The sequence below is a fragment of the Ahaetulla prasina genome, chromosome 3 (genome assembly GCF_028640845.1).
Source record: "Ahaetulla prasina isolate Xishuangbanna chromosome 3, ASM2864084v1, whole genome shotgun sequence".
NCBI classification, from domain to species: Eukaryota; Metazoa; Chordata; class Lepidosauria; order Squamata; family Colubridae; genus Ahaetulla; species Ahaetulla prasina.
This window is the reverse complement of record NC_080541.1, coordinates 166,757,009-166,822,045: the sequence shown is the minus strand read 5'-3', so window position 1 is coordinate 166,822,045 and position 65,037 is coordinate 166,757,009. Positions and strand designations below refer to the sequence as shown.

Here is a 65,037-nt window from a genome sequence, read left to right as displayed (position 1 = left end):
CTTTTGTCAGACGAGCTTGACCAGATGTCATCCATTCATGCCACATCCTTCGCACATGGTCCTTGAAAGGTTTATTTAAACTGACATCTAGGGGCTGCAATACAGATGTAAGCCCACCTGGAATAACGGCCAAAGTGACTTGAGATGACTTTGCCAATTTTTTTATGTCATCAGATGTGTGGGCTCTGAACATATCCCAAACTAACAGTGATCTTCTAGTCCAGTCCCCACTCCTCAAGCAAGAGATCCTATACTGTTTCAGACAAAGGATTGTCCAGTCTGTTCTTTAAAAACCCTCCAGGAATGAAGTGTCCAATAAGGTTCAAATTGCAAGTACCGGTAGTCCTCAATTTAAGACTGCAATTGAGCCCAAAACATTGTTTTGTTATTTTTCCCTAACCGTGTATGTATCCCCCTGCCCCCCATTTTACGTCAGGCTGCCATCAAAGCGAAGCACGGCTGAATATTATTATTATTATTATTATTATTATTATTATTATTATTATTATTATTATTATTATCATTATCATCATCATCATCATTATTATTATTATTATTATTATTATTATCATTATCATTATTATCATTATCATCATCATCATTATTATTATTATTATTATTATTATTATTATTATTATTATTATCATTATCATTATTATCATTATCATTATTATTATTATTATTATTATTATTATTATTATCATTATTATCATTATCATCATCATTATTATTATTATTATTATCATTATTATTATTATTATTATATGATGATGATGATTTTTTTGCATTGGACAGAGCGAGCTTCAGTTTACCAAACTTTGTATCTTTTAATGAAACGTGTTAGTCTGGAAGGGACTGTTTGAACTCACAAAACACTTGCAACTTTTAGTTCCGTGCTGAGGATTTTTGGAAAGCAGCCCAGCAATATTTATTTATTGCTCGGACTGCTCTTATTTTCACTCCCCCTTTTCTTTTCTTTTCCTTCCCTCCCTCCCTCCTTCTCTGCCTCTCTTTCGTCCCCACCTCCCGGGATCCTTGCGGGTCAAGGTGCTGCCCTGCCTTACACCAGCCGCCCACCTATGCCAAGGTCTCCCTGGCTCTTTCGCTCTCTGTAAGCAGCGGCTTCTCGGCAGCGTCGCCCCCCTCCCCTCCATGGATCGGCTCCTTCCCCAGCACTGAAGGCATCCTTAGGAATACACCTCCACCTCCAGGAAAATAAAAGAGGCAGAGAAGGTAAATCGCCCGCCCGTTCGGAAAGGAAGGAGAGGACTCCAATGGAAGAAGGAGAGGAGAATTACCAATAACAAACACAAAGCGCTGGGTTAGAGGTGCCTTGTCATGTACAAGGAGATCAGAGGGCAACCACCATGAAACAATAATCAGACTCAAAGCAGGCTGCTTATTTGCCATTTGCTCTGGGTAGAACGGGTTTTTAAAAAATTGGTTTGGAGAAGGAAAGCTAATTTGCTGATCTGCGCGAGGGTCGGTTTCTTTTGCCTCCTTCTTCTTCCTCCTCCTTCTTCCCACCCTAGCTTGCAATGCCCCATCTCTCCTCCTCCTCCTCCTCCTGCCCCCTCTCGGGGAGAAATTGTTGTTCTTGCCGTATTTCTCCGCTTTCCAAGAGGCTTTTCTTTTTCACCTCTTTCTCCCCACCTCCCCAATTTCCATAGGGGGGAAAAAAAACCCTGGGGAAAACTTGGCAAAAATAAAATAAAATAAAAAGTACTGAGTGCAAATGTTTTTTTTATACTGTAGTTGGAGTTTTCCACGTTTCTTTTCACATTCAAGGCAGCATTCTCCCCCATCCTCGCTGCTTTTCCAAAACATGCTTTGAAACCTTTGCATTTTATTGGGATGTATTAGTGACAACGCCCCTCCGCCCCTCCGAGGCGAGAGGAGGACAGTAAGAGGAGGCGAGAGTGACAAACAAATAAAAGAGAGTTCTTCTCGCCTTGGCGTTTGACACACTCGCCGTCCTCTCCGAAAAGCAAATTGAGTGCGGCGGCAGTGGGGTGGGTGGGTGGGTGGGGAGGCCGCCGTGAAGTGCCGGCTGGGGAGCCGGGATTGAAGTGCCGGCATGCTTTGCCAGCTCGGCTGGCTCGTTTTGGGCGGCGGCTGGCCTCCGGCGTTTTCTTCCGCCGCTTTTGATGGCGGCGGCGGTGGTCGGCGGAGGCGGAGGGGCGTTCGACATTTTCGCCCCTCTCACTCGTCCTCCTCTTGCCCGCGGTGGGGGCGGAGGCGTTGTCACCGCCCTCCTCTCCGGCGAAATTGAGTGCGGCGGCAGGGGAGGCGCCGTGAAGTGCCGGCTGGGGGCCAGGAGCCAATCCCGGCTCCCCAGCCGGCACTTCACGGCGGCCTCCCCACCCCCACCGCCGCCGCACTCAATTTCGAGAGGAGGCGAGAGTGACAAACGCCAAGGCGAGAAGAACTCTATTTGTTTGTCACTCTCGCCTCCTCTCCGGCCGAAATTGAGTGCGGCGGCAGGGGAGGCGCCGTGAAGTGCGGCTGGGGGCCAGGAGCCAATCCCGGCTCCCCAGCCGGCACTTCACGGCGGCCTCCCCACCCCCACTGCCGCCGCACTCAATTTCGCTTTCGAGAGGAGGGCGAGGTGACAAACGCCAAGCGAGAAGAACTCTATTTGTTTGTCACTCGCCCTCCTCTCCGGCCGAAATTGAGTGCGGCGGCAGGAGGCGCCGTGAAGTGCCGGCTGGGGGCCCAGGAGCCAATCCCGGGCTCCCCAGCCGGCACTCACGGCGGCCTCCCCCTGCCGCCGCACTCAATTTCGGCCGGAGAGGAGGCGAGGTGACAACGCCTCCGCCTCCGAGGCGAGAGTGACAAACAAATAAGAGAGTTCTTCTCGCCTTGGCGTTTGACACACTCGCCGTCCTCTCCGAAAAGCCAAATTGAGTGCGGCGGCAGTGGGGTGGGTGGGTGGGTGGGGAGGCCGCCGTGAAGTGCCGGCTGGGGAGCCGGGATTGAAGTGCCGGCATGCTTTGCCAGCTCGGCTGGCTCGTTTTGGGCGGCTGGCCTCCGGCGTTTTCTTCCGCCGCTTTTGATGGCGGCGGCGGCGGTGGTCGGCGGAGGGGCGGAGGGGCGTTCGACATTTTCGCCTCTCACTGTCCTCCTCTTGCCCGCGGTGGGGGCGGAGGCGTTGTCACTCGCCTCCTCTCCGGCGAAATTGAGTGCGGCGGCAGGGAGGCCGCCGTGAAGTGCCGGCTGGGGGCCCAGGAGCCAATCCCGGGCTCCCCACCCACCCACCCCCACTGCCGCCGCACTCAATTTCGGCCGAGAGGAGGCGAGTGACAAACGCCAAGGCGAAGAACTCTATTTGTTTGTCACTCTCGCCTCCTCTCCGGCCGAAATTGAGTGCGGCGGCAGGGGAGGCGCCGTGAAGTGCCGGCTGGGGAGCCCAGGAGCCAATCCCGGGCTCCCCAGCCGGCACTTCACGGCGGCCTCCCCACCCCCACTGCCGCCGCACTCAATTTCGGCCGAGAGGAGGCGAGTGACAAACGCCAAGCGAGAAGAACTCTATTTGTTTGTCACTCGCCTCCTCTCCAGCCGAAATTGAGTGCGGCGGCAGGGGAGGCCGCCGTGAAGTGCGGCTGGGGCCGGGATTGGCTCGGGCTCCCCAGCCGGCACTTCACGGCGGCCTCCCCACCCCCACTGCCGCCGCACTCAATTTCGGCCGAGAGGAGGCGAGGGTGACAACGCCTCCGCCCCTCCGAGGCGAGAGTGACAAACAAATAAAGAGAGTTCTTCTCGCCTTGGCGTTGTCACTCGCCTCCTCTCCGGCGAAATTGAGTGCGAGGCGGCAGGGGAGGCCGCCGTGAAGTGCCGGCTGGGGCCGGGATTGGCTCGGGCTCCCCAGCCGGCACTTCACGGCGGCCTCCCCACCCCCACTGCCGCCGCACTCAATTTCGGCCGAGAGGAGGCGAGGGTGACAACGCCTCCGCCTCCGAGGCGAGAGTGACAAACAAATAAAGAGAGTTCTTCTCGCCTTGGCGTTTGTCACTCGCCTCCTCTCCAGCGAAATTGAGTGCGGCGGCGGGAGGCCGCGTGAAGTGCGGCTGGGGAGCCGGGATTGGCTCGGGCTCCCCAGCCGGCACTTCACGGCGGCCTCCCCACCCACCCACCCCCACTGCCGCCGCACTCAATTTCGGCTTTTCGGAGAGGAGGGCGAGGGTGACAAACGCCCCCTCCGCCCCCACCGCGGGCAAGAGGAGGACGAGTGAGAGGGGGGCGAAAATGTCGAACGCCCCCCCCCCCCCCCGCCCCCTCCGCCGACCACCGCCGCCGCCGCCATCAAAAAGCGGCGGAAGAAAACGCCGGAGGCCAGCCGCCGCCCCAAAACGAGCCGGCCGAGCTGGCAAAGCATGCCGGCAGCATTTGGGCTCATCCTGCCGGCCCAGCTGTTCCCGAGGGCAAAAAACCCTCTCCCTGGGTCGGCTCTGCAAGGGTAGACTCGAGTATAAGCCGAGGGGGCGTTTTTCAGCACAAAAAACGTGCCGAAAAACTCGGCTTATACTCGAGTATATACGGTAATCCTTGATTTACAGTAATTTGTTTAGTGATTATTCAAAGTTACAGTGATACTGAAAAAAGTATTCATGGTCGTTTTTCACACTTACAACCATTGCAGCCTTCCCATGGTCATGAGATCAAAATCTGGATGCTTGGCCACTGGCATGCATTTATGACTGTTGCAGTGGGACAATAAGTCGTAAGTAAAGGACTACCTATATGCTCAGAAAAGATATAAAATAGGAGACCTGAAGAATGTCTTACTCAACGCAGCTAAATTCATATAATTGTATAGTTCATAATTTCCAGAGAGGGTCAATTTTACATGTGACATCTTTAAGGAGATTAATTTTATTAGCAATCAACCAATAGAACATCTTGCCTTCAGCAGTTGTGGGTGCTCCATCACTGCAGGCTTTCAACAAGAGATTGGACAATCATTTATCTGAAATGATATAAGGTCTCCTGCTCTACCAAGGAGTTGGACTAGTAAAACCTCCAAGGTCCCTTTCAACTCTATTATTCTATGTTCTGTGTTATTGGCAGTCCTCAGAAATGGCATCATGCTACTAATGGTCCCTCCATTTTCAAAATAAAATGCTGTTTACTCTCATTCTTCTCTCTTTCATCTTCAAAAAAAAACCAACAAAAAACAACAACCCCAAACTTGAGCTGTTACCAAACTGAATGTAGGGCTATCTGACAAAGGAATTCATACACACAGCTGTTTGAATAAAGTTTCTTTCTATTTTATGGATTGAATCAGATTTTTCTTCCCTCTTCCCCCTTTATGGAAGCAGTTAAAATTTGGCAAGCCTTTTTATCAACTCAAACAGAAGGAAATGCTACCATCTAGTGCTTCCACATATTAATGCAATCAAGGTAAATGTCTTGATTGAATCTTGAATACATTATTAGTCAGGTTTTAAACTTAGCCTCGGTAAAAGCATATGCTCTAAAACAAAGCTGAGAAACTTGCAGTTCGCTTCAGACTTTGAAAGACCTTGGAGGAGCAGAATATTGATTTTGGCCTCTCATTTCCTCATACATTCTTTATGCTCACTGGCAGAGATTCCACACAACCACTCAAGCTGTTTTTCTTTAGTCTATTAAAACTGGTAACTAGTAAACTAGTTTTATATATTTTAATAAATTTGTTATAAGGCCTTGCATTGACCGATACATTCACTGAAAATAGAGAGTACTGAGACCCTCCAGTGGTCACAAGGTTTCAGATTATTTATTGTGATCTAATTATTTGATAGTCTAATGTTTCACCAGAAATTGTGTCTGGCATCTTCCAGAGCTTCAAAATATCCACAATTACCAGCCAGAAGGAAGGAGAATGGAAGAGAGAGAGAAAGACTAGATTAAAGGTAGAAAAAGAAGCTGTGCAGAGAAGATGAATAAATTAAGAAGAAAATTTGATTTATCTAAGCATGAGATAACGCTACGAAAACATATTATTCACCGATTTAAAAAGAAGGGTTGCTAAATTCTGATTTCGAGAATTAACTTGAATCACACGTGTATGTAAATTCTGCTATTTCTCGTGATGTATCTTTCAACCCTGGCTATTGAAATCCAACAAAGGATCATCTTAGATTCATCAGTTGGCAATAACATGGATTGAATGGAATATAGAACTGAAGGAGGCACTGAAGAACAACATTTACATCTTTTGTATGATTAGCTCCAAGGATCTTAAAGAGAGGTATCATCCCTATGAAATTAGGAAAAAAAGTCAGTCAATACTCAATCACTCAAACAACCTTAATTTCCTAGATCTTTCTTTCTAACTCAATGTCTATAAAAACTCAGTAGGATAAACAAACTACTAAACTATCAACCAAATGTATATATATTTTTTCAAGACTATTACTTTTGGATATTTTTTTAGTTGCTAATTATGCTAATTGTCTATGAGTGCTAATTTAATCCTGCCAATACTTCTAATTGGATGGTTCCTAAGTTGGATCTCTTCAATTTTAGTTCCCAATGAACAACAGGTCCAAAGACATCCCAAATAATTGTAGCTAAATGTATATTATATGCATTAGTGTATATAACTAAAACACCAAATCTATATGATTTTTCAGATGCTCTGTTGTGGTTGTAATAGTCTTTAATTTGCAACACAGTTTATCTGTTCAATGAATTTGACTGTAGTTTAAACCAAACACTTTTAGAGTTTGTATAATCGTATTTATAAGATAATTATATTGGTTAGGATCAGTAAGTTCTGGACATATTTGTATGATGTGACTTCTTTCCATTCTACAGCCACTATCTCTGATGATCCATTTTGACTGTAGCAAGCAAATACATAACTCAACATATCATAAAACATTATCCTAACCAGGGTTTGTTTGGTTTTTTTAATAAGCATTAGTTCCCCTGCTTAATTCATAGCATTCAATTTTAAATTATGATTTAACAACAATTGTTTGGCTTACTATTGCTGAAAGTGAACATCTGGCAATAATTACTATGGCCAAAAATTAAATTTTCATTATAAAAAGAAACAATAAAGATAAGTAGATAAGGTCATGATGAGTAAATTTTAACAAATGCTATTATCAAACATTTCCAAGCTACAGAAAAATTTAGAATTTTATCAAAATCATTTGTGAATGAAATTTGCTTATTCGTTGTTACATTGCATTTAAAACAATTACTATTCTTCCAGGATAACTAAATACACTTATCACTACTTAAGTCATCCAAAGTTTTTTGCCCTCTCAATTTCTATTTCAAAAATATCTATATTTTGAAATTAATCTCTTGTGGCATCCAAGATAGTTCAGCTGTCAAATTTAAGTGTCTAGAGCCAAATTAGACTAAATATGGCAGGCAGAAATAATTAAGGCAGAAAGAACAAATTAGTAGACATTGTAGCAGAAATAAACATTGGTAGATCAAAATTGTGTGTGTGTGTATGTGTGTTTCATGTAGTTGCAACTACATATAGAATTACATACAGAACTATGTGTACTCTGCCTTACATTTCAAAATCAGACTTTTGATACTAATTTTTAATGAAAGAAATAGTAAATAAACAAATGTTGCTATGTTATTATAAAAGCAAAATCTAAAACAAACTAAATTTAAAGGATGAGAATAGAAGATAATAAAAAGTGCAAGGAAAAAGAAAAAATCAGAGAAAATCAGAGAATATAATAAAGAGAAAGATATATATAAGGAACTGTTGTTCTTCATCACAAATATGAAGAAATTTAGTGACCGTTCATCCCCTATGATGTTACAAACAATTATCTGTTCATCCTACACCCCATTTCTTATCTATAAACCTATCAAATGTCTTTTCAGTCATCTGCTGGTGTCAGATGAAAGTCCATAAAGGGTTGCCAAAAGAGACAACGTATTTTGTTTTAAATTGATCAAATAAACCAACTTCATATTCCTTCTTTTTATTTTGAACACTCTTAATTTTTAGTTCATTCAAATGTTGCTATAGGATTTGGTTTCTCTTCATTTTTCTTCATTCTCTTCACTTTGTACTATGTGCTGACCAGCATCCAAAACCCAACAGTTTAGAAAGTAAGGAATCGGAAGGTTAAGTTTTTATTTTTCAGTCATGAAAATAATTGCCATTATAGATCAGAACTTTAAAAAAAAACAGAATGCCAACTTTCAGGTTATGTTCAAATAGATTTTTCTATCATTTAGACTGAAGTCAAATACTCTGATCCAGAGTGCACCATACACTTCTGCAAAAAGTGCAGAAAGTACCATTCATTTCTTGATATTAAATGGAAAAGAGGGATAGATTGATTCTTTTTCTAGAAAAAGTCAGGAAAGTATAATTGTAATGCTTGTATAATTCCACAAATAACAAACAAAAAATCCTAATTATTTTATTTAACTAGGTCAAAAACCAGAAACCATATCATAGGATGCCAATTCCTTCTGCAGCTCTATGGAGGCCAAACTTTTTGGTTTTGGGGGAATTCCACGTAATAAATCAGGTCAGGCAATAGTCATCATGCGAGGTGCAACTAATCTTAAAGCTAACTAGAATTATTCAGATAAACCTTAGCTCTGCATACCGTGTGGCAATAAAATCTCCAAAGAATTGTCTTGTACTTTCCATTACAACCTCAAATTTCTGACTAGCAGAACTCCTAATGGTGATCCAGGGCTTTTTTGTGAACTGCTTTAAAAAAATCTGATTTGCCTCACACTCCTGCAGTGACAAAGTTATGAAGGGTTTGAGGATTAAAAAAAATTACTCATCTTTGTACTGGTTTGATACTGATTTTGAAATAGATCACCCTGAGTTTCCTAGGGTACAATCTCACTTAATTGAATGGAACTGCTTTATGTTAGCTTTGTGAAGTAATCTTTCATGTCAGGGTTTGGGAATTGGGTGCTTCAATATGATACAACAGTTCTATTTTTTGATAATTTATGAATCAGGAGATTGTAACCTTCAAACGGAAACTAAAGACTCTATTATTTAATCGGGCGGGACTAGCCTAAGTATTTTAATTTAATTTTAACTTAATTTTAATCTAATTTTAATGTATTAATCTATTTATAATTTTAAATTTTAAGGGTTTATATCGGGTTTGACCGTTTTAGTAAATTTGGCCTGTTAAATATTTCATTTTAAATGTATTTTAAATCTGGGATTTTTGTGTTTTTATGTGTTTTAAATAAGACTGTACACCGCCCTGAGTCCTTTGGGAGAAGGGCGGTATAAAAATTTAATAAATAAATAAATAAAAAATTTAATAAATAAATAAATAAATAAAGTATATGCTCAAAATTAGTGACCTAAATGTTGGACCGGGACACCAGATACTTAATGATTTGAAAAAGGGAAGGATTACATTGAACGACTATTATACAAGCATCTGGGAACTATAACAAATGACCCTTGGCTTCCAAATCTCCGCCTTCATGGTTATTCAAAGTTCTGAATGTTGCTGCAAGTTAATGACATTTACATTTTTGTTTGGTACTTTTGGGACACACCTTTTTGTATAGAGTGTAGCTCTATACTCATTGAATGCAATTAGAGTTATTCCTAAATAATTATGCATAAAATTGCCAAAGCAGTGCTAGTTGCATAGAACAGAACACTAAAATAATTATATTTTTCACATTTCTTTGCTCTAACGCTGCAGCTTTAAAATTTGATGTCCTCTAGATATACTAAGCTTCAACTCTACATGATAACTGGGATTTTAGCAGCTGAAATCCAAAATCTTAAGAGGCATCAGGTTTGGAAAGGCTGGTTTAAATGCACAGGCATAGTAATATAAGCTAATTTGTCTCTGGCATGTCAAAATGCATCCATCTTTTACAGCATCAAGTTTGTAAATCTAAAATGACACCACTGTCCTTGAAATTTCTCTAAGACAGCTTATATCTTTGAATCCTCCCCTTTGTTCACAAAAAATAATAATAAAAAGTCCCCCAAAACCTATTCTCTTTTTCCATTCATGTCAGTGAACATGAAGTGTCACAGATAATAAGCTCTCCCTTTTCCTATTAGGAACAATAACTACGCTGTCCAAATATGCTCTACTATGATTTATGAGCTGTGTGGAGGTACAGCCTGGTTGTAAAATCAATACAGTAGACTCAACATATATTTTTCTTTTCTTTTTTAAAGTATTGAAGCAAAATACTTCAGGTGTTTTTTAAGACCACATATTCTAATGAAGTAACTCTATATGCTGCCTTATGGGTACCTTTATTTATATGCAAGTCCTCCGAGTTCAATGGAGCTTACAATAGACAAGCTACAGCCACACGCTTACAAGTAGCAACTCTCGTAAATTGCATGCTTATGATCAGCCTGTACAGCTTGATAATTAGAAAATGTGGAGTGGAGGCTTATTTCCAGATATGTGGTTACAGAATGTCAGCCTAACTATGGCAATGTAATAAATAAGCATATATAATACTGTGGGTTTCTAAATTTAGCGAACTCCTCCATTTCATTTCATTAGAGCTGATATGAAACAAAAAGTGTAGGAACAAATTATATTTTTTTAAATACAGCTTTCTTGTGATAACAACTCCTCTTCTTCTATGGCTACCTTTATGCAGACTGAACTTCAGCATCCAACGTTATCATGCTCTCCATTCATTTGTCTGAATATTATATGTTATATAATATAATATTAATGAATACTTCACCTTCAACCAAAACAATACAAGAGCACACAATAGATACAAACTCATGGTAAACCGATCCAAACTATACAGCAGAAAAGATGACTTCAGCAACAGAGTGGTCAATGCCTGGAATGCATTACCTGACTCTGTGGTTTCTTCCCCAAATCCCCAAAACTGTAACCTTAGACTGTCTACTGTAGACCTCACCCCATTCCTAAGAGGCCTGTAAGGGACGTGCATAAGAGCACCAGTGTGCCTACCATCCCTGTCCTAATTTTCTTTTATTCATATCCTTTATTCATGTATTTATAATTATGTTTACACTTGTATCTGTCATAAAATATATGCTTGACAAAATAAAATATAAAATAAAATGAATGAATGAATGAATGAATGAATGAATAAATAAATAAATAATTATCTTGTACGATGCACCAATTCACCGAGACCTATGGAAAAATCACATTTTTATTTGCAAGCAAATAAATAAATACAGGTAGTACTTGACGTATGACCACAATTGAGTCCAAAATTTCTGTTGTTAAGTTAGACATTTGTTAAGTGAGTTTTTCCCCTTTTTACCACCTTTCTTGCCACAGTTATTCAGTGAATCACTGCAGTGGCTAAGTTAGTAACTCAGTTGCTAAGTGAATCTGGCTTCTCCACTGACTTTTCTGGTCAAAAGGTCACAAACGGGGATCAAATGACCCTGGGACACAGCCAAGGCCATAAATATGAACCAGTTGCCAAGCATCTCAATTTTGATTACATGATCATAGAGATGCTGCGAAGGCCGCAACTGTGAAAAGTGGCCATCAGTTACATCTTCCTGTGCTGTTGTAACTTTGAACAGTCACTAAACAAAGTGTTGTAAGTTGAGAACTACCTGTATTAATTTACTTGAAATAAACACCCATTTATTTCCTTGAGATTTTCTCCCATAAATAGGTTTTCAAACTCATTCTTCTTTTGCTTATCCTGGAAGGAAAAAAAATAGCTTGTGTTTTTTTGACTTCTCCCTTCACTCACGGCTGTGTCCTCTTGTGTGACCAGTTTAGTTCTGTAATTTTCCATGGACAAAACTTTTCCATTTCTTGACCACACAAGCAGTTTTAGGATAAAGACCTTGCTGTTTTCTGGATATGAAAATCCTTGTAGCTACGAGATAGGGAGGCAAAGCAAGGCAGTATTTATTTGTTCTTTGAACAAGGCCATGGCTGTGCTGGTGGCGCAGACGAGCGTTGATACAAACTTGTGGGCATTAGAAATGTGCATGAAAACATATGCTGGTTTGCATTCAGTAGTAATGAGATCTGAAGTGAGATCAATTCATGTTCCTTCTGAAAGACTTTCGGAGGACCAGAATCGATAGATGGCAGATGCTAAAGCAGCATCAGATAGTAGTAAGTGAGATTCATACATTCAAATGAAAATGTGTACGGAACCAGTATGAGTTCAAGTGCTGCATGCATCAACAGAGGGATATTATTTTAAAAACCCATTGGGAGTAAGGTACATAGAACAGTAGTCTTGTATCAGAGACTACAGTTCAAATTAAGGCAAGCTTTAATGACCTTGAACCTCTTCCAATAAGGTGCTTTATAGAGCAGTTGCAGAGGTAACATGTCACCTAGAGTTCCTTCAGTGAAAGGCTAGGAATCCAAGCATAAAGTAATGCCACACATTAGCTGGGAAGCAAGCTGGACAAGGAAGCATGCATGTAGATGGACTATATTCTTCATAAGTTCTAGCACAAGGCATACATTGTATTATAGAGTCATACAATCATAGAGCTCAAAGGGACCTTGAAGGTCTTTCAGTCCAACTCCCTGGCCAAGGCAGGAGTCTACACCATCCCAGACAAATGGTCATCCATGGTCAAACTTTTCTTGAAAACTTCCAGCAATGCAGTACCCACAACTCTGGGAGTCAAGCTGTTCCATTGATTAATTGTTCCGACTGTCAGACAATTCCTCCTTAGTTCCATGTTGAATCTCTCTCTGATGAGCTTCCATTCATTGGTTCTTGTTCTTCCCTCAGGTGCTAGGGAGAATAAATTGATCCCCTTTCCCCTTAATTATGTGATAACACAACAGGAGGAGGAAAGTGTGTTGGATATTTGCCACCTTGAGTTGTTTATAAAATCATAAAGGCAGGAAATAAACAAACAAATATATAAACAAGCCAGCCAGCCAGCTGGTTGTATTCAGTAGCAATGGGATCTGAGGTGTAATTAAATCATGCTATTTTTGAAAGATTTTGGAAGTCCCATAATTGATAGATAAAAAATGCTTTTAAAACAGCATCAGACAATAGCAAATCGGATTCATAAATTCACATGAATATCTGTATGAACAAGTATGAGCATTCTTCCAATTTAATAACAAGGTGTTGCTGTTGTCATTTGGTATTCATACAACTAGAGAAAAAAGACTAGATTTGGGGCACTTTCCCCACCCATACTGTTTAAAAAAAACAAATGATTATCTGTTTTGAGTTATACTATGTGCAGAAAAAACAATTGCTACCAACCTGCCTTCCACTGAGGACCTGTATACTGCATGAATCAAAAAGAGGGCTGCGAAAATATTTACAGATCCCTCACATCCTGGACATAAACTATTTCAACTCCTACCCTCAAAACGACGCTATAGAGGACTGCACACCAGAACTACTAGACACAAGAACAGTTTTTTTCCCGAAGGCCATCACTCTGCTAAACAAATAATTCCCTCAACACTGTCAAACTATTTACTAAATCTGCACTACTATTCATCTTCTCATCGTTCCCATCACCCATCTCCTTCCACTTATGACTGTAACTTTGTTGCTTGTATCCTTACGATTTATACTGATATTGTTTCCTGATTACTTATTTGTAGCCTATGACTATCATTAAGTGTTATAAGTGTTGTACCTTGATGAAGGTATCTTTTCTTTTATGTACACTGAGAGTATATGCACCAAGACAAATTCCTTGTGTGTCCAATCACACTTGGCCAATAAAAATTCTATTCTATATAGCTTTGACTTCTATAGATTTCTATAGATGTATTAAGATACAGAATAAAAATATGGTATGGAAGGGACCTTAGAGGTTTTATAGACCAACTCAAGCAGGAGACCCTGTAGTACCATTCTGGACAATGACTGTCCAACCTCTTCTTTAAGAACTCCATGGTGGAGCACCCACAACTTCTAGAATAAGCCATTTGATTGGTTAATTGTTCTCGCTGTCAGGAAATTTCTCCATAGTTCTATGTTGAAGCTCTCTCTGATAAGTTTCTATCCATTACTTCCTGTCCTGTCTTTTTGTGCTTTGGAGAATTTTTAAGAATTTAAGACATAACGATACGGGCATTAGACTGGATGAGTGTAAAATCTGATCCAGTGTTTACTGAGTATCACTGATAATTAAGAAAGCATCTGTACAATACTCAGTTAAAACATTATCTCATCAGCCTCCCATCATTGGATAGAATCTTGCATTGATACTTCAGTTCTTTTTCTTTCATAAACACTTATCCTGTAATTGTGTGGCTTTCCGATCTGGCATGCCTCTTATATGTTTGGATTGCAATTCAGTCATCCTGACTTGTGATTCTAAGTTTTATTCCCTATTTATTGGGAAGGTGCCACTCTGAAAGGTTGCCATAACCTCAAAAAAATATTGCTTCCTGCTCCATTCCTAAGGGTATCCTCAGTACCTTCTGAAACTTCTGACTTCTTGAGCAGATCTTGGAACTGTTATTGCTGCCTATCGTCTCAAAGTTCCAGTTTTCAAAGCTACTTTTATTCACAGTGAAATGAAATGCTTACAAGGACAATAAACACTAGTCAAGGTGAAGTGAAATACAAAGCTTTAAAAATATTGTGGTAAGGATTCATCTGAAAGGTTTTTAGGGAGGTTTTGTGCTTTGCCAAGGAAACGTATCTGGTGCCACCCTTGAAGTATTTTGTCTACGCCCAGAACAAGGTGACATGATCTGATAATGGAAAAGTTACACTAACAAGGAGATCACATTACTAAGTGTGCATATCCAGGACCAAACATGTTCTGCATTAACTCCATGTGTGGTGAATGAAATTGGTAATGTGATGGGGGCCAAGGAAATAAGAAAGTGTACATATCACCTTACATCTTGAGAAGCTTGTCTTCAAAATACATGCTTACCATCTGCCAAAAGAGATCATATGTTTTCAAGTTTGGTTTCCCTGCACTCATATTTGGGAACTAAATTTTGTCTTTCTCCTGTGTAGGATAGATCAGATGATGAAGAAAGGGATGAACAAGTAGGGGGTTCTTGGTTCCTCCTTCTGTTAGACCAAGCCACAATGAGGTAGGAACACTCTGAATATTCTCACAATACTCTCCACACTTATTTTTTTTATTTATATCCCACCTTTAGTTTTACAAATAATTCAAACTGGCAAACAGATCCACCTTCTTTCTCCTATGTTGTTGGGACATGAGGTGGGTTGGACTGAGAGAGGGCAACTGACCCAAAGTTACCCACTTTGAGTAAGTCCCAAAGGACTTGAACCAGTGGTGAAATCCAAATTTTTTTACTACCGGTTCTGTGGACATGGCTTGGTGGGCGTGGGGTGGGGTGGCTTGGTGGGCATGGCTTGATGGGTGTGACAGGGGAAGGATACTGCAAAATCTCCATTCCCACCACATTCCAGGGAAAGGATACTGCAAAATCTCCATTCCCACCCCACTCTGGGGCCAGCCAGAGGTAGTATTTGCTGCTTCTCCAAACTGCTTAAAATTTCTGCTACCGGTTCTCCAGAACCTGTCAGAATCTGCTGGATTTCACCCCTGACTTGAACTCACGATTTCCAGCTTTCTAGCCTGGTGCCTTAACCACTAGACCAAACTGGTTCTCTGCATCTTCTGGTACATTCTTATATCTCCTGCCAAACATTTAAAGCAGGTAAATAGATAAACAAATCAGGAAAACCAGAATGAATAATACAAAATAATGATTCCTATATCACTGTATTACACTTGCTTGCCTACATTACTATGTACATTTGCGTTACCATATTCACTTGCACACAAATGCATGATGATTACTGCTGCTAAGAAGCCACTTTTTCTAAACAAAAAGCAGGATTGGGGAGAGAGAATGGTTTTAGAAATTACCTAGAAGCCAGATTCTATTTTAATATCTATTTCATTACCAGTGTTGTGTAAATCAAACATCAAGCTTAGAGAACACCAAGCGCTCCTCACTTCAACCCTGACCTACAAATATTCTCCTTGATTGGAATTATAGCTTTTGCTGAAAACAAGGATGTGCCTATGATTCAAGTCCTTTCACAAATTCTCTTACTTTATTTTTTGTTCAGCATAATAAGGCTTTGTCATTTTTATAAATTGTCCCTTTTGTCCTAGGACAGTGATGGCTAACCTTTTTGCCGTCTTGTGCCAAAAGTGGGGGGAGCACGGGGGGGGGGGAACCGCATGTGTGCCCACACCCATAATTCAATGAGCCCTGCAACCCCCACTATGCTCCCTCTGCTTTTGGCACACAATGGCATGGTGGGCCTGTAGGCCCATTTTTTGCCCTCCCCAGGTTCCAAAGGCTTTCTTAGAGCCTGGGGAGGCCTTTCCTACCCCCCAAGGGGCCCTCCGGAGGCCGGAAACAGCCTGTTTCCCGACTTCCATTGGGCCCAGAAGGCCCAAAAATCAGCTGGCCAGCTCGCACCTGCGCGCCAGAGCTGAGCTAGGGCAACACTCGCGTGTCCACCAATATGGCTGGGCATAGATTAGCCATCACGGTCCTAGGGGTATTTGAAGTGATGTATGCAGAAAGAATTGGTATTAAGGCACAAGCTGGTCAATTCTGGCAACGCTTTAGGTTTGTGAGAATGGATTTGTGGGTGTGACCAGTGGGGTGCAGAGCCCTGGGTTATAAGCTAAACTAGGGCTTCCTAACCTTGGCAACTTTAAGATCCGTGGATTTCAACTCCTAAAATTCCTCAGCCAGCCATGCTGGCTGGACAATTCTGGGAGTTGAAGTCCACATGTCTTAAAGTTGCCAAGGTTGGGAAGCCCTGAGCTAGGTGAAGAAGCCACTCTCTGGACTGCCATTTTTACCAAAACGTTTGCATTATGGGCTGCCATGCCAGAGAACCAAGATGACTTAAATCTGGGGTTGGCAGGAGAGAGGGGGGACGAACTGAGTAAGGTCCCCTTAGTAAGTCACCCATCTGCAAAACATTTTGTGACTACACCATTCTTTTTACCCCAATTAAGAGCTGCGAAAGATGCTACTTAATTATTCATTACAGCTATATTTTCAGCCTTAATTGGTATACAAAGCTGATTACACAGACGCCCGTGGGATTTCGGTTTTCATTTTTTTTTAAAAAAATCAGGTGATGACCTTGATGAAGCTTTAGGCAGACATTAGCATGTCAGATTTCAAAAGAACATGCTTTGAAGAGGAAAAAGATGGAAAAGTGCAGCTAATTTGAATTTTAGTTGCCTAAAAGCAAAGAGTTTAATTTTTCATATGCACCTGTCTAAGATGTGCTGCAGATCAACCTAAACGACTTTTTTTAATCATGGCCTCTATAAGAGGAAATGTTGTATCATGAGAAATTTACCAAACTTAATTCTTCTTGCCACTATGTGCGTTGCAGCTGATACTATTTGAGTCAGCATTCACTTTTAAAACAACAAAAACATTGCTGTTATATTTTGTATTTGTTTTTAGAAGATGGATAATTTAGTATGTTTATTTAACAGTTCCTGTTTCTTCACACTCCCTTGTTTTATAATATTATGTTTCAATGTACTCTGGGTAAAATATAAATGGGATTAAAATGGCATTCCTGTCTGTATTTGTCTTTACTGAACTTTGTTTTAATTGCTGAGCTGCTCACATTTAGCGCTGAAGTTTCAAATGATTCAATGAGGTTCCCCTTTTTAATTTATTTTTTAGCATTTTTTTACAATCTGTGATAGTATATAATTGTAAATTATGTAGCCGGCTGAGAAGCAAAGCAAAGAGCATGTTTTGTTTTTATTGTTTCAGAAAAAAAATGTTGAGAGGATGCTTTAACATGAGGATTTAGACTGCCTGTTTTAGACAAGATTGCGTTTTTGTACATGGTGTGGTGGGAAAAAAATAAAAGTGCATCAAATGTAGAGTTCTTATCCAAGCTTTAGGAAAAGCAGAGTTTTACAAAAAATTGCCACTATATCTCCAGGGGACAAAACCAAGTATATTAGCATGCAGCAGAAACATAGCTGGGACTGTTCAATTTTAATCATGCCTCATGAAAAAGTAATACACACATCAGTTTCCAGTTCAGTGAATGTCACTATACGCAGTCTTTTTATTTTAAAAAAATAGAGCTGAATTCTGAGACTGCTTGCTTATTAAGATCACCAATGAAATATTTACTGATTATTTAAGCAGGTACCAATATATTTCCTATCAGCTATTTTAAGAACAGTCCATTGAGGCCCATGCTGATACTAGAACCAATTCCCCAAATAATTATATGTTCTTCTTCTATTTAACAATATTTCAAAGAATCACCCAATCCCTAGCTACAAGCCGCCATGCGTCTGGCTAAAAATAGCATGGCCCTGAGTGGCTCGGATAAGGTTTTCACTTTAATTAATATTTCAGGCTAATTCCTAGCAGTTGAAGAAAGTAAAGCTCCTTTTTTATAAAAATGCTGGCATGCTGCCACAATAAGGAGGTTTACTAAACAGAGGAGGGGTGTGTGTAGAAATGTGTCTTTTCGAAAGGAAGGTGCGTTATTTTTAAATTCATAAAGCCTTTTTCATCAAGGATGAATTTTCATATTTGGCTTATTATTGGTAATGATAAAGAATGGAGTGATTCTTGAAAGGAATAAAAAAGAAAGTGTTTTTAAGAACTAAGGGCTTCTGTGGCTCAGACTGGTAAGACAGTCTGTTATTAACAGCAGCTGCTTGCAATTACTGCAGGTTCAAGCCCCACCAGGCCCAAGGTTGACTCAGCCTTCCATCCTTTATAAGGTAGGTAAAATGAGGACCCAGATTGTTGGGGGCAATAAGTTGACTTTGTATATAATATACAAATGGATGAAGACTATTGCTTGACATAGTGTAAGCCGCCCTGAGTCTTCGGAGAAGGGCGGGATATAAATGCAAAAAAAAAAAAAGATGTGTTATAAACATGGCAATTGGTCAAATAATTTTCTCAAGAGCTACTACAAATAATATCATCTAGGTAAAAATTCCACAGAATCAAAGAATACAACCAACATGTTTATAAATATATTGAACAACACGGGGCCTAGAGTGGAGCCTTGGAGTATACTAGAAATTTTCCACTAGCAAGATATAAAATCACTAACATAAACATGTGGGATGTGGTTTTTCAACAACATCTGTATCTATTTGATGCTAGCATAGTGCAGTCCACATTTTGCTATTGTTTCCAGTTCAGAATCTCAAGGGAGCTTTATTGAATTCTTTGCTGAAACCATGTGTGAGTTCACCCATCTAAATACTACTCAGGATTATACCTACCAGTTTCAGAGCCCAGCCAGGGTTGAGCAGATGTTGCTACATGCTGAAACAACCATTGTCTAAAAATACAGTGCTATGGCCCATCATCATCTTCATTTAATGACTCCATAATCCCTTGCAGAATGGAGTCTGGGAAACTGAATGGAGCTAGCAGAGTGTTTTAATGGCTGGATACCCTTTCGGTCACCAATGCGGAGTTTTGTTCAGCAGATATATTCTCAGTGTGCCCAGAGAGAGAAATATCTGCCTCTACTTAGGATCAAACTCACAACCTCCTGATTGTGAGGTAAGAGCTTCACCTCTAGGCCACCGCACCACTCCAATGCCCATCATCTGAATGAATTCTGATCCAGTGCTGCTAATATCTAGTACTGAGATCTTGGTGGTATTCTGCTGCCTTGTCTCCAGTTCTGATCCTGATAACACATATCCCCTCCCTCAAGCCCTTGAAAATACTGACCCTACTATGTCAAAAGCCAGAGGCAAGGAAGCAAAGGTATGCTTGTTTGGAACAGTGTCTTCCACCAGAGCAATCTATTTGAAAATACATGGTTGCTGCTGGGATTACTTGCTGACCTTGAGCTCTGCGTCTTAATTCACGGAGCAGACCTTGACCGCACTTCTGCCTATTGCCTATGTCAGATTGATAGTTTTAGACTCCAGATTCTTTTCTCCAGATTCTTATCTTGCAGTTTAATACACAAGTAGACAACCTGGTGCCCTCCAAATTCCTTAGGCAACAACGTCCCATCTGCTCCCTCTAATATGTTCAGGTCAGAGAATGCAAAGGTAAAGCATTTAGACAACACCTGTTTTGTTTATCTGTGTAAAAACAAATAATATTAAACATAAGGATGTAAAAGAGTGCCATTCGCTTAGTTGTACAGGAGCATGAATTCTCCCAGGCTCTTCCATTGACTGCTATTAAGAAGCAACTAATAAAGTAGGATGCAGCACAGGAAGACAACAAGAAACATTACCTTTGGCTTCTTCCATTAAGTTCCTACTGCCTCTATATTCTATATTCAGTTAGTCATCACACAAATTGATTGATTTTTGGTTTATAATAATAATAATAATAATAGTATTTTAATTTATAGACCGCCCTTCTCCCAAAGGACTCAGGGCGGTGAACAGCCAGTTAAAATACAGAAAACAAACCCATACAATATTAAGAACTACCCATAAAAGACTTATTCAATTGGCCAAGCTAAAATACAATTACACCCTATAAAACCACTAAAATTTAAAAACCCCAATAAATCAATTTAAAAGTTATGGGGCATCAAGCCATTTTCAACTCAATCAATCAGAATAGAGCTGGGAGGGATCTTGGCGGTGTTTTAGCCCTCAAGCAGGAGACCTTATACAATTTGTGATAAGCGGCTGTCCAGTCTCGTTAAAAATCTCCAGCGATGAAGCATTATTCTCATTAGGAAGGTTCTCCTTAAATCCAGGTTGCTTTTCTCCTTGATTAATTTCCATCCACTGTTTCTTGTCTTGCCTACTGGTGATTTGGAAAATAAATTGACCTCCTCTTCTTTGTGGCAGCCCCTCAAATACTGCAATACTGCTATCTTGTCAACTCCTAGTAAGTATATAGATAGACATCAGGAATCAAACTTGCCTCCTGACAGATTGACTCAGTTATGATGGCATATGGATATATGTATTGATGTTGGTAGTAGGCAAACGTCTGAAACAAATTAAGCACTGAGTTTGTGGCTATTGATATTTAGAAAAGAATGCACTGCTTGAAGAATTAGTGTGATTGGATATATCATGCCAAACCAATCTTATCTCCTCTTTTTGATACAATTTAGGTGATTGCAGGAATGTGGCCACATGTGACTTCAGCAAAGAATTCAACATATGTCCTGTGAGTTTCTGCTAGAAACAATAGCAAAATGGTTGGGTTATGCTACCATTAGATAAAAGGGTTGATTCCTAATCTGGTCTTTCAGGTCTTCCAATGATGTACTCATTGCCAACAAAACTGAGTTTATCTGTCCATAAGTTAATAATGCTGGCTTGAGATTGGTCTCCCAAACATTTCTTCCCAATTCTTTTTTTCCTGTGATATTTGTCTTAGATTAATTGCGTCTGAGAAAGTAAGTAAGTAAGTAAGTTCCTAGCTGGCAAAAGTTGAAAATTTGCTAGCTTCAAGCATTGTCCCAAAGGATAAGAATTGTTCAAATAACAAGCACTGTAACATAAGTTTCTAAGCAAAACTATTTTTTATAAATGTTGCGAGGTCAAATAATTCTAATTTTGTCAGCTATTTTGGCAATTCTATTGTAACAGCTCCTAATGCTCCAATAAATATTGGAATTGTTAAATTTAAATGCTTTTCCAGTTCCTTTTGAGCTACTCTGTGTCATTTGATATCGTTGTACTATAAGTAAAGCTTATTTTTCTTCAACTACATAATGTCCTGGGCATTGTGTTCTAGATAACAATCTATTTGAATTTGGGAATCCTTTAATGTTTTTACGTGTCTTTCTGGAACTTTTTTGACATCAAGATGATGTAATATTTTGGAGACATCAAATCCATACCTTTTACAGGCAGCCTGGGTTAATGACCACTCATTTAGCAACTGTTCAAAATGTTAACAGGGCCGAACAAATGATATTTACAATCAATTCTTGAAGTTATGATCCCAGCAAGCCCATAGTCACATGATGGTGATCACTTACAGTGGTTACAGCCTCTATTACATTTGTGACCTCCTTGACAGCTTCCCAGAAGCAAAGTCAATGGGTAAGCTGATAAGGAAAGTTGCAAGTTGCTTCTGTAAGTCACTGCTGCTTTTTCTTCCAGAGTTGGCTACAGATGATCTCATGGCCTGGTCACACCACACCCACACGCCATAGTGCATGCCAATACACCTAGCTGATTCACATTGAATTCCAGCATCTACCCCTCATTGGGCTGTGCTCACACCATGCCAGCCATCTGGGTCCCCTCCTTTACTCCGCAGCAGCCAAGCCCTGCCCAATCTACTACTTGTGATACAAGATCACTGCTTGTGATCTGCCAGGGACTTGCAACTTCCTGCTGGTTTCCTTTGACTTTGCTTGCTATAAGTTGGCAGGGTATAGCAATTTGTAATCATGTGAGGTTCTCACTCAAGACCTTGTGATCCTTGCTTAACAATGGCAATGGGGACTGCGAAGACACATACCTTAATGATGAAAATTGTTAGGGAATTGTTATTTGTCTAACTAGTTGGCCAGGCAATATGTATGTATGTTTGCTATGTATGTTTGCAGTAAGAAAGGTATTATATTGCTTTAAGGCTGTGCTGCATCATCATGCATCCTGACTGGCTGATCTCTGTAGCCAGTGTATATAAGGAAAACTAAATGATGGCTTCTGGGGACTCTACAGCATTGTTACCTGTTGATATGCTGCAACTGTATATTAGAGCTCTATGATCATTGCTTGATCATGGCTATTTACTGATTCCTCAATATTTATTGACTGTTGTGTATTGAACTGTGTTCCTAAAGAAGATCTGGTTTGTTGTGCAAGTCTACGTTTGGTAAGAAGACTTGGTATTTGTAATATTCCTGGACTGGCTTTATATGTGTACGACTTGGATTGGTTTTGGACCATGATTTTGCTTTTTCCCTAAAAGTAAAGTAATATCAAACCCCAGTTTGTCTGTGTAGTAACTGTTACTGTCCACAACCAGTCTCAGTCGTTTTCATGCGTAGGGTACTCTGCTCAATGCTCAATAGTCCACAACCTTGGTTGTGAGCCCAGATTACCCTTAACATTGGTTATGGGCCCAGAACACTGAGAGTGGGTGTGAATATAAAGTAATATATTCCGACGGCTGTGTTTGGTATAAATTGTCCAAGTGAAGATGGCACAAGAACAGTCATCCAGCATATCTATGATAACCCGGTTGGATGGAACAAACTCTGTTTCCTGGTCTGTGAAATGCAACCTACTTCTACGTAAGGAAGGACTATGGGACGTAGTTAATAATCCACTGGATGTAACTGCATGGAATCCAGAAGATGATGATGGGAAGAAAATAGCCAAATTTAATTGGGATAATGGACGAGCTAGTGTGGGTGCACACATACACCTTACACGTAAACTGTTTCAAGCCCGTCTTCTTAAAGGTGGAGATATGTTGGCTCATTTGGAGTTTATGACGAGAACTTTTCAAGAGCTACATGAAAAGGAACTAATTTTCTCAGAGTTACAACAGGTTTATATTATTCTTTCCTCTTTGGACAAAAGTTATGATAACTATGTTTCTTCACTGGAGGTTTTGACCAGAGATGAACTAACATTGACTGGCATAACTGGAAGATTGTTGGAAGAGTCCAGAAGAAGGCAAGAAAGAGAACAATTATGAGAGAGACAACCACAGGAAGAAAGATTGTCTTCAACTGCTTATATTGTTAGAAAATGTTTTTCTTGTGGGGCTAAGGGTCATATAGCTAAATACTATAATAAGGGTAAGAACATGACTGTTCGTAATCAAAAGAGGACCAAAAATGACGTCAATCTAGCTATCTCAAGTTCCGCTCCTGTAAACAATGATTTGTGGGTAGCTGATAGTGGTGCATCACAATCAATTACTAGGAGTAAAGGAAGGTTGTAAAACTGAATAATAGCAAACAACATGTAACATTAGCCAATGGATGGAAAATGAAAGTAGCTGGCAAAGGTATTGCACATTGTTCACTTATTAATGAGCAGTTGCCAATAGTGTATATACCTAAACTAAAATAAGGGTAAGGCTAGTCCCAATGATTGTCATTAAGCAAGGCTGATTTGTATATAAATTCCACTGCATCATTTTGCTACCTTTTTCCTATTATTATTATTATTATTATTATTATTATTATTATTATTATTATTATTATTATTATTATTATTATTATTATTATTATTATTACCTCTTATATATATTTATCTCTTATATAATATATATATAAAATATTATTAAACATGAAACTTAGTCAACTGAATATTTAAAAATGTATCACAAATATCATTGACTGGCTCTGATGATTGATACGGGTTGTTGCCAGCATCCTAGGTATTAACCAAATATTTTCTTAAGATGTTCCGAGTACTGCAGTTTTGTCGTGTCCCACTCCTCCGCTGACGGCCGGGTCAGGGAAATCCGAATCAGGCGTGCCTCTGCAGCTCTGCCAAAGTCCTAGCAAAGTTCTCAAGGCAGGTAGACCAGGAAGTGACTTCAGCAATATAAGGTAGACTTTGCCTGACTCAGAGAATGCCAGAAAGCAGATCCTTTATATAGGCCATGGGGTGTGGCTCCATGACTGAGCACTTATCCAGGCCTGCCCCTCCCTTCCTTCTGTTGACACTGCCTATCAATTCTCCTGAAGTGAGGGTCACTCCAGTCTCCAGCTGTTGGTAATTGACCTTCCTCAGGCTCACATGCTGTGGGGGAGGGGGAGGGGTCTAGTTGCTCCGTTTGCCTGGGCATGGAGCCAGGGCTGGGGGCTGGAGGCACTTCTTCTTCCTCGGCCTGTCTGGGCATGGAGCCAGGGCTGTGGCCTGGAGGCATGCTAGGACATTCCTCAGCGTTCGGAAGGAGATAAGACGGGCCCGGCTGCGGGGAAAGCGAACGAGACACACAGGTTTTTGCAGTTCTGCTGGTGTTATTGCAGGAAGCTGCAGTTTCTTGAAGTGTTTTATAAAATTCTTGGACATGGTACCAAGTGCCCCGATGACAATGGGTTTCACTGTTACATGTTTCATCCATGGTTTTGATGGCTGGGTCACAATATTTCGTGATTTTTTTCCAGTTCTTTTTCTTCAACTCTGGCATCTCCTGGTACAGCGATATAAATAAATTGTATGCTTTGGTTTTCGGCAGCTGTGATTTCTGGCGTGTTGTGTATTATTATTATATTATTACTATTATTATTATTAAATCTGGAGATGATGTAACCCCACAAAATATGACTGGAAAAAGTTATCTTCGGGGTGAGAGTTGGAGAGGCATTGGTCAAGGAACCTGCTGCTGCTGGCTGGCATGCTTACGGAAGGCAGGTGGGCAGGCAGGGGAGACTAACTTACTGGAGCAACTTGTGACATTCCCTGCCAGCTTCTCCAATGACTTTGCTTGTGGGAAGTCAGCAGGATAGTCACAAATGATGATCCCATGATTTCAACTTGTTGCGACATCATAATCATGAGTGGTCACCTGAGTGCCCAGATCTTGACTATGTGACCATGGAGGAAATGCAATAGCTGAAATTTCGAGGACCAGTCATAATTCCATTTTTCATGTCTGCCATAACTTTGGTCGATGAATGAATGAATATAAGTTAAAGACTACCTGTATTTGATTTGCCAGCTGTTTGTCACTTGATTTCTAGTTGGTTTGGCTATGCTCATGAAGTCATATAATTAATAAAGCGTACAAGATATCCATCATTAACCTAGCAACATGATCTTAGGACTGTCATTCAAGCAAAGGAGTAAAAATGCCTAGGCTGTATCTGCCTGGGTAGAAGAAAAGCTGAAAAGCTTCAGTTTCTTACAAAGATTTTTACTATATATATTAAATGCACTTTATGTTTTGTCCTCTTACAGGCAACTGATACATGGCATATGGTAAAATTGCATAAGCAGTTCATTTCAATGGAAATATGAAGAAAAGTTATTGTTAACATTATTTCTTTATTATGTATTTAACAGCTACTGCTTTTCAAGATCACCAGCGGGAACAATTTCCATGACATTAAATAAATATTTTAAGAAATATGTAGCCTATCCCATGAAATCTCCCACGTAGAAATGTTTCACTCTTCCAAGATATTAACTGTTCCTCCCAATTTTGTATCTTACCCTGTGCTAATTGGAAAAGTGATTTGGCCATCTTTTTATCCAATTTATTAATACAAATATTGAAGAATAAGAGGCATCAGCCTCTATTGAATGTTTTGGCAGCCCACTTGATACTTCTCTCCAGTCTTGTGGGGAGCCATTGATGAGCACTTTTTCAATATGACTTTTCAAGAGCGCTACATATTCATTTAACTGTCATCTCATCAAACCCACAGGTGAATCAAAGCGTCCTAGGGTACTTTACTGAAATTACAGCAGATTCCAATTACCCAGAGAGATAGTGAGCTCCCCTGACTCCCCTCCATGTTCAAACAAAAGACTATAAAGCCATCTGTCAGGAATGCTTTAATTTGAATTCCTTGCCCAGCCAGGGATTAGACTTGATAAGCTAAATTACCCCTTCCAACTCTGTGATTCTATGAACACTTAATATGTCGCTCAGCTCCTGGAAGGTCATCTATTCAGTCTGTGATCATCTTATTCTGATGTTTGATTTCCAGCTTCAAAAACTTCTTGGCATTATTCTGAGTTTTCGCGTGCTACCTTGCAGAGATCTTTCAGTGTAATCTGCTATCATGGATGTATGTCTCCAAAAATATCTTGGCTTAGAAATATCCTGCCTTATAAATTACCCCCAAACTGTCTCCTACATGAATGTAAGAAAAGGATCCCACCCCCCATTAACCATTCCACATTTATTCCTTACCAAAAAGTACTAACCAATGTAAACTGCAAGGGTTCAGACAACTGATAGCTGGCAGCAAAGGACTTAATCTCTTCGCTGCCATCCAGTGACCGTCTAAAGTTTTGCATTCTTGTTTGGTACTGTAATGCTACCGCTTCCTCCATTTCTCCTCAGCCTTTAACTCGGAGGAAATAATAAAATTACTAACTGTTACCCACTACTATGTCATGCCCCGTGTACCACATTCTCTTCTACCCTATTTTCCCCACTGCATCATAGCACCCCGATCATTAATCTGTCGGGTTTATGGCGAACGCGCGCCAAGCTGGAGACGTTCCTTCGAGTGGTTTACTTGTTTGGACCCATTTTCCGGAGCCAACTCCCTTCGCCGATATTCCACCCACCCACCCACATCTCCTTACTCACCTGTCCACCCCACCCCCCACCTTCCCCGCTTCGTCGCTGCCTCCGATCCCGCCGCCTGTCACCGTCTCGCCTCGCCTCGCCTCGCCTCCCCTCCCGGCCCTGCTGCATTGTGGTTCGGCCGGACCGGCGGCGAGAGCGCAGCCGAGCCAAGCGAAGATGGCTGAGCTGAAGCAGCCGCCCAAGCACGACGGGCGGGTGAAGATCGGCCACTACGTGCTGGGGGACACGCTGGGGGTCGGCACTTTCGGCAAAGTCAAGAGCTGAGTACGGGGCACGGGGCGGGGCAGGCAGGACGGGGACGCCGGGTTGCAGGCCGGCAGCGGCGGAGGGTCGGTTCCCGCCGCGGACCGGGTTCACGCGCGGCGGCCGCGACAGTAGCAAGCCGGAGCGCTCGCCCGGGATTGGAACCAGCGAGCAGCCGGGAATCGGGGCTCTCCCCACACCCGCTACTCCATCCTCCAGGATCGCCACTGCAGGGGTTCCGTCTCTCCGGTGGCGGCTGCGTTGGAAGGGAAAGTGGGGAAAAGGCGGCCTGCGGGGCTTGGCACGGCTGGGAGTTGCGAGGCGGCGTAACAACCTGCCTGTTCCTCCGGGTGTGCTAAAGTGCTAGAGTCTTTTCTCCCTCTCTCTCTCCCTCTCTCTCTCTCTCACACACACACACAGGCACAACCTTCCAACGACCGGGTCGGAATGGATCTCCCAGCACGACCTCCATCATCCCCAGTGCATAAAAATTGCTGGCTGGGGACGATGGGGCTGGAAATCAGTTCATCCAGAGAATTAGTCGCTGGAGAAGTCAAGTTCAATGGGAATTTAGTTCTTTTTTTTTAAACTATCAACCTACAGTACTATAGGTTGATTATACAATAAGTGTGGACATTGGGAGGGGAGATATAATGGAAGCAAATGGGTATGCTAATGTTGCATTGATAAGACATAGACCATCCACTTGATGAATAATGCAACGTATTTTTGCTCCAACAGTACCACAGCTATTTAAGTAGGCATTTCTCACTGAGAAATAAGACATTGTGTCAATGTTGTGTTTCGATTTTGGGGAAGAAAATGCCTCCCACAGATCACTTTGATTTTCCATAAATCCATGGAAAAACTTTTACCTCAAGAAATGCCTTTCCTAACACTGCTGTTGGGAATTCAATGTTTATTTATTCAGAATCAGAACTGATCATGGTGTGTTTAGAATGAATTCTGTTTTGATCCATTAGCTATTCTCACTTAATTGACACAGGATTGCAGCCACATTTGTTTTATGTTTTAATCAACTAGAGTATTCTCCTCAAACTTTTAGGTAATATATATTTTATTCCTATAGCATTCCTGAGAGGTGGGAGATCAGTAAGCTATACTCCTAAGTTAGTATACTTTGGAGTGCTGCTTTATTGATCAATGCATTACAAATGATTGATTTAGTTGTTCTAATTTGACTTTCTAATTCTAGAATTATGTTCTAACACAAACTTATTTGGGGTTAATAATATTTGAACTTATTTCAAAATTGAAATGCCCTTTGTGTGCATTTTAGAGAACAGAACACTAAGTAGAATTTAATTTTCAAATTTGTAGTACAGTAATTGAGTTTAATTGTTTAAGAAGATACTGTCTTTTCACTGCTCATAATTTTATACTATTCAGCTATATATATAGCATACATACATGTACAGTGGAACATGGCAACCCTTTTAGAAATGTTGAACCATTGCTTACATTTGTAGAGTTAGAAACATCCATATTAGGAATCTACACCATTACACTACACAACAAATAATACCCTCTCTTGTGACTTCATCCTACAAGACATTCAAGTAGACCTAACAAGTCCCAAAGGAGTGAAACAATAATATCTCTGTATCTGTTGCTTACTGTAAGCAAATGATGGATTACAAAGCAGGCTGTTTATTATTAATGATTAATGTATTAGAAAAGATTTTGTAGACACATATCTTTTATAAATGGACTACTCAGTAGGAATATGTACATACAAGCTTGTTTATTTTGTTGGCTGGAGTTAGCCAATGTATTTTTAAAATTATTTTAATCAAGGTCACTGAATAAAACACAAATAATCACCCTAGAGTTGGGCAAAGCCTAGTCTTGTCATCAAATTTTACAACTGGGACTCTTCATACTTGGTTATGTCTGTGGAATATTTTTCCATAAGTGCTCCTGGAGATGACAGATACATGAAGTAATATCATCAGACCATCTGACGGGGCTATACAAATGAATGAAGAGGTTTGTTTATTGCAAGTTGCTCAGACTCATTGCGAGTCGGGTAACATACAAGTTTAATAAATATTACATATTATTACAATAAATAATACATATTATTATTACATCTGACATTATAGCAAACAACTATATCTGCTGTATTATTATCATTAATAGACTCTCAGTTAAACATTTGGGAAAAGGGGATGAGTGGTGATGATTATAATTGCTTTTCAATTTCAATGATTCATTCATTTCAATGATTGAAAGCTGTCTGGACAGATTTCCACAATTTTCTTGACAAGGTTTTCAAAACTGGTTGCCATTGCCGCCTTCCAAGAGTAAGCAATTATGCCAAGGTCACCCAGCTGGCTTTATGCCTTAAGATAAGACTAAAACTCATGGTCTCCCAGTTTCTAGCCTGAGGTCTTGATGGATCTCGAGCTACACTTAATACACCCAGAAATGCTTGGTTAATTTAATTGGACTGAGTGTTATTTCTGCTATTTTTAGACATAGCTTATTTCATATATGAATATAACTAGCATCTTTGTTGTATCATTTCCCAACATATTTAGCTAAATATTAGTGTTTTGATTACTAGAAAAGAATACCCTAATCTTCCCTCTCCAATGTTACAATGGCACTGAAAAATGTGACTTCTGACCCTTTTTCTTAGTTGTGTCCTTTGCAGCATCCCCATGATTATGTGATGAAAATTCAGAGGCTGGGCAACTGGTTCCTATTTATGACCGTAGCTGTGTCCCAGGGTCATGTGATCACCTTTTGCAACCTTCTGACAAACAAAGTCAATGGGGAATCCAGATTCCCTTAACAGCCAGGTTACTAACCTATCGGCTGAAGTGATTCACTTAACAAGTGTGGCAAGAAAAGTCATAAAATGGGGCAAAACTCACTGAACAAATATCTCACTTAACCATAAAAATTTTGGGCTCAGTGGTGGTCGTAAGTCCAGGATTAGCTGTATAGATGACCATCATCAATTGCTAATATGTGCCAAACAAGTAATTCTTAATTAAAATTACCATATCAGGTTCAGAAACCTAATACTTACTAGGTAGCTGCAAATTATTAACTCTTCGCTGTCAACTAATAATCTTACAGATTTTGTGACCCATATGCATATTGTTAGTAGGTACATAAGGCAATAAGAAGATTGTGGTTGTACTGATTTATAGCTTGGGTATTAAAATCAAGTGTTTTTTAGGATCCAGAGAACTTAGTTTAAGAAAAATTATAAAGATACGTACAAAGAAAGATATTGTACTTTTTATCACTTTTAAAAAGAACAATGTAGTATGAATGGGTATACTTCCAGGATAAGAAAAACTACTCCTTTCTAAATGTCCTTTTCTGTGCATAAGTATCTATGCAACATATCTATTGATACCTTCCCAGTATTACTACTGTTTTTAGAATACTGTAATGAGCACACACATTAAAGATGAAGTCCAAAAGTGATATAAAATTAAGAGTAAACAAAATCAGTGAAGATAGTTGGAGAGCATTGAAGATGTCCAAAATTTCATAATTTATCATTTTATTCAAAATGCATCAAAATACATGCTGCAGTATTTGTGTTAATTCTCAAGACACTGCAAACTTTTTGTGCCTGGTTAATACAGGTCTTCTCTGGCACTTCAAGGACAGGCTAGCCAGGTAATCAAATAGTGTTTTTTTATCCTGAATTCTTATAAATGGAAAATAAATGATAGTTCTTACTGGGCCTTTGTGTATGTTTCTGTAATACTAACTTATAGCATCACTCAGACATTGCTATGATGGTATGTAACCTGTCTGCATTAGCAATTTATCACCACAGCAATGTCTGGGTGATGTTGTAAATTGCTGGTTTCCTCTGTATAATCATTTGGACCATTTCTTAAGTTTCTTCACATTTCTTGGAAAAATCCTTATGCATCATAGAATAGTATGTTCCAGTAGAGGGAACGTAGAGATACCAGTCTATATATCTTGCATGTTACAAAGCATAATTTATGTCAAAAATTTGCTGTTCATTCTGAATTTGCATAGGGACATAAAATGAGCAAGCCAAACTATTTTTATTTTGAAGCGTGGCAAGCCAGTTTATTTTTAGAACACTCTTATTGAGGAAAGAATTTCAGGCTGCCCTTATCTCTGCTAATAATAGCGACTTGCTCAATTTATACAGCTACCGAATTACCATCTACCCTTCTCCTTTAGTCAGGCTACCTCTTAATTGCAGATTTTCTAGTTCATAGTTCACTTAGTTTTAAAATGTAATGATTTTTTAAAGCTGGGATGCTAAACTCTACAGCCTATTTCTTTACTTCTTTCTTTTAGAATATCATAAGGATTCTTTAAATTCCAGGACAAATATTATCGTAAAGTGTTGTTGTTTTATATAAATCTGATACTAGAAGGAAATTTATGGTTGGAAATCTATATGTATACTTGAATGTGTATGTGTCTCCAAATGTGTGTCTCTTGTCTTTGTCACTTTATGGAACACAACCATGGGCAAACTCTGTCTTGGCTTAAAACTTTTAAAAATAATAATTATTAATTGCTAAATTTTGTCTTTATTTCCTCCCCTAAAACAATTGTTTCAAAATACTGGATTGGAAGCTAATAAGCTGCACATTATGTGGAGGTTCTAGAGGGGATAGGGAAATATTATTATTAGTCTGAAAATATAAGGAATAGATAAATAATTTCTTAAAAGAAGATGGGCAAGCAGTGATGCTCCTAAAGAAAAAAAGAAATAATCCATGATAAATTTTAAATCAATTGCTTAAGAAGAGTATAATGATGCAGTAATATATTATATCGTCTGAACTGGATAAGACTGTCAGCTACATTATCTAGAATTGTGGTTTTATTTATAATTTGTATTTATTTTTTATATTTATATTCTATTTTCCCAAGAGCTCAAGGCAGACTAAATAGCAATTTACTCTGCAATAGCAATGTGAGGAATACTGGGCTGAGAGTGACTATGCCAAATCACCCAGGGAGATTCAGTGATGAGGTGAACTTGAATCTGGGTTTCTTTGGCCCTAAAGACTAATAAAATATGACTTTCTGATCCTTCAGGATAGATTTTGAAATGAACATAGGTAGTCCTCGACTTACAACCACAATTGAGCTCAAAATTTCTGTTGTTAAGTGAGACATTTGTTAAGTGAGTTTTGCACCTATTTACAACCTTTCCTTTCACAGTTGTTAAGTGAATCACCACAGTTGTTAAATTAGTAACCAAATTGTTAAGTGAATCTGTCTTCCCATTGAATTTGTTTGTCAGGTCACAAAAAATGCTCATATGACCATTGCAATCATCCTAAATATGAACCAGGTGCCAAGCATCTGAATTTTGATCACATGACCAGGGGAACTCTGCAACAGTCGTAAGTGAGAAAAACAGTCATAACTCACTTCTTTCAGTGCTGTTGTTAATTTCAACAGTCACTTAATGAATTGTTGCAAGTCGAGGACTATCTGTATTGATGCTGAAATATTGTGAAGTAGTTTGGATTTAGTTCAGCGTGATTCATTTTCTGTATCTTCTATTCCCCCCCCAAAAAAACTGCTCTAAAAACTAAATATTTTAAATGTATATTTAGAAAAGATTATTTTTGCTAAAGATCAAATAAACATCTACAAGACAATCACATATGATTGCAGTCTAATCTATGTACTGTTACTTGGAAGTGAGTTCCCTGCAATTATTTAGAATTACTTCTAAATAAACATACTGTAAGAATTTTGATTTTTTTTCTTTCTTAATTGTGCATGTTAAACACAAACTGAAGCATGCCATCCTTTTGTTTCAAAACTTATAAAATAGAAAGTTTTGCAACCAATAGTAAATGGATGAGAGAAAGCTTTTAATAGAACTCAGTTAAATAATGGAATGCTGTAAATAATTTTATGCAGCAAGTGGCCTGTTGAAAGTGGACAGATGGACAGAAATAGGCACCTGGACAAAAACCTTGATGATTTTGAATTACAGCTCCTATCAGTTTGAGCTAGCACAACCAATTTTGGTTAGGGATAGGGAGGGGGGGTATTATAATCCAAAATATTATTGAAGAAGGTCGGTAAAGCAAGGCTGCCCTAATTAATGCAAATAATTAGTTGAAAATAGGATTCACAAAAGAAGAAATGATGAAAGCTTTCTCCTCTCATTATTAGTGAACTTGAGAGTGGCGATAACCAGATTGCTGCAGGATACTGTCCTTCTGTACTTTTTAAAAAAAATCAGAGTCAAAGCAGTATTAAAGTAGCTTTAGAAGTCATCATGTGGCAAATCTTTTTGAGCATTCTGCCTTGGCTCAAACAATATGATGTTAACAATATCATGTCACCAGCGACATGTCCTTTATCTCATTTATACAGAGAGACAAACAGGTACCTACTTTCCTTCAGTGCCCAGTTGTCATTGCTAGTAAGTGAACTGGGGGGGAAAAAGGCTCTTTTGGTGGTACGTGTAAAAATAATAATAATGATATAGTACTGCTCTTTAAAACTTGTGAATTGTATGCTGCCCTTGATGTAAGAAAAAGCATTTCAACCAGGGGTGAAATGCTCCCAGTTCGGACTGGATCACGTGATCCGGTAGCAATGGGGGCAGATAGTTCGGAGAACCGGTAGCAAAAATCCCTGCCCCCCTCCCACCGCCCACGCCTCGCTGTTCCTCTTCTCTGCCCCTGAAGCTCTCGGTGGTGATATAGCTGCAAACGGTCTTAAATGACTGCCACGGCGCTTCAAAGGGCCGCACTACAGCTGATCAGTGCTGTAGGCAACTAGTAGACCGGTGCCTCTATTTTTAAAGAAGGTAGACCGGTGCGCTCCCAAGTTTTGTATACTTTATTATTTTTATTATTTATTATTATTGGCCATGCCCATTCAATCACCTGACCACCAAGCCACACCCACCGGGTCACCTGACCACCAAGCCATGCCCACCAATTAAGCCATGGCCACGGAATCGGTAGAGAAAATTTTTAGATTTCATCCCTGATTTCAACCCAGATTTAATTTATATTTTTGTCACTACTTTTATTAATGTTGTAAAAGTTATTATTAGACAGATTTATCCACAACCAATATCTTAACTATTGGTTTTGGAATAATGTAACTTCCAGAAAGATAAATACACAGATTTGGAGTAAACTGTATTTTCATACTTATGTCACAATGCAATTCCATATATACCAACTCAAGAATACAGTAAGTTTCATTAGCTCCATTTATTTTGGTAGGATTTCATAGCCTTGCAGAGACTGCAGTCTTTAAACTATTTACATGAAATACAGTCTTGCAAAACCCAGGGAAACTTTTTTCTGAATAGAGATTGTAGTGTTAATATAGTCCTGAGCAACATAATGGCCTGGTGGCACAGATGCTGGCCTCCTGCTTAGAAGGTTGAGAGTTCAATCCTAGGAAGCAGCAGTTTTTTCTCTCCCACGACATAAACAAAAAAATACATGCTATGAATTCTGTGTGGCATCAGGAAGGGCATCCAGCCAGTTCAGCTCCACCCAGTCACCCTGACTCTACCCTGAATTAAGGGATTACAGGGTCATAAAAAGGGAGGTTTATTTTATTGTAGTGTTAGTACATAAGCGATGCATCTCACAATTCAGTAATTCTTTTATGTAAGCAGAAATTAACATTCAACCTTTTTTCTTTTATTTAGTTGGAGAACACCAGCTTACTGGACATAAAGTAGCAGTGAAAATTTTAAACAGGCAAAAAATTCGTAGTTTGGATGTTGTTGGAAAGATCAAACGAGAAATCCAAAATTTAAAACTTTTCAGGCATCCCCATATTATCAAACTGTAAGTGTACTCACTCTTATTCTCTTTGTAGCAAAATACAAAAACGTGTGGAATATATATTTCTATATTACAGGTATTTTGCTGTATTTCTAATATGTTTAAGAATAATATAAATTAAGCATTGGAATCACAAAGTAAGTTTTATTGCTCTTATATTGAATTTACTCCCATATCCATAGAATACTTGTATGGATAGTCTTCCTTTTGAAACTCAGTCAGCAAAATATATATTGGGATTCAGTTAGGTGATTACTACCATATTAATTGTTGTTTTTAATTAAATTTACATGCCACCCATATCACAGTTCGAGATGACACTGAACCATTATAAAATGTTCTTCAAAATGTTTCAGGCTAGATTATATTTCTGTAACAAACAGAAGAAAACATTAACTCTCAGTTTGATGCAGTATCTTATACTTTTCTGGGATAACTGGTACAAGATTGGACAGCTGCTTGATAAAAGCAAAGGTATTGTAGGTTTTCATCTTAGATTCATGAAGTGAAAAATCTTTAGGTCTTTAAGTCTAGATAGACTAATTCAATTATATATTTACGTATTAAAATTTCAAGAGCAAAATTGAAATATCTTTTGATTTCATTGAATAATGCATAAAAAAGAAGTACTCAGTTTATTCAAGCACAGTAGCTATGTACTTCTGTGAGCAATGTCTAAAGAAGAAAAGCAAGTCTTTTTTCCTCTTATAGTATGGTTAAAATCTTTCTTGATTGTCCATTTTAGATCATTAAAATGGCTGTGTTATTATAAATACATGTACAGACATATTGTATGTTCTTAATAATGGTGAATATATATAATAGCTTTATACGGGTAGTTCTCAACTTACAACAATTCATTTAGTGTCCATTCAAAGCTACAACGGCACTAAATAAAGTGAGTTATGATCGTTTTTTGCACTTAAAACTGTTACAGTATCTCCACAGAAGTGTTCAAAATTCAGATGCTTAGCAACTGACTCATATTTATGACAGTTGCAATGTTCCAGGGTCATATGATCGCCTTTTGCAATCTTCTGACAAGCAAAGTCAATGGAAAATCCAGATTCACTGAACATTTGTGTTACTTTAATTTCTATTATTAATTTTAAGGGGTTTTTTAGTTTTATATATTTTAAAGTTTTTAGGCCAACTATATAATAAGTTTTTTAATTTGTATTTTAATTGTATATTGTACCGTTTTGTTTTACCTTGGCTGTACACCGCCCTGAGTCCTTCGGGAGAAGGGCGGTATAAAAATCGAATAAATAATAATAATAATAATAATAAATGCAGTGATTCACTTAACAACGGTGGCAAGAAAGATAATAAAATGGGGCAAATATCTTAATATCTTGCTTAGTAACAAAAAAAATGGGCTTAATTGTGATCGTAAATCAAGGACTATCTGTATTATGGATCCAGACAGATTGTAAATAGGAATAATTATTATTGCACCATGCTTTGGGACTGAATGAGAAAGCTAATGAAAACTTCATCAGTCCTGCATTGTGAATAGCATAGAATAGAATAGAATTTTTATTGGCCAAGTGTGATTGGACACACAAGGAATTTGTCTTGGTGCATATGCTCTCAGTGTACATAAAAGAAAAGATACGTTCATCAAGGTACAACATTTACAACACAATTGATGGTCAATATATCAATATAAATCATAAGGATTGCCAGCAACAAAGTTACAGTCATACAGTCATAAGTGGAAAGAGATTGGTGATGGGAACTATGAGAAGATTAATAGTAGTGCAGATTTAGTAAATAGTTTGACAGTGTTGAGGGAATTATTTGTTTAGCAGAGTGATGGCCTTCGGGAAAAAACTGTTCTTGTGTCTAGTTGTTCTGTTGTGCAGTGCTCTATAGCGTTGTTTTGAGGGTAGGAGTTGAAACAGTTTATGTCCTGGATGTGAAGTGAAGGAACCCTTCCTATTATGTAATCATTCAACGTAAACTAACACATTTTGACTTTTATTCTGAAGTGTCTTAATTTTCTCTTGGTAGCAACGTTCAGAATATTAGTTCTGAGAAGATTTATTGAACAAAGATCTTAGAGGAGTGAAGAAGTTTAATGTAGAGTGATTGTATTGTACACTGGTCAAATTGTGGGAATTATTATGGAAAAATAAAAAATTTTTGCAAAAAAAAAAAAAAGAAGTTTAATGTAGGGGGTAGAGTAGGAGGAATGAAGATCTATCAAACAGTTTAATTGAGCAGAATCCCAAAGGAGTTTATATTTACACTGCAAAAAAAGGGACCACTTTAGAAGTGAAAAGCAATTATATAGAAAGTAAATTCCAGTGATTTTGTAAAGGACGGCTTTAAGATTAGACAAGGGGTCTTAAGAACTTTGTCTAGCAAAAACATTTAAGATGCTATTATTTTCTTGTATGTTTCAATAGGTATCAGGTGATCAGCACCCCTACTGATTTTTTCATGGTGATGGAATATGTGTCTGGCGGCGAATTGTTTGATTATATCTGTAAACATGGACATGTAAGTGTGTTATCTGGTTGGAATAAAAATGCATGTGGTGAAAGGACAAAAAGACAATAGTGGAAAATAGAATTGCTTTGCTAAATAGTAGTGTTTTAAGTCAGTAAGATCAAGAATAGGCCAAGCCTATTAGCCATATGTAAAATGGCTTGCTATTGAATCAAATCACTGATTTATATTTCTTCGTTTATTGTAGCTATTGGCTACAGTACTCTTCCCCATCTGGTACCTACCAGATGCATTGCATTTAACAAGTTAAAGAGACCATGTTCACTTGGATGATGATGTTAAAGTCCAACACATCAAATAAACTTCAGATTGGGGAAGGTTGCTATGCAGTCTTACAATTCAGCAATTCTACTAATCATCATAGCTCAAACCGAATAGATCTTAAATAATTGGAAATTAATATAAGTGCTAAGCAGAAGCAACCTCCATCACCCTGTTTTGTTTTAAATCAGGTGTGTCAAATTCACATCATCACAGCAGCGTTACCTGACGTATCGGGATTTTTTCCCCCTTCGCTAAACTGGGCGTGGGTGAAACTGGCATGTGATGCATCCAGCCAATGGGCTGGGAGTTTCACAGCCCTGTTTTAAATCATCTACAGCCCAATGGTTTACTTTACATCAGTGTTTCTCACCAGCCAGTGTTTCTCACCAGCCAGCATGGGGGAATTCTGGGAGTTGAAATCCAGACCTCTGAAAGTGGCCAAGGTTAAGAAACACTGCTTTACACCATGCCACTGATTTCTGTTAAATATACAGTAACAGTGATTTGGAGATAATAGTTCATCTGACTTTGTAGAAACACAAACATACTTTAGGTACAGCTGTCATTTCACACAATCTTAAAATTTATTTGGTGTTGTGGAAAGCTTTATAGGTATGTTTAGTTAGTGATATGATTACTAGCAAATGAGCCATATATAATATTGAATAAGAATTCAGGCTAAGAATAGTACTAATACTTTAGCAAAAACATGTTTTATAAACAAATCATACAATTCACAGGTACTTTATTCTTTGGATTTCTTTTTCTTTTCAAAATAGAATTATTGATAAACGTTATAAGAGCATCTAAGTCATTTGTAAAGTAAAAGCAGATTTAATTTTTATTTCTCCAATTCATAGGTTGGATTATTATTATTATTCTCTCCTTTTCTTTAATCTTTGCAAAATATTAGGAGAGCAAAATGCTTCCTCATGCATATTATATAAATCTAGTATAGGAGTAACATTTTCTACCATTATTTTGCATTTTAGTAGTTTAGTCTACTGTTTATAAATTTAGTCAGTGATGAATGTGTTATATAATAGTTAATTATAAAATGTAAAGTATGCAGTTATTTTGATTATTCTATCATTATAATCAGCTGATAAGGCTCATTAATTAATGAAGTAATTCCACTTTAGTTTTGAACTCAACTACATCATTCTCTATAAACAGACAAAGCCAAATTAGGTTGTCTTGTTGTAATTGATGACATCTTGTAGCTTGAAGTTTCAATAGTATACTTAAAATGCCTCTTGTATGAAAATTAACTTCTCTCTGCAGATACATCATTTAGAAGGATTTGACTTAAACTGCCCTTTGCTGAACCGTCCCCGCCCTCCCCAGGGAATTTCTTCTGGATTTTATGCATAATATTTTTTAAAAATGTGAACTCGCACAACCTATAGACCAAAATGCAATAGTCTTTTCTACCATTACAGTACTCTGTCTCTTCATCCTACTCTTCATCTACCAGTTCTACTTCAGAACACTGGAGGATGGATATCTATCTATCTATCTATCTATCTATCTATCTATCTATCTATCTATCTATCTATCTATCTATCTATCTATCTATCCATCCATCCATCCATCCATCCATCCATCCATCCATCCATCCATCCATCCATCCATCCATCCATCCATCTATCTATCTATCTATCTATCTATCTATAATTTCCACATATAAAATGTACACAGAGCTCATTTTGAAAATTTACATTCGTGTTTTTTTTTAACATAAAATATTACAGGAACAAAGCTGTAGGAACACCAGACTTGTTCTGATGTCTGCATGCAAACAATGCTGTGAAATGGATAGATCTGAATGACCTATGGGTTCCTCCCATTTTTAGAGGGGTAGATTTTATGTCATTTTGGGTTTTTTTAAATTGTATTGGACTTAGAGCTTCCACTTCCATTCCCCGCCCTCCCCCGTATTTTAAAATCAACACTTGCATCAAAGCTGAAATGCAAGGATTTCTTATGCTGTCTAAGCCCAGAAAGCTGTATTTTAGTTTAATAGAAGCTACCTAAATCAAGCCAGGATAAAGCCATAGTTAAAATAAAACTCAATACCTTGGGATTAGATTTTATTAAAAAATAGAGTTGATTCTGGAGCAAAAGCTTTCAGTATACTCTGTGTGTTCAGAAGAATGGGACTGTAAGCATAAGACATAGAATAGAATAGAATTTTTTATTGGCCAAGTGTGATTGGACACACAAGGAATTTGTCTTGGTGCATATGTTCTCAGTGTACATAAAAGAAAAGATACGTTCATCAAGGTACAACAAGACATCAGGAAATTTGTTGTCAAACATCAAAGTCTGTTTTCAGAAATAACAATCTGACATTTTCCTAGACCAGGGGTCTCCAACCTTGGCAACTTTAAGCCTGGAGGACTTCAACTCCCAGAATTCCCCAACCAGCTGGCTGGGGAATTCTGGGAGTTGAAGTCCTCCAGGCTTAAAGTTGCCAAGGTTGGAGACCCCTTTCCTAGACTATCCTTGTGTACAATTATTCTTGAAGGGAGATTTCAGAATATGTTGGTTGCTGCTGAAAGCAGGACAGCTGTTTTAGGAAGCCCTTCACTTGTCATTACTGCTGCTTGTATATGTGCTTAGGAATGACTGGGCATGAAAACACATCATAGCAGCTGCTGATCCTTCTCCTTGCTAGCATCACTATTGATTTTCATTCTGCTGTGTGAGAGACTGAAGCAGCCCATAGATAGCAACAACAGTATCAGGAAGACAAATGCCTCCTTATGCAGATCATGTTGTGACCCAGGCCCAAGTAGGTAGTAGAAAACTTAGTCAGTGAAAAAACAAACAAACTTTAGTTGAACAGCTGAGAATTACTTCATTCCTAGCGTAGTTAAACTAAATTAAAGCAAATTCCTCCCAACACAACTTCCTCAGTCCTATCTCAAACCTTGATCCAATTAGGCAAACTGTCAAAGGCCTTTCTTGGCAAACGTTCAGAAGTCACCGATACAAAAAATAAATACAAGAAGACAAAGCTATTAACGTTGTTTTCCAGCAAAGCCCAAACGCCGTTGCTGGTCTGTTTTAAGCCTTATGGGAGGGGCCAATCATCTCTTGGCCCTACTCCTGAGTCGTCTTCTTTGCTTGAGCTGCTCTTGCCTTCTGGCAGCTCTTCTCATGCGTGTATTAGGAACAGACTCCTCCTGTTCCTCTGCCTCACTACTATCAGTCTCTGGAGGGTCTGGAGTCCGCACCTCACTCCCCAATGGCCCTGGCCCTACCTCAGCCTCACTGCTGTCCGACTCCATTGCCAGCTCCGCAGGCTGCTGGTGGACTACAACAGATCAGTGACACCAATCCTGATCTTAAAACAGATAAGATGTAAAAACACTTCCCTGCATTTGCCAGCTCTGCCTTATGTTAGGTGTTGGATAAGGAATAGGCACAAAAATATTCAAGATCATTTATGAATGTCTATAGATCTTTGGAAAATTCTTGGAGAGGATTATGCAGTAATACATCGATTCTTTGATCATCAGTTTTAAAACCTTGGTCTAGTTTGCCTCCAGATGTATTTTATTATATCTTTCATCCCAGCTCACTTGAGCTGGTGGGCATGAGGTCTGGGAATGACTGGAATTGTCAGTTCAGCAATCAGTTTTATTATAGTCACAGACCAGTATCAAAAATTCATTACGTTGCTTTAGATTATAATGAAATAAAAGATTTTCAAGCTACATAAAATTACATAAAAACAATCTAAAATATAGTTACACAAAAAAATAAAAGGGAAAGGCCACTGGTGACTATCTTCCATGTGACAGTACCATTTGCTACTTCTAGGGCACAGTTTCCTTCTCATCTTTCCCACTGTAATCACGCTGCAAGACTTGGGGAAGAAATCGGCTTCTTGATCTTATTATGTTGTTTGCAAATTGTGTAATCAAATCCTACTGTTGCAGAAGTGCTACCTTGTTCCTCCTGAGTATCCCCGTCGGCAAACCTTTTGCTTGATCATTTTACTTATTTATTTATTTTATTTATTTATTTTTGTCAAGCATATATAAGATAACAGGTAAAAATATAAACATAATTTGGATACATGAAAAGAGTAAGTAAAAAGGAATATTAGGACAGGGACGGTAGGCATGGAGATGCACTTATGCACGCCCCTTACAGACCTCTTAGGAATGGGGTGAGGTCAACAGTAGACAGTTTAAGCTTAAAGTTTTTGGGGTTTGGGAAAGAAACTACAGAGTCAGGTAGCGTATTCCAGGCATTGACCACTCTATCACTGAAGTCATATTTTCTGCAATCACATTTGGAGCGGTTTACCCTGAGTTTGTATCTATTATTTGCTCGTGTATTGTTGTGGTTGAAACTGAAGTAGTCATTGACAGGTAGGACATTGTGGTAGATAATTTTATGTACTATGTTTAGGTCAGATTGAAGTTGGCATAATTCTAAGTTGTCTAAGCCCAAAATTTGGAGTCTGGTGGCATAAGGTATTTTATTGCGAGCAGAGGAGTGGAGGACTCTTCTTGTGAAATATCTCTGGACTCTCTCGATTGTATTTATGTCTGATATGCAGTGCGGGTTCCAGACAGATGAGCTGTATTCAAGAATTGGTCTAGCAAATGTTTTGTATGCTCTAGTTAGTAGTACAATATTACCAGAGAAGAAGCTACGCAAGATTAGGTTAACAACTCTTAGTGCCTTTTTGGCAATGTTGTTACAGTGGGCTCTGGCACTTAGATCTTTAGAAATTAGTACTCCAAGGTCCTTGACAGAGTGAGGGTCATCATAACTCATTCCCACTAGCATTTGGAGAATTTCTCACTGTTCCTTCAGTTTCTAGGATTCATAGAAAATACAGTATATATACTGTTAAAAAGGCCAGACTTTGTGACAAATAAAATCTAAATTTAATCCAAAGTTAAGTATTTCTTCTAGACTGGTCTCTAAATAAAGTGATCTGGGCCATATAGGGAAAACCCAGAGAGAACCAGGTGAAGAGACGCTTAATTGTTTGACAGCCTTAATTTCCAGAAACTGTGCAAAAATAATCACCTCTTGTTTTTCAATTTTAGTGCTAGTAACCAAACTGTAATTCTAAATTTGTCTTGTGGCTATCCAAGAGAGGATTGCTGCATTGTTGAGTGGCATACAGAAACTCCTAGAGCAGGGGTGTCAAACTGGCGGCCCGCGGGCGAGATGCGTCATGTGCAGACCATGCCCACCTAAGCTCCGCAAATGGGAAAAATGTCACAAAACATCAGTGCAACGTGACGCAGCGAGTTTGACACCCGTGTCCTAGAGCAGGGGTCTCCAACCTTGGTCCCTTTAAGGCTTGTGGACTTCAACTCCCAGAGTTCCTCAGTCAGCTTTGCTGGCTGAGGGATTCTGGGAGTTGAATACCACAAGTCTTAAAGGGACCAAGGTTGGAGACCCCTGTCCTAGAGCATTTATTTGCTTTTGTTGTTGTTGTTGTTATTGTTGTTGTTGTTGCAGGTAGAAGAAGCTGAAGCCAGGCGCCTCTTCCAGCAAATTCTGTCAGCTGTGGATTACTGCCATAGGCATATGGTGGTTCACAGAGATCTGAAACCAGAAAATGTGCTGCTGGATGCACACATGAATGCCAAGATAGCTGATTTTGGTATGTGACCCTAATAGCATTCCAAAAATGTAATTGGCTACGATCCATTTGCTGGACTGTGTCAATGTTAACATCTTTCAGATAACTCAGTGTTATTTTCCATCACCATTAGAAGCTTCTGAGTTACTATGAAGAGCTCTTTTAACTGAAAACATTGGCTTAATCTTCTCCAAGGTAGTAAACTGTAGGTGAAGAAAGTCCATGGCTAAAGGTTTTCAATAGAACAACAAAAAAATTAGGATATTAAATTTCACACGGATTCGGAGCCATTTCTAGAACAACTATCTTTCTATTATTTATTTTATGGGGAGTAATATTCAGCCATGTGAATTTCACTATAGCCTAAATTGCTTTTGTTAGTAACCTCATTGGAAAATTCATTGTGAATTATCAGTGGTGACAGGTGTTTCTCCTAGCTCCCTTTGCTTTCCTAACACAATGAAGAAAATATATTTACAAAAATATCTGCTCTAGTGATAGATCGTCTATCATAACACCAGTCTTAAGTGAGCAAAATACAGTAACTAACTGATTTTTTAAAAATACAAACCAGTATACGTACTTTTGAAATAAATATTTTCCATTTTTTTCCTCTCATCTGTTTCACTGCCCTTTCAAATAGAAATGGCAGAATATAAAAAGACGTTACTTAAACTAATGCTCATCTTCAGGCTAGATAAATAAGAATATTCCATGGATGTTTGGACATCCAGAATGTTCTCCTCTAGGTCTTTGTGTGCAAAATGTAAATTATTGGTAGGATTAATTTGGATGCAGGAATCTGTAGAAAAAGTGAGATTCTATATATATGAAGGAAATATATATGAGATTCTATATATTGTATATGAAGGAAGGAAGCTGACATCTTGGGAGCAAACCATAACCAAGCAGTTTTATTGCTTGGTGACTGTTTAGTTTGTAAGAAAAAAAGTGGCATAGCTCTAGGATTCATTTCTTATTATTTTATAGTTGGTTATTCTATTCTCTTCTGTTCTGTTCCATTCCGTGCCGTGCCGTTCCATTCCATTCCATTCCATTCCATTTCATTCCATCTGTAATTTCCCAGTTTGAGTTCTTCTACCTTTTTGCTTCATCTATATAGGTTACTCAGCAGTGAAATGCACTTACCTTCGCTACCAGTTCGGGAGTGTGAGCGCGCACACCTCTTCTGCGCATGCGCAGAGCCTTCTGCAGATGTGCAGAGCCTTCTGCACATGCAAAGAGGGTCAAAAATGGGATGTAATGACGGCCCAGCGGGTGGGGGGATCCTCCCGCCACCGGCGCTACCGGTTTGCATGAGTCGGATAGATCCGGCTGGATTTCACCACTGAGGTGACTACCTAAACAGTTTTCTTTTTTTAGGGCTGTCCAATATGATGTCAGATGGTGAATTCCTGAGAACCAGCTGTGGCTCACCCAACTATGCAGCACCAGAAGTAATCTCTGGAAGGTAGAAGTTGAAGGAAATGATTGCATGTGGAAATGCTTGGGGAATGGAGCAAAATGATTTATGTTATTAATTTATTTAGGTAATGAGAGCTACATGATTTTATTTTTAAAAAGAAACAACAGCCGTAAAAGAGGGTGGCAGATTTCATGAGTTGACCAATAGGTAGAAACATTTTATTTAAATTTAGCTGATAAAACATGACCAAACATGTACCATGTTGCTTAGTATCAGCAATCTGGAGTGCTAAAGAATATATTAGGAATACTTGGAGAAGGTTTGAAGAGAGATTAAAAAAGGAGAGTTACCAACAAAAAATGATCAAGAGACGGAGGAGGAGGGTTCTATAATTTCTGGTCTTCATTTTGAGTGAAGGCAATTATTTAGCGCTGCTTTCTTCTTCTTCTCTCAACTATTTAATATTACATTAAGACATAGATTAATGACATTTTTCTTTTCTTCAGACTGTATGCTGGCCCAGAAGTTGATATCTGGAGCTGTGGTGTTATTCTTTATGCTCTCCTCTGTGGGACTCTTCCTTTTGATGATGAGCATGTTCCAACCCTGTTTAAAAAAATCCGGGGAGGCGTCTTCTACATTCCTGAATACCTCAACCGTTCAATAGCAACCCTGCTGATGCATATGTTGCAGGTTGATCCACTCAAACGAGCCACCATCAAAGACATACGGTAAGCCTGTGCCAAAATTCTAACATGCCGCTGATTAACATTTTTCTAAAGTAAGAAAGAAGAGGATAGTCACAAGAATGTGTTTATTGTGTAATTTGATAACTAGAAAGAGATTGGACAATCATTTCCAATCTGATTAAACGTAGGCTGAAAATTGTTAATTAAATTAAAATAAATTGAATTTGGAGTCTCCACAGACAGTTATTAGAAAACCTGAGAGGAGATTTAAAATAATCTTGAATAATAAAATAGAATGTAAATGAAGTAGCATGTAATAAAGATACATTTTAATAAGTTGCAAAACTGTTTAGCTAAAAAAAACACATAATATGTATAAGAGCCTTAATTATAGTGTGATACTCTACAACTATTTACCACTCCATGGACTGGATTTCTGTCCTTTCTTTCAGCCTTATTTCTGTATCTCCATGTGTGCCACATTCCAAAACTCTGAAATCTTCATGCAATATGTGGTTTGAACTATTGATTGTGCATGTATGTTCTGTTGGGGGATACATGGGATCTCTCATATTAATAAACTCTAGGTCTGTCAAATTAAAATTCCCCTTTTCCTTGGATTCAACATTTTCTTGGCTGAGTGTGTTCTACAATTATTTTTTCATATCTAAAGGTTTATCAAGAACACACGAATCAGTCCTAAATCAGTCATTAAAACTGAACATGAGCATACATAATTGTTATCACCATTTAACATTTTCTCTTCTGTGACTGGTTTGTTTTAAAATTCTGTTGTAATTTGATGGAAAAGAAATTGTTTCCATTTCCTTCTTGCAAAGGAAAATGTTCTGTCCCCCCCACCTCAGTCCGGGAGACTCGTGAACTGACTCAATTAGCCAGCAATTTAGTCCATGGCAGCTATTAGCTCTGGCAGCAGACCAGCGAACGTCTGCCAAGGTTTTCTTTATCTTCCCTGATGTTACTGAAGCAACCAGGAAGTCAGGAACAAACAGCAATCCAGGCCAAATGCTCAGTCAAATAGTTCAGCTCAAGTTTTCTCCAGTCAGTTTGTAGTAGAGCAGCCCCTCCTGCTTTTATACCCTGTGGGGTGTGGCTCCATGACTCAGCACTCTCTAGGCCTGCCCCACCCCTTCTTTTGTTGTTCCCGCCTCTTTTGTCTATGAAACCTGGGATCTAACCAGGACTGATTGTCCACAGCTGGGTCTGGAAGTGTTGCCTGGGTGGGAGGAGATTGTTCTGTTTCCCTTCCCCCAATACTCCCAGCAAAGAGTCAGTCAGAGGCCTCCTTTTCTGATTTATTTACATATATATAAATGTCCTGGCCATGTCTACCCACGGGCCTGCCAAGTTTCTGGAGATAACAAGGAAATTACAGATAAGGCCAGAATTACTCACAAATATATTCTTCCCTCCATTGATACAGTTTGCCCGCGCAAATTCATTGCTTTGTCCAAGACCAAAAACCAGGAAGTCCCGCCTCCTATTTATAGTCTCTGCAGATGTCACTGCATGACAATCATTACTTGGCTTTCTCCCAACGCTGCTTCTGCTGCGCGCGCCGGTCACGTCTGCGCAGTCTTGCATTACTCCAAAACTGTTCTTGGGGCGTTGCCAAATCAGAAGAAGGCTCGGGAGAATCAGGCCTTGCTGGGCCCTCCTCCTCCCTTTGAGTGGGTGCCAGGGAGAGAGAGGGCTCAAGAGAAGCAGGGCTTGCCAGGTCTTCTCCCTCACTTTCTGAATCATCTGAGTCCAGGAGTCCGGGTCCAGGAACCTGGGTCACAACAGAGATACAGGAGACAGAGGCCTCGTCACCTCCTCCACCTGGCCTGCCTCTGGCTCCTGGAGCTGAGCCAGAGAGGCTGGCCCTGCAGAGGGGAGCCCCAACGGCCCTTCCCCCTCACTCTCTGAGTCAATTTCTGGCAGGGAGCTAGGCCCAGGGGGTGGGCGGGCTGGAGCCACAACAGATAACATTTCAGTAAAATCCTCAGGGAGATGGAGGGATCTTGCATTAATGTAGTTATAAGATGATTAAATGTGATGTCTTTTTTTATATACAGTCATCTTTCCAGCATTCTGAAGTATTTCTGGGTTTTCATACTTCAGTTAAATTCCAGTGGGAGACCTTAGACCAGGGGTGTCAAACCGCCGGGTGCTTAAATCTGGCCTGCGGGGCCAGTCTGGAAATAGCAAAGGACTGGCCCCGGGTGCCTCTGGCAGCCAAAATGGGATGTGGGGAGATGTATTTGGCCCTCCTGTGCCTCATTTTTGGCCTGGATGGCCTGCAGCACCCTGCTGGCCAAAATGAGGTGTGTGTCCAGGCAGCATGTGGCTCCCCGCACCCCGTTTTGGCCAGCAGGGTGCTGCAGGAGGTGTCTGTCCCCTCTCCCCCACCCCTGGCCAGCCCACGGAGGAGAACTACAATGTCGATCTGGCCTTCGAAGAAATCCAGTATGACACCCCTGCCTCAGACAGAAACTTTTTCATATCAGAAAGTTTGGGCAGTGAGGAATACTGCAGAATGGTTCAGAGATGTGGGATGATTGATGTGATAACAATAAGAAAAAAATACCACAAGAGTAGCACCTCTGCTGCTCCCACAATCGAGTAATGTCAGGGCTTCCCAATTGCTTCCAACTGTTCTGAAAAGTTGCATAACATGATGAAGACCATTTGGGAGTTTGAAAGAGATTTCAATACACCGTAAACCAATGGTATTGTTCTAACATTTTTATTTTCTTCTAGAGACAACGAATGGTTCAAGCAAGATCTGCCCAGTTATTTGTTCCCAGAAGATCCATCATATGATGCCAATGTCATGGATGATGACGCTGTGAGGGAAGTTTGTGAGAAATTTGAATGCACCGAGTCAGAAGTGATGGCCAGCTTGTACAGCGGAGATCCTCAAGACCAGCTTGCGGTTGCTTATCACCTGATCATTGACAACCGGAGAATCATGAACCAGGCCAGTGAGTTCTACCTCGCCTCCAGCCCACCCAGTGGCTCTTTTATGGATGACTCTATGCATATCCCCCCAGGGGTGAAACCTCATCCGGAAAGGATGCCGCCTCTTGTTGCGGATAGTCCCAAAGCCAAAAGCTCTTTGGATGCATTGAACACCACTAAGCCAAAACCATCGACTGTGAAAAAAGCCAAGTGGCATTTAGGAATACGGAGTCAAAGCAAGCCTTACGATATCATGGCTGAAGTTTACCGGGCCATGAAACATCTGGATTTTGAGTGGAAGGTAAGAATAGCGGTGCCTTGTGGCTCTCGAAGGCTTTTCAGATGAGTAATCCATGAATTTTATGTATTTATGTATTTTTGCATTTAAAACATGCGAGCACTACTTTTGGATGTATCCAGGGAGGCTTGTATCAGTTTCATTTAGTTTTATTGGTCACAGTGAAAAATCAGCTAAGGCTTAATGCTCATAAAACAGATTAAATAATAGTATATTATAGGTAGTCCTCGACTTACAACCATTTCTTTAGTGACCGTTCAATATTATAAAGGCACTGAAAAAAAGTGACTTCTTCTTGTGGCCCGTCCGCTGCCAGCAGAGCTAGCAGCAGAGTCAGAGGAGGAGATGGAGGGAGAGCCTGGGCCGGCTTCGGAGCCTTTGGAAGGCTCTGATAAGGAAACACCATCACAGGCAGAGCCAGGACCTTCTGTCCTCCCCCAGGTGGAAAAGCAACTGTCTTTGGGGCCTGAGCTGAGTGAGAGGGAGGAACAGATGGGGCCCATCCCATATGCGCAGAGAGGAAAAAAGAGGAGAGCAGCAAACGAAAGCAGTAAGCCGAGTCTCAAGGAAAAGCAGACGTAGACGATAGCCAGCCCCTCTCTGGCTGGGAAATGAATAGGAGGGGTTTGGGACCGGCCGGTTGTCACAGACAACCTTTCGTTTTTAGGATACAAAAAAGCCAAGCAATTTGGCTTTTTAGGCCAGAACCAGGTCTGCTGGGACTAATTTATGTTTGGTTTTTTGTTTATCCACGTAAATAAAAGACTGTTCCTACCCTGTTTGGAAAGGGGTTTGTGTTTACTCATGAGTAAGCAGATTATCATTACTTGCTAAGGCTGGGTCAGAACACTTATGACCACTTTTCAAACGTACAACCATTGCAGCATCCACACAATCACGTGAACGATATTTGGATGCTTGGCAACTGACATGTATTTATGATGGTTGCAATATCCTGGGGCCATGTTTTTGCAGCCTTCTGACACGTAAAGTCAGCATCAGGCAGAGATCTTTTTCGAGGTTCCTGTATCTCCTACTTTCATTAATTTTATAATCTACAGGTAGTCCTCCACTTAAAACTACAATTGAGCCCAAAATTTACGTTGCTAAACAAGACATTCGTTAAATGAGTTTTGCCCTATTTTATGACCTTTCTTGACACAGCTGTTAACTGAATCACTGCAGTTGTTAAATTAGTAACTTGGTTGTTAAGTGAATCCTGCTGCTGCATTGACTTTGCTTGTCAAAAGCTCGCAAAAAGGAATTGCATGAGCCTGAGACCATCATAAATATAAGTCAATTGTCAACTGTCTGAATTTTGACTACATGACCATGGGGATGTTGCAGTGGTTGTAAGTGTGAAAAATGGTCATAAGTCACTTTTTTCAGTGACGTTCTAATTTCAAACGGTCACTAAACGAACTGTTGGAATCGAGGACTACCTGTATGTAAATAGTCCTCAGATTATGACCACAATTGAGCCCAAAATTTCCATTGCTAAGCAAAACAGTTGTTAAGTGAGTTTTTACCCATATGATGGGATCTGGAGCAGGGATGGGATTCAGTCGGGGCCGGGGCCGGGATAGCTCAGGCAATAGAGAAGCCTGTTATTAGAACACAGAGCCTGCAATTACTGCAGGTTCGAGCCCGGCCCAAGGTTGACTCAGCCTTCCACCCTTTATAAGGTAGGTAAAATGAGGACACAGATTGTTGGGGGGGCAATAAGTTGACTTTGTAAAAAAATATACAAATAGAATGAGACTATTGCCTTATACATTGTAAGCCGCCCTGAGTCTTCGGAGAAGGGCGGGGTATAAATGTAAACAAACAAAAAAAAAAGTCAGTTTGGATCGGTTCGGGCGAACCAGTACTTGTGTGTGACCTGGCGCTATGCCGCCCTATTTAGCTGCGTTTTTAAAGCCACACACATGTGTGCAAACGCGCGCAAGAGCAAAGCGCATGGGCAGAAGGCTGCACGCAAGCCTTTTCTGATCACAGACCATTTCGGTGCTGGGGCGAACATTTCGGTTGTTAAATTAAGTGAAGCCCACCTCTGGTCTGGGGTAACTCTGCACAGCCAGCTCTGTGTGGCCAATTTCGCTACCACCAAATTGTTGCAGGGCAACTCAGTACGGTCAATTGGCCATAGGGAAAACTTGCCACAGGCAGCTGGAAGGAGAGCCAGGTGGGCAGAGCGCAGAGTGGTGACAGCTGCAGGCGTCCGATTTTCATACAGCTCTCTGCCATGGGCCATTCAGTAGCAGCGGTGGTGTTTGGGCCATTCAGGGACTGGGTGGGCAGCAGCAGAGGCCGAGTGCATTCCATTTTCACAGCCCCTGCTGCTGCCACCACGGGCTGTTTGGCGGCAGCGGCTGTGTTTGGGACATTCAGGGTTAGCGGTGTGGGGCAGGGAAGGCGGCAGAGGCTGGGCACGTTCTATTTTTACACACCCGCTGCCGCCACTGTGCCAAGCCTATCCCTTGTTCTGAATGGTTAAATATATGTGATCCTTATTTAACTATCATTCATTCAGTGACCATTCAAACTTGCAACAGCATTAAACGAATAATACTCACAGCCAGTCCTCAAAATTCTGACCATCGCAGCACCTCGAAGGTCACACGATCGCAACTCAGCAGCTGACCCGGATTTCCAACCATCGCATCTTTCTTCTGCAGAGAAGATGGCCAATCCATTTACTAGCATTTGTGTTCCATTGCCTGATTAACATAATGGAAAGGAATCCCTTTTCTATATTTTTTATATATGTTCATTGAAAACCACCGTTGAAGAATCAGGCTGTTTATAGGTTGAAAATTATATATATCATGTATCACAGGGGAATAAAGCTTGAACATAAATATTGTCTAATTGATTAAAATCTCATGGACAAAGAGCCCAAACAAAGGCAGTATATTTCTTTATTTCTGTTCATCCTGACTTTCTCCCCTGTAGAATATTATTTAATGGCATGCAAAGACTGCCCCCAAATAATATTTTACATTTTGGTATACAGTTTTTCTTCCTAGAGAGCTAAGTCTTAGAATCCATAATCTGTTCAGGAAAGCTTAACTTTTTATTTATTTATTCTTTCTCTCTCTCTCTGTCTATGGAGATTCTCAGTCATTTAGGTCATGGTTGTCCCAAAGGTGGTTTTTCAGGAGGCAACTGGACTTTCTGGTTTTTCTTTGAAGACGTTTCGCTTCTCATCCAAGAAGCTTTTTCAGCTTTGACTGGATGGTCAGGAATGGAAAGATTTATACTCCTTGCAGACAGCTGGTCCTTTGAATTCTTTTAGCTAGTCATTAAGGTCATCTGCAGGTTTATCTGTGACCTGAGTGATGAAAATGGGTGTGGGACCTTCTTGGAACTGTTGAAATGACTGTGTTGTAGACTGGAGAGAGATGGTGTCTTATCCCTCCCCCTCTGTTGAGAGAGGGCTGTTCAGTTTTGACCCTGATGGTTTCTTTGACCCCTCTTTCAACCCAGCAGTCCTCTCTGTCCAAAATGTGGACTTTGCTCTCTTCAAAAGAGTGGACTTTTTCTTTGAAACGCAGGTGGACTGCTGAATCTAGTCCTCATATGTTTGTTCTCCTATGCCAGTGATGGCTAACCTTTTTGCCATCGTGTGCCAGGAGCAGGGGGGTGTATGTTGCACGCATACCCACACCCATAATTGTATGCATCCCGCCCCCACGCATGCAACCCCCACCCCGCTCCTGCCACATGATGGCCCGGTAGGCCCATTTTCCTCTCTCACTCCAGAGCCTTTCTAGGAGTCTGGGGAGGGCGAAAACAGCCTTCCCATCCACCCGGAGGCCCTCGAGAGGCCAGAAACAGCCCGTTTGCCAACTTCCGGTCCCACCTGAGCTCACGTGCTCACCAAAATGGCTACGCGTGCCACCTGTGGCACACATGCCATAGATTTGACATCACCGTCCTATGCGCTTATGAATTGGTTGTTTTGTTTCCCCAATGTACAGCTCTGCACATGGCTCACTGCATTGTACTGCATATATGATGTTGCTCAGTTTATGTCTGTGTGTTTTATCTTTGGGGTGGACAAGCTTCTGCCTTAGTGTATTCTTGGGTTTGAAGTGCGCACATATGTTGGCTGAAGATCCTCCTGAGCTTTTCCAATATGCCTGCAACGTATTATGAAGGAGTTACTGTAGGGTCTTTTCTTGTGTGTGTGATTTTATGAAGGCCCACTTGGGATAGCCACACATTCTGAGGGCTTCCTTGATGTGTTTTCAATCTTTCTTTCTTTTTCGTTCTTTTTCTTTCTTTTAGAGCTGAAGAAGCTTCTTGGATGAAAAGCGAAACATCTTCAAAGAAAAACCAGAAAGTCCAGTTGCCTCCTAAAAAGCCACCTTTGGGATTCTCCCTCTCCCTCCCTCCCTCCCTCCCTCCCTCTCTCCTATCTCGTTTCTCTGTCTGTCTAATTTATCTCTATCAAATTTCTAAAACACTCAGCTCCCGATAACTTTTATCTCGATACAGAGTAGCAACATGCTAAAGTTCCGATATGAACAAAACTATAATTAAGCAAGCTGGTTGGAGAATTTTCACATAGAATAAATAACTTCTCTTTCTCAACCATCTTTCAATGTATACTAGCAGTGCCTAAAGCAGAAAATATTAGTGATAAAAACACGAAAAGCGGGTTCTAGGAGAGTTTAAGAGACTAAGCGGGTTTAAGAGACTTTTATAAAACATCTGTAAGGAAATGTTATTTGATAGTTTTTTGCAGAATTGTGGAAAACCCTATTCATGTTTTTTTTCTCAAACTGCAATAATGAGATTAAACTAGTTAAGATGCATTTTTTTTCAGTTTCCTGAAAGGTATATCCCACCGAATTGAACTGGATTTATTACAGAAGAGAAATGTCTGCGATTACATTCCTTTGTTTTATGCAAAATTATTTTTTTGAAATATGAAATTAACATTCTTTTTCCTTTTCCATAATTATGTTTTTCTCAAATGGTAATTATCTGTTTTAGGTGGTGAATGCCTTTCACCTTAGAGTGCGTAGAAAGAATCCAGTTACAGGAAATTATGTGAAAATGAGTTTGCAGCTGTATCAGGTGGACAATCGCAGCTATCTGTTGGACTTTAAAAGCATCGATGGTATGTAGGAAATTCTGAACAAATGCTCCCAAGCTTGAAGGAAGACTTAAAAAAACCAAAGCCAAACCCCAAACAGCTCCATCTTCTCTTTCACACTTTCACACTCATCACACTTTATATCTACTTCATGATTCTGCTAGTCAGAACAATTGTTGTTTAGCAACACTTCTTCAGTCCATTTGTCATCACTTTGTGTTAACTGTGACAGATTAATGACACACGTGGGTAAAAAGAAATTTCTGCTTTTTGCAAGATTCACAATAATCCCTCAACAGGAAATATTCTTGCAAGCCTTTTCTGATCACAGACCATTTCTGAACTCCTAATAGCATTTTCTCCACAAGCGATGAATTTCCTCCCCCCCAGATGATTCCATTATTCTTATTTCTACAAGTAGAAACTATATCATTAGTATCACTTTTAGTTCATTAGCTCCAAAAACCACTTAAATTCCTTGGTTTTCTTTTTACCTCTTTGTGATTTCCCCCACATTCTTGAATGCGGAGGGATCAGTGGTGGGATTCAATTTTTTTTTACTACTGGTTCGGTGGGCGTGGCTTGGTGGGCATGGCATTGTGGGCATGGCTTAGTGGGCGTGGTGGGAAGGATACTATAAAATCTCCATTACCTCCCTAATCCAGGGGAAGGTTACTGCAAAATCCCCATTTCCTCCTGATCAGCTGGGATTCGGGAGCCAGAGAATAGATGGGGGCAGGGCCAGTCAGAATCAAAGCTGGTATTTACCAGTTCTCCGAACTACTCAAAATTTCCGCTACCGGTTCTCCAGAACTGGTCAGAACCTACTGAATACCACTTCTGGGTGGGATGTCTAAATTCTAGATGCTAAAAGGAATTAGAGAAATGCATCTGCATGCAGTTTATTCATAAAGTTGTTTAATAAAAGATTGGCACACTGCTTTCCCAGATTTGTAAACTAGTGATCAAAATTTGTTAAAAATTCAGTCCAGTTTCAGTACCATTTATAAATTAAGGGTCTTAGCAAAATCACAGTCTTAAATTATCTCAGTATTTCTCAAACTTGTCAACTGGACAACCCAGCATTCTGGCTGGTGAATTCTGGGAATTAAAATTCACTACTTCTTAAAGCTGCCTAGTTTGAAAGACAGATTTATCTGATAGTGACATTTTCTGAACTTTATGGAACATGCACATATGATTTTATTCTTGGACATGTAACATTTTGCTTGAGACCAATGGGACTGAAGTTGAGATAGCTGTCAGTAATTTTGAAGACAGCTACAAGCCATTTAAGATAAAGGGAAGGAAAAGGGTTTGGTAAAATCTAGAATAGTGAAGAACATAAAAGTGGCATAATTATGGTGAAATGTTTGAAGAAAAGCATGACTTGAAAGAAATACATGTAGCAATACAGTTAAAAACATCTTCTCATGTTACTCTTGTAGAATAGAAGTTATGGCAGAACAGCTCCTTCTCCTTCTCCTCCTCCTCCCAAGAAGACATCAGAAGTCTAGAACTTATGGAGAGGAATGGGGAATTACATGAGACTACTGACACATGGTCTGAGAAGTTTGGAGATTGCGTAGTAGGCCGCTGGTAGAAACAGCTTCCATTTCATGGAAATGGGGAGGAGGAGGAGGATGGTGATGATGGTGATGATAATGTGTGGGAAGAGGAGGTATAAAATAAGAACAGTAGCTTACCTCAGTCTATTCTTCAAAGTAGCTTTTGTTAGGTGAATTGTCCACCCTCATAAAAGCTAAGCCAGGAGTAAAATGAAAAAGTAGAGGGGAATTTTAGCCTCCTGCGAGCTCAAGGAGTTGTTTTAAATCATTTCTCTGTATTTTAAAGATGATGTCGTGGAACAAAGATCGGGTTCGTCTACACCTCAACGCTCAAGCTCAGCAGCTCGTTTGCACAGACCAAGACTAAGTCTTGACTCCGCCACCGTTGATTGCCAGTCACTTCCCGGGTCCCCTACTGGTTCTTTGACTGGGAGCATGTCCTCTGTGACACCACGCCTTGGGAGCCATACACTGGATTTCTTTGAAATGTGTGCCAGTCTGATTATGGCTCTGGCTGGCTGACAGGTATAATTCAGAGGCTTGATTTCAGTGGGTGAGCATAGGCCTTGGTAAACCCTGTCCTCAAGGCTGAGTCAGGAGTGCATGGCATGTGGCAAAGAAAGCCTCATTTTGAACTTACAAATATCAGATTCTGTACCCAGAAATTACTTCATATACGGTATTTAGGAGAGAAGACTAAGGTGCTCGTTTTAGGTAAGTCTATCTGCAGATTTTGCTGTATTTTTGCCATTGAATTTGGGATTGTTGGTGTTATTTCATAGGTATGGTAGAAATGATGACCAGTGGAGTTAGTGCTTAACAGAGGTGAAGACTGAAGACTTCAGGCAACAGCGGATAGCTATTGGACTCTACTAGCTGCCACTCAAAATCAGATACTGCACTGCTGCCAAAAATCTGAAAATGTCTACAACTGAAGAATCCATCACATTCATGCCATGTTGAATGAACAGTGCAATAATATTCCTGAAAACTTGACCATCAAAAGGTTTTTTTTTAAAAAAAATAAAACTTACTTTAGAAAACAAAAGCAATAGAATCCTAGATAGAATTAATTTAGATTAATTAATTAATTGGAAGAAAAGTTTTCTCTGCTGTTCTTCCACGTATTATAACATGCAAAAATCACCCATAGGATAGGACTGTAGTTCAGAGAGAAGTACAGTTTTGAATTTTTTTTAATATCATATTTTAAATAATTATAATTTAGACCTAGATATTTAAGTTTGGAAATATATTATGATAGGCCTTTTGGCCAAGTTTCATATATTTTTTCTTCTTCTATGGAAATGCTTTTGGAATGCATGGAAGTCAATAGTGCTTTTATATCCTACTCATGGATTCATCTGAAATAATTATTGCAGTCTACCTCCTAAACAGTGTAGAACAGGATTCAAGACTTGCTGACTCGAAAGCAGAGATCTAGAACTAAGCACCTGGAGCATCAGAGGTCTTCAAATCTGAGATTAGATTATTCATTATTAAGCGATTTTTGTGACATTGTGGTAAAATTAAATAAAGCAACTGCTTTTATTAGAGGCAGCAAGTGACAATGCAGAAACATTTCTTACTTCAGTTATTAGGCAGTAAAAAACCTCTTCCTGATATCAACACATTTTTATTACATTCTTGTTGCTGCTAGACTGTACATCATAACAGTTTTTCACCCCAGTAGAAAAATGTCCTCAGAGATGAATGAAACTAAATGTTTCAATAAGCAAAATCCCCCAAACCTAGATGTTGAAATCCATTCAAATTCAGAAATCACTTCAATACAATTCTTTTGAGTGGTGGATGGTAGTCAGGGTTACCAATTTTTTTTGCAAGCTATTCAGCAGCAACATTTCCCCAGTTTTAATTAAAGTTCTTTTTTTATTAAGGAGTTTCCGTTTTCATTGAAGGAATTCTTTTCACCGCAGCCTTTCATAACCACTTTGCCCTTTCTGCTGTTCATCATCCAGCATTTGTTAGATTCAGACCACCTACTATATCTCATAAACAAAATTTGCACTCTGCTTTTTATCTCATTATTATTTCTCCCATCAATCATTTCAGGCTGCGTTTTGCATCGAATATTTCAAAATGCTGGGTTTGCATATTTAAATTAGCAATATTTATTAATCTCATGGCAGCAACAGATCAAAATGTCTATAGCCACAATATAAAATTCAGAATTGTGGGGGAAGGAAGAAAAAAAAATGTTTTCCTTCAAGGGTGAGTTCCTTTGGTAATATTCTCTTTCAGAAAAAAAGGCTAATAAACTGATAAAGCAAGGTAACTGCAGGCTAGCTATGCTTTTCAGAGAAGAGAGGGTAGCAGAGAACATTAGCTGCAGTCAAGAGAAGGCTCAAGTGAAAAAAAGAACAGGGCACTCAAGACAAGTTTTTCTTGCTTCAAAAGCTAATTAGTAGTTAAATTCTTCTGTACATTTAGTTGTCTGTAACAATATCACTAGGTGCTAAATTTAGGCAGGTTTTTAGAAGAAAAGTTTACTGACACACACACAGCATATTTCATTCTCTTGTAGGCTAATCCTGTACGTTAGCGGCCCCCCAAACTTTTGGGCACCAGGGACCGCTTCTGTGGAGAGAGGATTTTTCACAGACCAGAGGGGGCGTGGTTTTGCATGCTGCCTACATACTGCGGAAGGGGCGTTGCTTCTTTGCACTGACTGGTTGCTGGCATGCCGCGGACTGGTACTGGTCCCCGGAGAGGGGATTGGGGACCCCTGCTGTACTTGTCTGTTCTGAAAATAAATCTCACTGGCTTTGGGTAGACTTAGGTTTAAATAAGAATATAGAGCATTGCTCTATGTTCTTATTTAATCTGGCTTTTAAAAAAAAGATGGGGGAGTCTATTTGTTTTAGTTTTAAACATTGATCCAAAGGGAGCATTTTTGGCACTGCTACAGAAGCTGCTTGTGGAAGTGGATGGATTTGAGATCTTTCATAGACAAGGATGTTTCCCAGTTCACCCTTTGGTCAAATCATCAATCTCTTTCAATTACTAATGCCCATTTTTGTTATTTTTTAATCTTCATTTCTGATTTGCCACTTCCAGATCATTAGGGACATTCTAAAATAAAATGATATGCATCTCGATGTTTGTGTTGGCTCTAGCATCCCTTCATCCCCAGAATTTGAGAATAATTTATGGAGCCAAAAGTTGTGCAACAGGGAGATGCATTAGAATCAATTTGATATTGCCGGTAAATGACACTGCAGTGAATATTTTTTCAGCGAGTCACTGTGCATAATCAAAAGTCAGTCCAGAGTGGTCTTGGGTGATGTCATGCTCCATCATGAATACATAATATTGATCTTGATGTGTTTTTTTACAATGATTAACAAAAAACATGACAATTTTAATGTGTGTCATTTTTATTAATCACAAAAACCCTCCATTTTTTAAAGTCCACAAATACAGCAGTTTAAAGTCACGGCATTATCTAAATTGGCTAGAATATCTGTCATAAGGGAGTCACATGCAACTATTGCATTGAGATTGTCCGCAGTACATTTTTAAAACTAACAGATTAACGGGCATTAATCACTATTTATCTTGAAACATAACGAGTTTGTTCAATTCTAGATTTCAGATATCCTTTTTTGTGAGTAAAGCTTTGTCATTTTCCCCTTCAACAGGAAAACATTTTTGCCTTTTCAGTACTGACAGCATCCTTTTACAATACTATTTCATGAGAACTGGAATATGAATTTGACAGTGTTGTTCCAGACCTTAGGGCTTTTATGTACTTCTAAAGCTTAACTGCCTGTGACTTTGCTGACGTACAGATAAAGCAGGAATGACTTATGTTTAGTGTTCGTTTTCTTTAGGCTATCTCAAGGCATCACATTTACTAAATGTGTAGTAACAAAACACTTCATTACTGGAAATAGTAGTATTCTTTGAACATGAGGGTGAAACTTTGTAGATGCTGCAGTTCATTGTTTCCGAGTTTTTATTTATGCTTTGTTCTCATAATAGCTGCGCTTTAATTTTACAGTAGATATTGTTAATACTTATTAATACAAGATATTAATAATACTTGATATTAATAAGTTGATAAATTGAGGTTGAATTAAAAATAACAGGCTGAAATCTAGTAAGTATAAACCATGATGGAGTGAAAACATTATTTTAGGCAAAATGGGAAAACAATTTTAGCCAAATACCTTTTCATGAAGCCTTTCCAAATAATTCAAAAATTGAAATTTTCTCATTTTTTGGTATGGCATCTCTTAACAGTCATTTATCTGGAAATGACTGTTGAGGTACCCATGGTTTTTTTTTTCCTGTTGGAGGATATTGATTTTAAAGGACTTCCTTCATATAATGAATTTTGATACAATTAAAGGACTAGCAAGTACAGTCACTGTTTTGCTGAACATGGATGTAGGTACAGATTGTCCTTGACTTACGACCACAGGTGACTCCAAAATTTCTGTTGCTAATGAAGACAATTGTTAAGTGAATTTTGGCCATTCTTGCCACAGTTGTTAAGTGAATCACTGCAGTTTTTAAGAGAGTAACAGGATTTTTAAGTGAATCTCCATTGACTTTGCTTGTCAGGCGATTGCAAAAGGTGACCGCATGACCCTGGGACATTGCAACCGTCATAAATATGAGTCAGTTGCCAAGTATCTCAAATTTGACAATGTGACCATGGGGATGTTGCAATGATCATAAGTATGAAAAATGGTCATAAGTTGCTTTTTTCAGTGCTCTAAGTCAAGGATTACCTGTAACATGAAAGGCTGTTAAATGGGCCTCTGAGTATGAAGATATAGGGATTTAGAATTTCAGGAATGCTATCTGATCATGCCTTTTGCTCTTACATAAACATATGTATCAGTAGTGGGTTTCAATTTCAGTTGCTACTAGTTTGCTCGCAGGTGCGCGGGCACTGACACGCACACTTGACGCTTCTGCGCATGAGCAGAGACTTCCAGGCGGGTAGGCGAAGTCTCCCGCCACCGCCACTCCTGGTTCACCCAATCCAGAGCGAACCGGTAGCAACCCACCACTGATATGTATACAGCCTCTCCTATCATCAACACTTAATGCAGGGACAAAGAAACCCATACCTAGGATTACCTAGCTGGACTGCAAATCTCTCTGACATGGCAGCAAATAGCATTTTCTTGTATCTGTTTGCAGCATATATAATATGGTATTCATAGTGGCCCCAAGCTTTCTTTTTATTCTCAAGACATATTTCAATCTGGCACTCTTCATTTGTGTGGAGGAAGACATTCCCAGAATTCCCAAACAGCAAGGTCAAAGGCCAGGTTAGTTGGAAATTGCTATCTCAATACATTTAGAGCTAGGTACAGTAGGTCTACAGCAAAGGTGGGGCGCTATGGCCCCTTTATGAGTTGTAGACTTCAGCTCCCAGAATTCCTGAGCCAGCCTGGCAGTTGAAGTCCACAAGTCATAAGGGGGCCATAGTTCCCCACCCCGGGTCTACACTATGCCTAATACGTGAACTACTTTTATTTTTCCTCAAAATTTTGAAAGTCTAGAAAGGCAGAGGTACACTCCATAAGGAATAAAAACATACTCTCTGCGCTCCCAATGAAAGTTGAAGATGGAGATGCAAAGAAGCTGGGAAAGAGAAGCTCTATTAATAAAAAGGATGGTTATTATCACTATCGGTTTAAACTGAATGTAAATTTTTCCTGCCCTGCTAAAAAATGTTTCATCCATCTGGATGGAAGCAGATGTTTTCAGAAAAGGTGCAATTGCTAATGTCCACGTTATTATTTTACATTTATTTTTGCACTTTACCTCTTTTTTTAATATCCAATTCAGATTACTGGTAAGACTCGTTTAATAAGTATCAGTTAGGAATATCACATGTGTGAAAGATAAATTTAACAAAACACCATTGATTGCAACACGATTATTCTCTTATGGCCAACTGAAATTTATCTTTGTTTGCTCATGTAAAGACCCTATTGCATTTTCATTGTGGAGTCGGGATTGGAATTTGGATGTACACAAATGTCAGGCGTCTACTAAATTGTCAAAAGGATGGCTAGAATTAAGATGAATTACCCTTTTGGCTTTTGAAAGGGCAGTGTTTGAGCTATAGAGCTAATGTGGTATTCAGTATAGATTCAGATGGCTGTTACCGATCTATTTAAGTGAGGATTGATAGTGATGTTGTTTTCCCCCAACAAACAGGATAAGCACATTTCTACACTGTTGAAGTGAAAGTACAATTTTCAACCACTGGTTTATTGGCATATTCCAGTTAGAAAATCACTAATTCCTCCCTCCACACCCCAACATCCCTTTGAATCAATACAGAATGTGTAAAGACGGTGAGAGCGGTGGCTCCTATAACAAGTTTTCATTCACAGTTAATAGTGGTGTAATCCTTTAGGTTTCAGATTTCAAACAAGGCTACTTAAATTGAATTTTAAGTAGGGTTAATTTCCTTGCAAGAAAAATTTTCCAGGGGCCACTGCATTATCTTAATTTCTTCCATAGTAGCATTGTTATTGTTGTTCTTGTTGCTGTTGATGAATATGTGATCTAAGTTAAATATAGAAAATTGTGCCTTTTTGCACCAACAGCTGAAAATGACAGAATGTATCATGTTTGCTCATTTTGCAGAAAAATCTATCACTTTCATTACCATAGGTACAGGTTATTTAAAATACTTGAAGTATACTGCCTGTTACCACTTTGCCTAATTGATGACATTTGCACATGACAACACTTGTTACTATAATCATGCTGTGCAACCAAAGTGTTATTCGTGATGAGTTCTAGCTTAATACTAGTTAATGTATGTTTTAGTAGGCAGGACTTATGAATCTCTACAGGCCTCAACTTACAACAGTTTGTTTAGTGACTGTTCAAAATTACAATAGCATTGGAAAAAGTTGATGTATGACCGCTTTCATACTTATGACCATTACAACCTCCCCATGGCCATGTGATTTATATTCTAATGCTTGACAACTGGCTCATATTTTAACGGTTGCAGTGTCCCGAGGTCACGTGATCCATTTTTGCAACCTTCTGACAAACAAAAGTCAATGGGGAAGCCAGATTCACTTAACAATCCTGATACTAAGTTAACACCTGCAATGCTTCACTTAACAAATGCGGCAAGAAAAGTTGTAAAACGGGGCAAAACTCAACAAATGTCTCACCTAGCAACATAAATTTGGGGCTCCATTGTGGTCGTAAGTCGAGAACTACCTGTGCTACCAGTCAATTTAGAAACCACACTGTAACCAAGAATGAGCTTGGTCATCGGAGTATTCAGATCTTCAGAGAGGTGTTTCACTTGATCTTCGCTCCACTTTTGATCTCTTGACTAGCTGTGCTGCTTCTCTTGATACAGTGTTCTGTAAGGAGCCCGTTTTTGAAAAGTGGCCGTCAAAGCATAAACATTCATAAGTTTGACATAAAGCACTGCATCAAGGAAGCCCATGGCTAATCCACCAGTCTTTCTATGTAGACCTAAAACATTAATATGTTTGACTAAAATGTTAATATGGTTTTTCTCCTCCTCGCCTCTTTTACTCCTATCCAGAATTTATCTTAACTATTAGTGTTAATGTCACTTCCTCAATACTTTCAAACGGCAATGCACATCCAAGTTGGCCATTTTAAAATTTCTGTTGTTAAGTGAATTTTGTCCCTTTCTTGCCACAGTTATTAAGTGAATCAGTGCAGTTATTAAATTAGTAGCATGGTTGCTAACAGAATCTGGCTGTTGTGTCTGAGCCCCCCGAGCCGGGCCCCCTGCCAGAAAGTGACTCAGAAAGTGAGGGGGAAGGGCCATCAGGACTTACCTCTGGAGCATCAGCTTCCCTGGCTCAGCTCCAGGAGCCAGAGGGAGGCCAGGTGGAGGAGATAACGAGGCCTCCTTCCCTTGACTCTTTCCCACCCAAGCCACGCCTCCAGACCCGGCTGATGGCAATCAGGCCTGGCTGGACCCTAGGTTTCGTTGGCAGGAGAGGTGGGAACAACAGAAGCAGGGGTGGGGCAGGCCTAGGAAGTGCTGAGTCATGGAGCCACATCCCATAGGATATAAAAGCAGCAAGGGCTGCTATACCACTTCGTGGCAAGCAAATCAACTGCTTAACTAGAGCTGAAGTACTGTTTGTTCCTGGTTGACTCATTGGCATCAAGAGAGATAACAGAGACACTTGGCAGACGCTCACTAATTTGCTGCCAGAGCTGATAGTTGCCGGCTAATTAAGTCATCGCTCGGACTGAGTCGAGGGGGACAGAACACTGGCTTTCCCATTGACTTTGCTTGTCAATAGTTCGCGAAAGGTGATCACCTAACCCAAGGACACCACAACCGTCCTAAACATGAGTCAGTTGCCAAGCATCTGAATTTTGATCACGTGATCCTAGGGATGCTGCAATGGTTGTAAGGTGTGAAAAATGCTCATAAACTACTTTTTTCAGTGCGGCTGTAACGTTGACCGGTCAGTAAATGAACTGTTATAAGTCAAGGACTACCTGTACTTGACAAAGAAACCTATTCCTATGAAAGGAAATCATTATAGTTTTTCCCTCAAAGGTAGCTTGTCTCACAAAAGCTGCTTTTGAGAAAGAAAGAAACCGCCCGCTAGCCTATTTCTTATATGTATCCAAATGACTTTTGATCATCAAATCCCTGGATCTTCAGTTGATCATAAGCTCTGCCAATACTGCAAACATTATTCTGTTCATGAAAACTAGATGAAGTTGGAAAGTGAACCTTTAAATGAATGATAAATGGAAACACTGTTTTTGGTATCTATAATTGTATTTGTTGAAGATTTAATAAAATGTTAGTTACCAGTTTAAGCATTTTAGTATTGCCCGTTAAGTTCTCCCTAAATGCTTTGAAACTACTACTGAAACTGCCTTAAGTAATCTAAAATAATGTGACGTAATGTTTATTTGAAAAGTTGACATGTCTGTTTATGCATTTTCCTAAGTAATTATTGTAAACCTCATAAAACTTTTGAATGGTTACCAATCTTCCGGTATTATTTCATCCCTAATTTGAAGTGAAATCACATTTTTTTCACATACTTAGGTACACTGGTATGTATGTATATCTATTTTTTTTCTTCAGTGTGACTATTTTTTTCTTCAATGTACCAAATACAAGCTATAGGACTATATATTTGTATCCTGGAACTACTGTATTTTTGGAAAATAGCACTTAAAACAAATTCCGAGAGGAGTTTAGGGGAGGAAGGGGTCAGTTTCTCCTTAAAAGGTAAGTTGACTGCTATTATGACTGATATTAAGTAGAAATTAGCAGAAGTGGCTTTTAAGAACAAC

The 65,037-nt window shown here is 39.6% G+C and overlaps 1 protein-coding gene across 4 annotated transcripts; it reads left to right on the top strand.

Moving 5' to 3' along the window:
- The first annotated feature begins 27,283 nt into the window (after positions 1-27,283).
- On the top strand, positions 27,284-64,722 carry PRKAA2 (protein kinase AMP-activated catalytic subunit alpha 2). 4 transcript variants are annotated; one of them, XR_009154386.1, is made up of 11 exons: positions 27,284-27,438; positions 35,113-35,254; positions 37,666-37,759; positions 43,532-43,676; positions 45,039-45,126; positions 45,588-45,812; positions 48,534-49,035; positions 54,037-54,163; positions 55,994-56,232; positions 56,490-56,713; positions 58,253-64,722. XR_009154386.1 is itself a non-coding variant. In XM_058177010.1 (10 exons), exons 1-9 carry the CDS (start codon positions 27,336-27,338, stop codon positions 56,227-56,229), a joined length of 1,662 nt encoding a protein of 553 aa, XP_058032993.1. In that variant the 5' UTR covers positions 27,284-27,335; the 3' UTR covers positions 56,230-56,232; positions 56,490-64,722. The 4 variants fall into 4 exon arrangements, 3 of the variants coding, with proteins under 3 accessions (XP_058032993.1, XP_058032994.1, XP_058032996.1); XM_058177010.1 differs by having other exon boundaries at positions 56,490-64,722; XM_058177011.1 differs by lacking the exons at positions 54,037-54,163; positions 55,994-56,232; positions 56,490-56,713; positions 58,253-64,722 and adding an exon at positions 53,326-54,030.
- The last annotated feature ends 315 nt before the right edge of the window (positions 64,723-65,037 follow it).

Bases quoted from the DNA above. Each gene is read 5' to 3' on its own strand.
- PRKAA2 (XM_058177010.1), top strand. From the start codon at position 27,336: ATGGCTGAGCTGAAGCAGCCGCCCAAGCACGACGGGCGGGTGAAGATC. The intron at 45,813-48,533 runs GTAAGCCTGTGC...ATTTTCTTCTAG, and splicing joins GCCACCATCAAAGACATACG to AGACAACGAATGGTTCAAGC. The intron at 49,036-54,036 runs GTAAGAATAGCG...TATCTGTTTTAG, and splicing joins ATCTGGATTTTGAGTGGAAG to GTGGTGAATGCCTTTCACCT.